Below are 62,005 nucleotides of genomic sequence, written 5' to 3' on the forward strand. Positions count from 1 at the left end.
CAGGGCGGCTCACAAGCTCAACAGCAATCTCAAACATAGAACTATTATAAAAACACTTAAAACATTATAACATAACAGGTGCTACACGGCAACGGTATATCGAGTACTAGGCAAGTTCCTTGATCTTCTCCACTGTCGCAAACTACATTCAGGAGATCAGGATGGTGTCAAAGTACAGGTGCATGCTTCAGGTAGTCAGCTCCAAAACGACCATACATCCATCTTTGATTTCAATTAAAGGCTTGATGAAAGAGCTCGATCTTGCAGACCCTGTGAACTGAGAAAGATCCCGTAGGGTCCTCGTCTCCGGGAGCTCATTCCACCAATGTGGTGCTGCAGTTGAGAAAGCCCGGGCCCTAGTTGTCTTCAGCCTGACTTCCTTCGGTCCAGGGATCAATAGGAGGTTCTGAGTCACAGAATGCAGTACTTTCTGGGGAATATATGAGGAAAGGCAGTCCTGAAAGTACGCAGGTCCCAGGCCATACAGGGCTTTAAAGGTGAGAACCAGCACCTCGAAATGAACCTGGTATGCAACAGGCAACCAGTGCAGCACTTTCAGCACAGGTTGAATGTGCTCCTGTATGGACAGCCCCAATAACAATCTAGCTGCACCATTCTGCACTAGTTGCCCCTGTCCTTCCCAATTTTTTGGAATTCCCCTTTAAAATCTCTTCCCTCCCATAGCTATCTATCGACTCCCCAAAGCCTTTTAAAAGCATCCATTCCGGCCAGACTAAACACCCATTTAGGGTTGCCAGCTCCAGCATGGGATACGGAAGGAGTTACCAGGAGCCAGGGCTGGCTTTGCCATTAAGCAAATAGAGCAACTGCCTGGAGCACCAGCGTTTGGGAGCACTGAATTGGACACCCCCCACGTGATCCAGTGACCCTTCTTTTCCACCTCAGCAAGAGAGAAGCTGCAGCTGCTTGCCTTTTCTTGCCCTCTCCAGGGAAGCACAGAGGTGACAAGCAGCAGCAGCACCTTCCATGCCAACCTGGAGTGCCCCTCCCACCAACAGCGTTGTGATTGTGCCTGACATGGCAACTGCCTCTGCTGCCCCTTGCTTGCCATGTTCAAGGCTTGCCACACCAGCACCCACTCAGCTTGCTCCGGTTGCCCCATGCTGGCAGTAGGCTTCCCAATCCCCAGGTCCCAGAGGGGGGTCCCCCAGTTTTACAGGCTTCCCCCCTCCCCCAGCCAGCTGGCCTCCGGGGGAAGCCCTGCCCCCACAGCCATCATGCACCTCCATGAACGATTCCCATAGGGAATGATGGGGAATTGATCCACAGGTATCGGGGGCTCTGGGGGGGGCTGTTTTTTGTAGAGGCACCAAATTTTCAGTATAGCATCTAGTGCCTCTCCCCAAAATACCTGCCAAGTTTCAAAAAGATTGGACCAGGGGGTTCAATTCTATGAGCCCCAAAAGAAGGTGCCCCTATCCTTCATGATTTCCTATGGAAGGAAGGCATTTAAAAAGATGTGCAGTGCCTTTAAATGTGATGGCCAGAACTCCCTTGGAGTTCAATTATGCTTGTCACACCCTTGCTCCTGGCTCCACCCCCAAAGTCCCCAGATATTTCTTGAATTGGACTTGGCAACCCTAGCTGGCAGGCTGGCTGATCTGCACTCTGGGCTGCATCCCAACTCCCCTGACATCTTGCGGTGGAAGGGCTGGGCTGGGGCTTGCTTTGGAGAGAGAGGGGAGGGGGCGGAGGGTAGGAGGAAGCAGCCATGAAGCTTGGGTGGAAAGCAGTAGCTTGTCCATTGCAGCTTATCAAGTTCTAGGACCTCCCACAGGGGCAGACAGCTTGATCTGCTTGGGCAGCTCCTGATGCGGCAGCAAAGCCTGAGCACTAGGCTGCCACCATCAAGGGTCTGTCTCTTGACCCCCTCCTCAACCAAGGAGTGTTGGAACTGGGCACAGATCATCCACACCTCTGCAGGGAGGCAGCCCCACATGGGCTATGCCATTGGCCCTTTTGCAACAGCAGCAGCAACTGGGAAGCAAGCTAAAGGCTCTGGCTTGCTGCCCGCACCTGCCCAGTGCGGCCGGTCTGCTGCATTGCTGCCAGCTCACCGTGTGCCTTGTTCCAGCCCCCCCCCCCCCCGCCGCCTCAGAACCTCCCTTGCAGGCTCTCCCCTTCACTGTTCATCCTTCCTTCTTCACTCACCACATCCCTACTCTCCCCCTTCACTGTTCATCCTTCCTTCTTCACTCACCACATCCCTACTCTCCCCCTCTCCACCCTGCATCTATATGCAGACTGTGGAATGCCCACTAGATTTCTGCAAGCCACCCCAGACCACCTGAAAGGCTGCTGCAAAGCTGAGCTAACTGCTCCCTCCAAACAAAAATTTCTGCAGTGAGTTCTACCCAACTTGAAATCCTGGTTATGGCCCTGAGTAGCCAACACTGCTGGGAGGAGGGAGAGAAGGATGTAAGGGGGAAGCTGGGAGGATGGAGGTCTTGGTGCAGGGGGGGGAAGTCTTTTAGTAGCAGTTTAAGGAAATAAGATAGGCCACTTGCCCAACCAGGTCCAATAGTTTGTAACATACACAGTGGCCCAAACCCAGGTGCCATCAGTTCCAATTGGTGCCAGACCTACAGAACCCACCCCCTCTTGTTTCCCCCCTGGGGATGAGCTTTTGTGACTCTTGTCTTATACCCTGGAAATCTTGTCCAGGTGTTAATGAACTTGAATCCTACTGCAGACCAGTAAAAGTCAATCAGGCACCGTGGAACAAAAATAATACTGACCTTCCTCACAGGGCTGCCCTAGGAGTGAAAATGTAAGTGAAGGACTCAAATGAGCTGTATACAAGCAAAGTTTTAATTCACAATATCAGTATTAACAAAAGAACATAGTTTGAGTCTGGTGGCATCTTTAAGACCAACAAATTGACTTTATGAGCTGTATAAAGGCTAAGTTTTGATTTAACCAAAGGAACAAAGTTTGTATCCAGTGGCACCTTTTAGAGCAGCAAAAGTGACTTTACTGATACTTTCAGAGGGTGTGTTGGTCTGCAGTTGAACAGCTAGACTGAAATCCAGGAGAACCTCAGAGACCCACAGAGCTATTGGGGGGTCTAAGAATTCAATCGTTTTTAAAAATAACTTTCTCATCCTCAGCTACCAGATTTTAAGGCAGGCAGTGGATTTGTGGTTTGACTTATGCTTGTAATGGGAGAGGGTGTGTACCCAATGGTTTTTAATGTGCTCTCCCCCTTGCAAGTGGTGCCTAGTGTGGGAGCTGGAGAATATTGCTTGCCAAAATATTTCACTGTGAAGAAAAAAAATCAGATAATAAAAAAGGGTTTGTGCTAGCAGCTCAAGGCTGCTTTTATTCTTGCCTGATGCTCATTCAGAATGTCAAGTTGGTTTCTTTGGTATTTTGTTGTGTGTGTGTGTGTGTACACACCTGGAAGTCATGTCAACCTCTGGTGACTGACCTCTACTGGGAACCTAGATATTCAGCGAGGTGGCTGAATAGAGCTTGTCCTCCCAACTTTGTTATTCCAAGGAGGTCACGCATCCACATACTTGCCAGAGTTGGCCTGCTCAGCTTCCTAGATCTGACAAGATCAGGCTTGCCTAGGCTATTCAAGTCAGGAAGCAATTTCAAGTTTTGTGTTTTTCATTTTCCCCACAACTTATGTTTTTTAAAATTAGTTCTCAGCACGGGGTGGGGGGGGCACCAGAAGTTAGCCTTGCCTAGGGTGCCGGATAGTCTAGGGTTGGCTCTGCCAGGAGTGAGAAGGAGGACCAGGCTATGTAGCTGGTGACTTGGCAATGTCAGCTTCAGTGTCTACCATAAAGACGTCATCACACTGCAGCATTGTAGCAATGCTCAGTATTAGGGCAAAAGCTCTATGGTAAAAGATCTGATGCGGTGATGTCACTTCCAGTATGTGCCAGAAGTGATGTTGCCATATTGCCAGAGACAGCCTAGGCCTCCCTTCTGTTCCAGTGAAATTTCCCCTGCCAATCACCTGATTGGCGGTGGGTGGGCAGGACCTGATGGCCTGGGATCCCCCACTGGGGCTGGCAACTCTACACCCACTCCTTGGCAGTTATGAAGGGAAGATTCATATGTTTACCTTAGTCAGAATCTGACCCTGTTCCTTTGGTAAGTTCATCACAATTGCACAAATTCTTCTGGAGCGTCCTTTGGATGCTAACATCAGGAGGTATCGCATTTCACTGCATTTGCCAGTTCATTCGGATATATTCTTATAACCTAGTTACATATTTATTTACTGATATGGATCCAAAAAGAACTGTAGCAGTTGCAGGTTTTTTTACTCCTTTTATCTATTGAGCAATAAGTGATTAATAACTATTCACTGCTCAAGATCGATATATCATAGCACTTTTACTGGATAAAAGGACATGAAAGGGAATTTAGGATGCAAAGTCTACCTTGTAGCAGTAACCAACGCTCAGCAGTGTGGAATAAAGTCTCTCATGCAATAGAATAGAACAGTGTGGAAGTTCAGCCAACTCAGGCCCAATTCAGTGTGACATTCAATAAAGCAAAACCCATGCGGCACTTGCAGATGCCTGATATTTCTTTTAAAACAAGCCTTCAGCTTTTCTATGTAAATTCTTAACACACCATGAACCTGCACCCCAGCTGGGACCCACACAGCCAAGGTTAACAGTGCATGCATAGCAACTGAGGCCAGGCCCAGCACGTGGGAGTAGGCCAAGTAGGCGACCCCTTGGGTGCCACTTTGCCTAGGGGTGCCAGGAGGCACTCTACATGGGGCTGCCCCTGTACTGAACGCGGAAACTGCAGCTAGTGCAGAACGCAGCAGCCAGGCTACTAACGGGACTACCTCAGTGGGAACACGTGTGGCCTAGGCTGCGGGAACTGCACTGGCTGCCAATTGTATACCGGGTTCGTTACAAGGTGCTGGTTATTACCTATAAAGCCCTATATGGCCGAGGACCTGCCTATCTCAGGGACTGCCTCTCTCCATATTTTCCCCAGAGGGCACTGCGCTCCAGTTCACAAAATCTCCTGGAAATCCCTGGGCCTAAGGAGGCCAAACTTAAAACGACCAGAGAGCTGGCCTTCTCTATAAAAGCCCCCCAATGGTGGAATCAGCTGCCGGAGGAGGTGCGGGCCCAGTGGTGGGATTCAAATAAATTAACAACAGGTTCTATGTCCTAATGACTATTTTAACTATACCAAAAGATATACTGAAAGGTAGTTTAATAATTCACGCATTAAATACTGCAATAAGAACAGTAAAAGAGGTAAAGACAACTAAACTGTTAATTTATTTGAATCCCACCACTGCATAAGACCACCCACTAAATTCATTTATAGGTGAGATATGAACCTGGAGCTTTGTGGTTTGTGGCTGAGCCACTAAACTATACCAGCACTGCAGGTTAGGGAGCGCTCTGAAGGATTGTGTAGAAGAGCTCTTTAAAAGCTGCACCCTGCCACAAAGATTCCAGTTGTATATCGTTACAGTTGGATCAGTGTTTTTCACTCAATGGATTGGAAGCCACATGTGGCTCTTTGGCATGCTTTTCTGAGTACTGTTCCCCAGTGCAGGACCTGGCCCATGTTTCAGGAAAGTAGACCAAAGACTTTGCCTAATGGGGCTTGTGGCTGATAGCTGGTTCTCACTTTGAAATAGCCACCAGTGGAACAGGTAAGCTGCAATCCTCCTTAAAGTGCAGTCCTCCTGCCAGGGATGGAAATAAATATGGCTCTTTTGGTTGATGGCAATCGTAGATGTTGCTCTCCATGAACTACTGAATGAGTAGCCTGGTCTCGCTGCCCTATGGAGCCCGCCGTTTCCTCCAGCCTCACCTTCATCGGGGCGCAGAAAGCAAAGGTGACCCCTTCCTCCTCCTCCTGCTGCTCAGCGGTGAAGGGGGAGGCGGCGGTTAACAGCAGGCGCCCGACCAACAAACGGTTCTATAGAACTGATGGCACATTAGGTAACGGTTCCATAGAACTGGTGCGAACCTGCTGAATCCCACCACTGGGGCCCTGTGGGACCTCAATCAGTTCCGCAGGGCCTGCGAAACTGCCCTCTTCCAAAAAGCCTTTAGGATGTAACCAGAATAAATATGACGCTGCCGGATAAATAGAGATTGTAGCACCACTGTATTGTTTTAACTTTTAAAATTAATTTATATTTGTACTTATATTGTTATTGATTTTATCTGTCATTTGTGATACCATGATTTCGTATCATGTTCTGTAAGCCGCCCTGAGCCTGCCTCGGCGGGGAGGGCGGGGTATAAATAAAAATTTACTTACTTACCCCCTTTCTCAATGCCCGCCACTGTCCCCTCCCTGCAGCCGCCTGCTGCCGTTCGCCTCCTCGCACCCACTGCCGTGCCATCCCCTCCCCGCCCCCCATGCCCACCACCATCCCCTGGCTGCTGCCGCCGTCCTTCCCTGCCCCCCACCATCCCCTTCCCACAGCCGCCTTTCGCTTCCCCGCCCCTCCACCGTCCCCCCTGCTGCTGCCGTCCCCTCCCTGTGGCTGCTGTTCACCTCCCCACCCCCCACACCCGCTGCCTGCTGCCATGCCATCCCCTCCCAGACCCCCTGCCAACTAGGCTCGGCAGTCGGGGGGGGGGTGTCGGCACATGGCAGTGATGTCATTATGACATCATTGGGGGGGGCGCGCAAAGCGCACGTGAAAAGCAACTGAGAGGGGGCAGAGGTAAGCCTTCAGCCTAGGGGTGCAGGAACCTCTAGCCCTGGCCCTGACAGAGGCCCAATTCACTCAAAACACCAGACAGACGCAATGGGTGTGATCACACCGGGAATATGGCATAGCAGTATCCCTGCTTTGAAAAAGCTGGTGCTCTCTGATGCATGCTGCAGCAATCACACAGTCTCTGTCCTGCCACCAGGAGGGGCACAGATCGCACACATGCAAGAGCAGCATTCATAGTGCGCTTGCACGTGCAGGATGGGTGCATTGCATGCCCTGGCCATTCAGACAACTGGGAAATGCACCCTGTATGTGCTTTAGAGATTTTTTACTGGAAAGTTCCCTGTAGCTATCTAATCTGGTCCCAGCCCATCCTAAAACAAGGAAAGTATGGGCAGGACTCAGGGCGGGGGGGGGGGGGGGCAGATGTGCACGTGCGATTGCACACATTAAATTTGGAGGGGAGGTATGGCTAGGTTGGGTGATGTGATCTCACCCAGTATCTCATCATGGGCAAGTTCCTGGTGTCCCCATTTAAATCAGGTCTTTGACCAAAAGGGATAATACACTCTTCATTTAGAAGCCCACCAAAAGAATAGTCTAATTTTTTCCTATCAAATAGCAACCCATTATTCAATTTGTATACCTTATCATATCAGGAGGATGTTGAGAGAGAGATTTTTTGTTCATGAGGTGGGAGTTGAGGCGGGGAATCCACATACACCACTGTTTTGACATCACCCGCCTGTTTTCTCTGGTGCATGATAGAAATTATTGGTTTGCAAATGACCCACAATCAATCAGGATCTTGTCTGTCACTTTTAGCTGTCAGTAGAGCAGTCCTGTCTCAGAAAGCCATTTTGGTGTTCAGTTGCTTGGTTCTGTACACCGTTTCACAACCAATAAGGGAGAAGAATCAGTACAGAACAGACATAAAGCAGCTGAAAGTGCTTCTTTAAATCGGTAGTCTTCATGATTTTATTGTTGTGTTGTTCTTGTGAATTGTAGTCATGGGCCTGGGTCCAGTAGTGTGCAAGCATAAACACAAATGTACTTCATGCAGTTCTGCTTGTGCAAGATTTGCACATCACACAGTGCTTTCCTCCTTGTATATTATAGTGCTGTAGAATTAGTTACACACAGGGCTTTTTTTTTTTTTAGCAGGAACACAAAAGAATGCAGTTCCGGCTGGCTTGATATCAAGGGGTGTGGCCTAATATGCAAATGAGTTCATGTTGGGCTTTTTCTACAAAAAAATCCCCGGTTGCAGATCTTTCATGAGAGGAAACACAAGTGGGGATACAGTAAGCTTGAGGTAGCACAAGCAGTGGCAGTGGCAGGGCCAGCTTCAGGGTGTCTCCTCCCCACCCATCTATCTGCTGCTCTCTCCTTTGCTGTGCCAACCACAGCTGGCTCGGAGTCCCTTAAGGGGGGGATTTTGGGCCCCCACAGTCCTGTTTGGGTCCTGATGCCCGCCTGAGATTCCCAGTTCCCCCTGGCCACAGCAGTAAGGTCACAGGCTGGCTGCTGCTGTCACCTTGCACTCCCAGGCCAAAACAAGGCCAGCCAGCCAGAATTTTTATTTTTTGTGACATCATTTTGGGCCACACCACTTTCCCCAGTGCCCCCCCACCTAAAATTTCCTAGCTACAGGACTGTGGGTATGTCTTTTAGTGTTAGTTCACTGAATGAAAGGGATCTGAAAGGAACACAGGCAAAAGGGGGAATTCCACTCTTGAAACAAGCAGTTGCAAAGCCCCATTTTCCATATTGCCGAGGACTAAAGTATTCTCTGCTCCCAAACATGTCAGTCTTGCCTGGATTTTCCCCTCCTTTCCCTTTATTTTTGTTTAATATCTGAGGGGGAGCTGCTGGTGCCCACTTTCCCCAGCATGTCTTTGCCACTCTGCAGAGCAGGGCTTGTCCTGCAGGCCCCCAAATGATTGCGGAGGGGAGTGGGTGGGGGGGTGGGAGGTAGGAAAGCATGTGGGATGTAAATAATCGGAGAGGAGGTGGGGGGAGAAAGCAGTACACTTTCTGCCCCCAGTTCAGGCAGCCTCACTTGTTCTCACTCCATCCATGAGTCTAAGAATTTTCCCTAATAACCATGGTGGAGATTAGGGGACAAAGCCAAAACCATCATCCAAAAGTGACATCACATCCTCCCCAAACTCCATCCTCTTCAGGCACCATCCCTAGAATCTCTCATTACATGCCATGGCAGTGTTAGAAATCCCACTCTCAAACCATGCAATGCGTACATATCATAATGCAATAAATTTCTTATTCAATCTATGTATTTTTGAAGTGAGCAAAACAAAATGGTCTTACAATATCCACTCAGAGGTACATCTGTATTACCAACAGCTAGTCACCCTGAAAAGTAAGTGGGTTAACTAGCTTTTTAAAAAGTTGGTTAAACAACATTTGCCTTATTCCTTGATCATCCTTTGCCAAGACCAGGTGTGTCAAACATTTGGCCCATGGGCCACATCCAGTCTGTGCAGGGCTCAAACCCACCCCCTGAGCAATCTCCTTCTCCTGCTTGCTTTCACCTCCTGCCTCTCTCTCCCATCCCTCAGGCATATGGAGAGCTCTGTGGCTGCTTCATGAGCAAGAGATACAAAGACAAGGCTGCCTCTCCCTCTCTTTCTGCCTCTCTCTTGCCTCCCATTCTGCTTCTCCTCTTTTGGAGACAAAGGGGAAGGAAAGAGAGAGAGCAAAAGCAATGTTGCACTCCCATGGCATATTTAAGACCAATAACATTTTGTTCCAGGCATAAGCTGTGTGCAAGCACACCTCTTCTTTGAAGGGAGAGTGGGAGGATGGATTCTTCTAACAAGTACAGTGTACATTGAGGAAATTATCTTGGCTTATTCTGAAAAGTTGTTGTTTAAATAAATAGATTTCTCTGTTTATTTGGATTTATTCTCTTTTGAAAAGGCCCCGATTAAGAATTAGAACACTTGGATTGGTCCTTATATCTTGGAAACTGGAGTGATTTCAGATGTCAAATGATAATAGCACACATTGGTAATAAGGCAGGAAAACTAGCTATCAGTTCAAGTCCAGGAAGATGCAGTCTTGAGCGTTATCATTGCAACTCAGCAGTCTCTTTTTAATCTCCCTTTAAAATTCCTTTGTAAGAGCACTACTACTCTTTGGTCAGCGACTGAATGTTGTGGTTCCTAATGTCAGACTTGTGTTCATTTATTCTTTGCATCCTCCTGGACTTGAATCCTCCTGGATGGAATTGAGACCTAGGTTTCCTGTCGCATTATCAATGCTGGTATCTCCACGCCTACTACCCCGCTGCATATCACACCTAACCCAATCAAGCCTGCTATTGTCATTCATCTGCTATGACGTTTGACATCTGAAATTACCTTTCTAAAGTTCATATCTCTGGTACCTCGTGCTACAGTTCATGGGACACATGGCCCAGCCCAAGAAAGTGATATTTATATCAGATCCAGTCCTCATAACAAATCAACACTTCTGATCTAGCCTGTGGTTAGATGCAAGCAAAAGTACTGATAAGCATGATTCAATACATTTGTTATGTCAAACGTTTCCTTATTGCTGAAATTTTCCTCCTCCTCACTATTGTTCAAGATAATGCATTCCTTAAACTAACAGTGAGGTCACTGTTAAACAGGTACCCAATGTGAATAAGTGTGGTTTCTTTCAGTTGTGCGTGTCTGTTTGCATGCACACACATAACCCTAAGCAGTTACAACCTTCTGAACCCACTGACTACGATAGACTTAGAAAAGTGCAACTATGTGTAGGATGGCACTTTAAGATGCAGATAAAACAAGTTACTGTAGTGCATTAACCACTTGTCTGACTTTAGTAAGTTACTTCTGTTATGTTCTTCACATTGGATACTTTCCAAAGAGAACTCCCAAAACTATAGCTAGCAATGGATAAAGAGGGGGGGGGGATACCCTGGGAACCCATGGTTTTCATTTCTTGGCTTCAATAAGCTTAACAAGAGATATTATTCCACTATATACACACATACAACATAAGGAATACAACTTGTATACAACTTACAACAAAAATGTTAACTCTAAAACATTAGCCAAACAATATATAGGGGCAAATTGTACACCGGCCATTTTCTTCCCTTCTGTACAGAATAGATGGCATGGACTGCTGGCCAGTTGCTCTCGTTTAGAAAGTGTACGAGTAATGCATAACCAACTGCAAAGGCACTGAGCGAACAATTTTCCTTCTGCCTTAGCAATCCAAGAACCAGACGAATATTTTGTATGTCGCTATAACAATATTTTAAAGAGGGAACACCATCTTCAGGCCAGGAGTAGGGGTGGGAGAGAGAACCAGGCCATGCATCAATTATGAGCTGCAAGACAGCACTAAAATTGTGCCGCCGTGCTCTTTCGCTGGATCCCATTTTGCAAACTTGCTCCCTTGTCTGCTTCATAGCAAGCAAGACCCAGCAGCAGACTCTCCCAGAAGGGAACGGTAGGGCGAAAGACAAAATTAGACTGCAAGGCATGTGGACAGGGTGTGTGTGGAGACGGGTAATGTTATGTTTGGCATTGTGCTGGCAATAACCTATCACTGCAGCCATCAATACACAGCAGCCAGCCTATGAAAGTTCAACATGGGCAACACGAGAAGGAGAGAAGGTTCAGTCTGTCGTTTTTCTTCCCCTTGCAGAAATTCCTGCAATTCTAAAGGCTATGCCTAGAGCAGAATTTGTTTTCAAAGTCAAAATAAAACCAGCATGTTGTTCTAGATGGTGTTTAAGGTCAGGCAAATGGCCCAAGTAGAAATAAACTAACAACCATATAAATATTCCAAAATCTGCCTGTTAAGTTTATGCTTTCAAAAAAAAGTAAATCAGTTAATATTGCAAACACTGCTTATCAGAAAAAAAAAGCTAAGCTAATAATTCCAGTTGAATAAAAGGAAAATGAATGCAATCAGTATTTCCCCCTTGCTTAACTGTTAGGTATCACATTTCTTCAACACCATTATAAAATTAATATTTTAGCACACACTCAGTGTATCTCTCCATATTGTGGAGCCATCACTGGGCAGCCAGATAGCTGGATAATTTTATATGGAGATCTTCAACTTTGATGAGGACAACCACAAAAGTATACTGAGTAAAACAGAAAGCCCTCACGTATTCCTAGCTCAGCAGGATAGATAAGGAATGTATTCTGTCTCAAATAGCAGCATTAGTTCTGGATGGTGATCTACCTCCAAATACTGCAATGAAATCCAGAAGCAGACCCACCATATAGGTTCTTACTGATTTCAGGCTACCTGCTAGAAAATGTTGCTAGACGTTGCTGTGACGACGTGTACTTCAGCTTTGAGGTCTGTTCACACTTCTGAAGTTACTGAAAACTGAATATGCAGAGCAATGTCACAGCAAGATGAGTTTTAAGTTCTATGAGGTTAACGTTTTCATCAACTAATATAAACGTGGATTCAATTTCTTTAAAAATAGATATTTAATTAAATGTTTAGTGGTTTCATGACCAAGTACCACAAGATATACAAGTTGTAAGCTTGTATAGCACATTTTTTGGTGTTCAGACCCAATGCTGAGTTTCAAAGTTACTCCTACCTTTATCCTGGCTCTCAACAGGAAGGGCAACAGCAAACCTGAATTATAGTCCGCTATGCTGAAAAAGACATTTAATCCGCCCGCGTACTTGCTTCACATATGTATTCAAGTATTCCCTAGCTGAAATTATTGCATTTATAAAAGCAACAATGACTAAGACTCAACCAAATTAATTCAACTTTTTCCATGTCATAACCACATCCCTCCTTTTGTTTGGAGCATTTAATATGACATTGCCAGTCTTTTTTTCTTTTACAGTTCAAGTCACACAGTCAGCTTATGTTAACATTACAGATCTTCATCTGCTACAGAGTGCATTTTGATCATAACATCATGTACATGTAACAAAAAGAGTATGTGTTAAATAGCAGTTTAAGGTCCTCAGTAGGAGGGTGGGTTTGGAAGATAAGCAGAAAAGTCCATAAATAGGTAGAAGGATAAGCGAAGAAGCATCCTTAAGCGGAAACAGAAAATATGAGTGAGCACCAATGCACTAAGCCGCTTCACTAGTGCAATCCCACTGCTTGCTTTATAAACAGTCCTGATAACAGCAGATAAGGCAAGTTCTTGATGTCTTAAGGAGATGCTATCATTCCTCCACCAAAACGACAAAACAGCATAAAACTGGGCTTGTTTAGAACATTTCCAAGCTCAGTCTTCCCAGTCAAGTAGGTTATTTGGTGGTTTGAGTGTAAAAAGAATCAAGTCTTTGTTCTAAAATGGCATTACCCTTAAAAAATACTCCTTTGCACTTCCTGGAACCTGATAACATTTCGTTTTCAAGACCCAAATCCTGAGTAATATGCCGCAGCCACACACAACAGCAGATGCTCTCGTGGGAAGCCAGGAAAAACTTATTTTAGATGCCAGGAATCTGGGAGTTTCAACAGTAAAAAAAATAATTTCCAGTCAAACTAAGTCTCAGAAAGCTAGTTGGTAATAGCCTATTGGCAGAGGGAAAGAAGGGTGATTGTTGATCATGGTACCCAGATGCCTCACTGATCTCACTGTAAGCAAGATTCCCCCCAATTCCTCTCAGGAATCGGAAGTCACTTGCATGGCTTCTTTCTCTGCCTCTACATAATATGTGAACAAAGCCTCAAATCCAACCAAACAAGGCTCCTCTTGCTGTCTTTCAGCACTGAATTAGGAGCCTGCTGGAAATAAAAATCTCCCTCCCTGTTCTTGCAAAAAGAGCACCTGAGGTCTGCTGAACTGACAATGTATTTTACCAGAACAATGGATCCAAGCCACAACATACTGCTCCCTTTCAACCTTAATAGGAGCTTCCGGTCCATATTTAAATTAATGGAAGTTATACAGCAGCAATGTTAAGTAGATTCTTCCCATAATCAAGCATGGCCTCCTTTGAAGGAAAACACATACTGCAATTTATATTCAAATAATTCCCTTCCCTCGGGATATGGACCAACCCAGTGCCACCTACACATGCAACAGCATGAAGACTTGGATCCACCAGGGAATTTTTGTGTAAGTGGGGGGTACCACCTCATGCTATTCCTGGGGATTTCCAGTGCCCCAAAAGCAGCATTTCAGGGAGCATTTTAGGCTGCAACAAGAGGAGAAGCAGGAAAGTCACAAACCATAGAGAGAAACTCCTTCCAATAACAGAAATCTTCTGGGAGACCTAAGCCCAAGTCTATGCACAGGAATAGTCTATGCTAAAGGAATGGGAAATTACATATATAGGTATTTGTGGAGGATATTTTAGGGAATTCAGAGAACTCCACAAATCTACAATTACCACTCTTTAAAAAAAAGAGTGAAGTCTGCAAAATGGAACAATGCAAGTGGCAATATACAAAGCAAAAGAGAGCTCTTAGGATGTGAGGTTACATTTGTCTACTTACAACAAGGCTAATGTGATTTAAATAGTCACTCACAAAATGTCTTCTTCCGACACATTTCATTTTTACACAGGTCACATCCCAACAGCTTCTCTTGCACAACATCTGGAGTAGCATCAGCCACAATGACAAGCTCACAATCACCATACAGCTTAGAATGAACGTATTAAGTTAGGATAACAAAGGACGTAAGGGCAGATGTGTTTTGTGGTGTATCCATGTCACAAATGATAAGCCTTCATAGTGACTTCTCTGTCAATACCACCTTAAACTTCTCAATGATGTCCAGAGATAAGAATCTGTAGATTTTGGCCAAGTATTAAGCTACACGCTGGTCATTATTGCAATTCCACCATCTCTACTGAAGCAATGAATCAATTACAGCTCCCGGCTTTGCAGAACGTTTTCTGTTGGAGAGAGAGGAAAACACAAGTCTAAGTTCATATAACTGATAAGTACAAGAGAGAGGGCAATACTTTTCAAATCAAACATGAACAAAAAATGTGAGCAAAAACTATAAGCTCAAGTGATTCCATGAGAAATCTCTAAAGAAGCCTCTTCAAAAGGTATGTGAAGTCATCACGTGTCATCAAAAAGGACTTGTATATACTGAACTGATAAAATTATTGGTTGTACTGATTGAGTGCTGTAGTCATGATAGGTACATTGCATAAATAAGACCGAACCAGCACTAGGTAAGGATAGAGTGTGTCTGTAGTGGTGGCAAACAGACAAATCTTACATATAAAATGTATAGTCGATTATTATACTTTGGAATGGTCCTTGGTACTATCGACTACACATTTTATATGTTCCATCAACTTGTAAGAATAGACAGGCAGTTGATTTCTTTTTAAAATTCCAAGACTACCCTTCTGCCACGTATAATTAAAACATAAATTAGAGAGCACAGAAGATTTGTGGATGAGAGCACAGAAGATCTGTGGATGTTCTCTCCCCTCATTGGTGGATCTGTATGATATGGGATGTAGAAGGAAGATACAAATGATCTTAAGGGACCCTTCACATCCGGGCCACTTGCTATTTGAGATTTTACTGTCAGGTAGGCGATATAGAGTGTTGAAGGCAAAGACAAATAGATTCAAGGGCAGCTTCTATCCAAGTGCCGTGGTTAAGCTAAATGCAGGGTTATGAATGGTTATGTGTTTTTAGATGCATTTAAATGTTCTATGTATATGTCCTTTTGTGGGTGAGGATGTGTTGGTATGTTTGTGGAAGAGCACCTCATTTCGTTGCTCTCATTTTCTTTTTTGAGAACAATGACTATCTATCTATCTATCTATCTATCTATCTATCTATCTATCTATCTATCTATCTATCTATCTATCTATCTATCTATCTATCTATCTTAACCCTGGTTTTAGCTAACTCAAATTAGCTTTAAAAAGTGTCATTATCTATAGTTGGAATAATCCAGTCTGGTATGGGTCAGCAATGCCCCAAAACACAGTCTTCAAGGATGAAAACATGTAAGATTCGTTCATATGCAGAGGGGAAAAAATTATTTCACTTGTAATGTAATCTCCATCCGCACCTTAATCTATTTCATAATCATCTCTGCTTTTATGGTGGTCGATGCAGGTTTCATCTAGAGCGGAATTACTTGTATTTCTTTACACATCTACATCCACAAGCAGAATACAAGTTAAAAACAGAGTCATATATAATTTCTTGGATGCCAGAATCCACCTAATAGGAACTTTCTCTCGGCAATACTGCAAAAGGGATGTAATGTACTGTAACGGAACTCTTGCTGACAGTGAAGAAAATGGAGATGGGGCTCAGCTTTCCCAGAAATCTGCACAAGCAAGCAACAGGTCCCTCTGGGAGTAAACAGATATGTCACTTCTAACCTCCTGCCAGTTTTGGGCCTCGATCTTCCTTTTGAAGTTCTTGGTCTCTCTAGCTTCATCAGAGACTGTCTCAAGCTTTCTTCAGTGTAAGCTAGATAGACATGGGAAAGGTCCACTTCAAAGGGCTGGAACACAAGAGCAAACACAGACATTGTGAGTGGCACATCAGATGTCAAGCCAAAATATATCCAAAGACATGAAATAAAAAGGCAACTGCAACAGAATTGGACCACATTAGTTGTACATTTGCAAAATGGGAACTTACATCTTTTTCTTTTTTATCTGGCACAGGAGTCTGTTTTCTCATGTTATTTCCTGTGTATGCCACACATTTCTTAAAGAGAAAATAGAAGTCAGTTCAGTATTGCACTACTGCAAAGATAAATTTTTGAAAGACTGATGTCAATGGTTTAAAACTTCTAATTAAAGTTTCCCGCCTTTTGGTGGTTTTATTTTAAGGTGAGGAACTGATTCTGTACTCGTTCTAACACTTCCTTTGCTAATTCAAGATTCCGACAAAAGATTCTTCTAATTTAATCCTTTTCGTTATCACACTTTTGTGGGTTGCAACACTAACTGCAGGAGACACAACAAGCAATCTTCAAAAGACAAACTTGCCTTAATATGGAAAATAAGGCAATCAACAGCGCCATCCTAACCAGATAGTGAGTAACCATGTAAATTTGTAGTAGAACAAAATCCGAAACTAGTAACAACTTAAGAGCACCTTAAACAACATTTTCTAGGGTGAAACCTTTCATGAGACAATGCTCACTTCATCAGATTTTTGAGCTTTGTTCATGAAAGTTTATACCCTGGACAACTGTTGGTCTTTAAGGTGCTACTGGGCTCAGATTTTGCTTATTTGAAGCAGAGCTACATCCATTAAAGTCAATAGGGTTAAGGAGGGCATAACCGAGTAGGACAGCACAGTAAGAGCTCTTGCAAGAAATGTGGGCTATATATGAAGTGAGCAAACGAAAACACAAACTGCTTCCCCAGTAGCTGCTCAATTTCCCAGTCATTTTAGTTACCGGCAATTCATTAAGACATGATATGTTAGGATGTTCAGCTGCAAGCCCAAAATCATTAGAGAGCAGCTAAAGAAATAGCTCTTCCCTCCTCCATTACACAAAGCAGAATGAGTGGGAACCTCTCACCAATTCAAGGCAAGGTAATCTGTGTTCCAAATTTGCCCAGTACAAACTAAGGCTGTGTAGTTGAGAGCAAGCTACATTAACATTTGTAAGACTGGCTTCCAAATAAACTTTGGGTTGAAATAGTAAAAAACGTTTCACCTAACAGAAATGCCACATATTTTATGATGATAATCAAAAAACCAAACACATAATGGATTGGATCTTATGGTTCACAGGAAACCTCTAATAGCTGCACTGATGTAGGAAGGCTGCTTTCAACCAACTGATTTCTCCTCGTCTCTGTTTTACACAGCTTTTCATATGACATAGTTTTTTATCCACACAGAAGTCCTAACACCTGGCATTGCTTTTTTGATGTTCATCACGAGCTGCTGAGGAAAAGGGAAAGCATGAAAGAGCTGCCTCTGCCCAAGCCTTCGCTGGTACTGCACAGCATCCAACCCACTGCCCTTACAGAAGCATTACTTTCACAATCGGCAGCTGCTGCTATTGCATCTTGCAATACCTGTTGGGAAGCACTGGCAAGGTCATACACAGGTATTTTTATTCAGCGTGGAGGCTGAAGCTTCAGGGAGTACTGACACTTTATGTCACCTGGCTTCCTTATCAGAGCTTTGCTTACGTACCAACTGCCATTCTCCGATGTCTTCATTCCAGTGAACATAGTTTTCAATCATTTCCTTAAAAGCAATGAGAAAAAAAATCCTAAATTTACATCCTTTCTATGAAAAAAGTAGCTTTTATAACCACATAAACCCATTTCTAACAGAGAAGCTAAAGCCAACTGTAACAAGCCAGTTGTACCCTACCACCTTTTCTGCTTCCCACTGCTGATAAGGTTGGGTCAGTACTTATGTTACAGGAGATACACGGTGAACCTTTCCCATCCCCATCCCTGTTCCATATCGCTCAAGCACTGTTTGAATTCAGGACATTGCATGAGAAATAACCAGGCTATCCACAGGATCTCTGGGATTTGAACACTGCTGAAACTCTTTAAGGGAATTCATGGACGAGGACATGTCAGTATTACTGAGCCTTCTGAAATGAAAATGGGCTTCCTTGATTTTTGCACCTGATAGTCTTGAGGTATAAAGTTGTCTATGATGAGCATTTGAAGACGAAGCTCCCTGCTGAGCTGTCGAATGTTCTCCAGTAAGCCTTCAATTTCCCTCTGATGTTCCTGTTGCAGATCTGCCATCTACAAATACAGAAATGAGCCCCAAACAATCTACAGCTAGAATCTGCTGATAAGAATTTCAGAATATCGCTGATAAAGATTCTTTTTCCCTGCATGCTAAATCTGTGGTAAAGATACATATCAAAATGATCCCTTCAGTTTTACGTACAGAATGTTAATGCTATGTTCAGAATTTGTCCTGCAGACTTGTGTCTGTCGAACTCTCCATCAGTGGCCAGCGGGGTTATTTTCTACTGCTACTTTCAGAAAGCGATTCAGCAGGCCTGGAAAGAGATAACTGCTGTGCAGCTCTGCACCTGACACTGGCTGCTCTAACTCTGCACAAGCTGCAAAAGGTTAAGAGTAATTTAACACAGAGCTTCCTAAACAAATCAGACACCACATCACTCACACACACACACAAATGAAATGGTATCTACAAAGCACCAACAGTTTCTCAACACCAACCAGTAAGGAAGTCCATGCAATTGTATGTGCACATGCCCCCCCCTCCCCGCTGTCTTTTTCCTGATCCCCACACCAGAATCAGGTTTCAATTGCAACCTCTTCAGGGAAGGGAATCTATCTTTAAAATGCTCATCCAACCTTGCAAAAGCACCATGGATACCAGTAGTTCCATACAAAAAAGTCAATAATTAAGAAGTGTATTGTGGCATTGTCCAGTAAACAGATACAAGATTCATGCCAACTTATGTAACCCTGTACAGCCACGTAGAATAAATCCCTGGTGGTAAACATATACATGTGCAATCATATAGCAATCCCCCTTTCACATTACTAGGAAACAGCGTAATGAGCCGTGCAGCAGTTGGAGGCCTCCATTTTCATCTGCTTGCAGTCCTGACCTAGCCTGATCTCATCAGATCTCAGAAGCTAAGCAGGGCGGGAAGCCACCAAGGAAGGCCAGAACTGCTACACGGGGGGTAGGCAATGGCAAACCACCTCTTCTTAGCCTCTTGCCTTGAAAACCCAATACATCAGCTGCGACTGGATGGCATTTTCCACCACCATCTGCTTACAACATTACCTGGAAAGAGGACTGCTCAGTTCTTGTCATGAAGAATCATGCTTAATTTCTTTTGAGACTGACCTCTGACTTTGCAGCCATTAGCATAGTCCAGACTTTCTTCAGCTTCTTAGTTTTCCCTTGTGCTTCCTCCTGAAGGCTGGTGTACTTCTCCTCTATGTCCAAACGCTCTTGCTATTTGCAAATCATTAAAAAGGGCCACGTTAAAATATTTGTGCTCACTGCGGTACGCAAAGACCAACGCATTTAGGTGATATGCTAGCAAAAGGACATTCTGCAGCATGGACATTTTGGATTGTTTTTATAAGACATGCTGCTTTTACAGTGTATTCTGCTGTACAAGTGTATACCAAGAAGCCTATGCTAGTAGATTTTTTTTTCATCTTTCAGGCATTATCATGGTCTACAAGATTAGACACAGTCTTTCATCTCTCACTATGAGCAAGACTTACCTGCACATGAGACCATAAACCATATCATGCAAATAAAGCAAATGCTTAATTAACAACACTAAGTAATAAAGCAATTAGAAGTACTGCAGATAGTTTAAACCGCACCTCTTTCTCCTCGAGTTCCTTACGGAGCTGCTCAGCTCTTCTCCTTCGTTCCTCAAGCTCCATGTTAGATTCTTCTAGAAGTTTCTCCTGTTCCTCTGCTTTTGCCAACAAATCCACACCTCCTACTATCACTTTCTTCTCCAGGGCTGACAACTTCTCTAAGAGAGACTGATGCTCTTGTCTGGACAGAAAATTAAGAAAGTGGAAAATAAACAGAACTTTCTGTGAACCAGGATTCTAGAAACTCCAACTTAACTAGAGCAATATACCCACTGCTTTCCTAATGTCCCTGGAGTGATATTTTTGTATTGATATTAATTTGGAAGGAAATACAAGGATTTGAGCTCATGCAATAGTTCTCTGCTAACTCTAGCTACACAGACCGGGGCCTATTTTTTGACAATTCATCCTATATGCCGAAGCACCCAAGGCAGTCTTGCCCTCTGCTCTCAAAAAAACCCTCATCGTTTCATTAAGCTTGACAGCAAAGAAACAAAGAGAGCAGTCTAGATGCCCCAAGTTCTGCCCACTCATGGTTTTTTTTTTAATGTCCTCAGTATCTTCTTTAAAAAGAAAAGAAAAACCTGAGCAGAGAGAAAAAAAATCTTAGCTAGCAAAGACCCATTGTTAATTCTTATCTCTCACATTACAAACTAAAGTCTGAAAAATCCAAATATACATTTGTGACATGGGGGATGCTGCACATGCCTAAAAGGTTGTATATAAGCATGGAGTGCATGCCTGGAATGTGTTCTTGAAAATCTATATTGTGTCGGAGATGGCTTTCTTTTCTTTCCACATTTGCTAGGCAGGAATACCAATGTCGTTTGTGTGTGGGCGCAAAGGGGATGTTTCTTTATTGCGAGATTGCGTGCACTTGTGTTTTGGAGGCATTTGAAGTATTTTTGGAGAATCCAGATATGAGAGCCATCAAGACAGGAAGCGTTCAAAACACACACATACACTACTTGACTTACAAGCCACGAAGTTTGCATGCCAAAAGTATTGTGCCCAAAACTTACTGGAAAATTCCAAGGACCTATCACTAAGCAGGCTTCAATGGTTAGAACAAGCCTTGGCTAGTGCTTCTACCAAAAATTAATCACTAGCAACTTCTGCCACCTGGAGGTTTCATGTTCCAGTTTAAGGAACACTCACTGTGCTTTGAGCAGGTCCTTCTCTCGCTTCTCAAGTTCAGCCCGGGCTTTGTTTCGTTCTTCCTCTTCCATGTCAAGCTTTGTTTCAAGGGCTTTCCTCTCCTCCTCAATCTTGGCTTGCATCTCCATCATCTTATCAGGAGAAACCTTCTTCTTTCCTTTCAGGGAAGTTTTGGGCAAGTTTAAATAACTAAAAACAAAGTATATACTAATAACACAATCTAACTAGAGTTGCCAGCTCTGGATATATTTGGGGGTGGAGCCTGAGGAGGGACTTCAGCAGGGTACAATGCTGTAGAGTCCACCCTCCAAAGCAGCCATTTGCTCCCAGGGGTCTATTTCTATTGCTCGGAAATCAAATGTAACAGCAGGAGGTCTGCAGGCTCCACCTGGAGGTTACAATACAAAGAGAGAGGTCACAAAAAGTTAAGGCAACCACTGACCTAGAAAAGGCTACTGTGACCCAAAATTACTATGAATGACGATTTTAACAAAACAAGAAATACAATTTAATATCATTAGATAGAACAGGTAAATAGTTAAAAAAAATACATAGCCTTCAATATCTGATTCACAATTTCGTTCAATATATAATGTATAGTTTCAGCGAAATTCACAGTAAATAGTTCATTCCCATTAATCCCATGAATGGCAATATGCAACAGGACCATCAACTTTCAATTCCTGCTTCAATAATTTCCTCAGGCTCAAATGGAGCCAACTGAGCATTTTGCCTGCTGCAGAGAACTGTGGAGACCTTACGGTTCCAAGGGAATAGGGGAGGGATGGTGGCTCAGTGGTAGAGCATCTGCTTGGAAACCAGAAGGTCCCAGGTTCAATCCCTGGCATCTCCAAAAAAGGGTCCAGGCAAATACCGGTAGGTGTGAAACACCTCAGCTTGAGACCCTGGAGAGCCACTGCCAGTCTGAGTAGACAATACTGACTTTGATGGACCAAGGGTCTGATTCAGTAGAAGGCAGCTTCATATGTTCAATAGTGTAAATTTGTGACTTCACTGATGTTTGGATTTTCTAATAATCCTGTGCCCGAGGAAATTATTGAAACAGGAAGTGAAAGCCGATGGTCCTGTCGTATATTGCCATTCATGGGATTAATGGAGACGAACTACCTACTGTGAATTTCACTTGCGGACAACATTGTTGAAACTATACATTATATAGTGAATGAAATTGTGCCTCAGATATTGAAGGCTATGTATTTTAAATTATGTACCTGTTCTATCTAATGGTATCACTGTTATTTCTTCTTTTGTTAAAATGGTCATTCATAGTAATTTTGGGGCCCAGTAGTCTTTTCTAGGTCAGTGGTTGCTCACCTGGAGATTGGCAACCCAAAATCTAATATAACATTATTCTAAAAATGCATTCTCAAATGAGGTTCTTTCTTTCAGGGGGAGAAGAGGATCAAAGGGGTTAATGTTACTACCAAAACTCAGAAGACATAAGTATTTAAAAGCTTATCATACAATCCTGTGATACATTGCAGTTCTGCCAAATATGTTTCTGGTGGCTTACTAGAAACAATAAATTTGATCAATGCCCATCGTAAGGAACCCACACAATTATTTTTTTATCTGTCAGCCCTTCAGCAAAATTCTAATTTGTTTATAGACATATGTGAGACTGAAGGAATATGGAAACAACATGTGTTAGTACAAAAAAAATGTAACACAAATAAATTAGGGCAATTTGATTGATACCCCAGTTACTGACACATACAAGATTATCTGGAATTGAAGCAACTGGCAAAACATACACAGCACTGTAAAACAATGAGTCAGCACTGTGAACCAAAAACAAAATCAGAAGTTGTATAGCACTAGAAAAATACACTACTCTGTGAAAGCATACATTAAATGCTGAAAGAAAAATAAGGAACAAAATCTATCAAGCAATTTGCAAAGCCAAAAGAAGAGCTGATTAGAGATAGGATAAAAGGGGAAAACAGATATTTTTGTTTGCCACCATTTTGCTCTTTCCTTCCGATTACATTCTGGTGCTTCTAGGCCAAAAACAGAATGATAACCTCTGTAGGCGGGAGAGGGGGGATCAAGCATTACCTTTTTACTGGGAAGTCCCTTAGAATATCCTTGCTCTGTCTCCCATGGCTGTATCTGCTTAAAGTAAACCTTTCTTTTAAGAATTACTCCACGTTAATTGAGTTCCAGATCGTACTAGATTCATCTTGTTAAGGTTGTCAACTTATTTTGTAACACATATAGGTTCTGAGGCAGCTTGATAGGGGGAAAATTAGGGATTCTGAACAAACCCTTAGGCAAAATTCTTTATACTGTATTAGATGGAGTGCAAATCAAACACACCAACCTGCTTGATCTTGCATTTTAAGAGGCAAACAAATCGCAGAGAGGCAGCACACGCACAAAGAGGAAGGGGATGGGGAAGGAAGGAAGGAAGAAAAAAAATATTATTGCTGATTTGTTTTTTTGGAAAAAAAAACAAAGTAAATTTTTTAATCTAAATCTTCATGAACACAGACGAGAGAAAAGAAAACTAGCAAATTAAAACACCAAAATGCAAGATTAGATGTCCGCATTGCTGTTCCATTTCTATCTCGAAACAGTAAGCATCCCACACTAAAGAATACTGTTCAACTTATCTTCAGACCATTGCAAGCTAACATTGCTTTCCTGTACAATGTTATGCCAGTTTTACTCATGCCCTAAGAAACATCCAAGAAACATCTAGAATAAAGCTAAACGGTTCACAGTGGTCAGTTTGTCACAAATTTAATTAAGCTTGCTTGATGTTTGATTTAAATTGATAGGTCAATTGTTGGCATCTCATACTCAACATATTTTTTGTATTTATTTTCCTTCCTTCTTTGTCATCAGGTCACAGCTGACTTATGGAGACCTGGTAGGGTTTTCAAGGCAAGAGACTTTTAGAGGTGGTTTGCCTTTGCCTGCCTCCGCATCACAACCCCGGTATTCCTTGGAGGTCTCTCACTCAAATACTAGCCAGGGCTGACCCTTCTTAGCTTCTGAGATCTGACAAGATCAGGCTAGCCTATATTACCCAGGTTAGGGTTTCTTCATTTATAGGAGAGGATAATCACAAGCTGTTAATTTCAGTTTGCTAGTAGATCCATTTTTAAAAAAAAGAACTTAGATGCTTCCAGAGAAGTACCAAATTTTTAACAGGTGCTGTCAAAGGGTGCAGGGGATGCAATGGAAACATGCAACATGCACAAAAAGAAAGTTGTCACATGGGGAAAAACATTTTTTGTTGCAATTTGAAAGCCCAATCCATGTTGCAGTCATTTCAAGCCGGATTTAATTTAAAGGACAGTCAAGTGCTCTCCAGCTTGGAGCACTCCGTTGCTCAACATGCTATTCCAACTAACCACCCTAATGGAATGACAAAAAGAACATTTGTTTCAAATGATTCATGGAAATGCCTAATCATGCCTCTAAGAATTACAAATCAGTGACATTCATGTGCTTGAGAGAGATAAAATGCTGCAAATCCAGCAGTTCCAATGTGCCCAATGAAACCTGCAGACACAAAGGCTCTCCCCCATGCACTTCTATGGCAGAGAAATGCCTAGAATGCAGGCTAGGAATGTCAGTGCACATCTCCAGAACCCCTGCTTAGACTCTGGGCCCTGAGAAAGGCAACAGAAGTCATTTACTGCTTACCCACAAGAATTCCAGCCAGAATTTTATTATTATTTGCATTAGGCAGATTCCATCTAACTCCTTTCCAAGATCTACAGCTAACAAAAGATTAACTTCCTACTGTAAAATACATTTAATAATAAGCATAATACTAATAGATTTGATCAGAAATAATACACAAAAATGGAAAGCAATTGTTCTTTTCCTTAGTTTTCTATACAAGAAGCCCACTAATGTGCCCTCTGTTGTCCTGAAATCAGCTAGCAGTGAGCCTCTAAAACACATATTTTTGTTTTTAAAGTTTGAAACAGCAAAGGTGAACGCATGCTTCACTCAGTAAAAGGAAGAGAGGGGAATCCACGTGTCACTCTGAACAAAATTAATGTAGAGGAAAGAAGCAAAATGCAGCACCAAAACAACAAGTGCACAGGTTATGGAAAGGCCAAAGCTTCACTGGATGACTTAAGCACTCCCACTCACTAGTGAAGGATTTATCCAGAGGCTTCTCTATGACAGAGCAGGTGGAGTCTGAACTACTGCTGCTGCTACTGCCTGGAAAACAGAGAAGTGGGCCCCATGGAAAACCCAGGAGAGAAGAAAGAAGATGAAGAAACACACAGCCAAGCATCAGTTTCAAAAGACAGGAAGCAAAAAAGAGCCAGCAGACTGGCTGAAATATATCTCATTCTCATACCTTCCTTAAAATGCTTTTCTGTACAATCACTATATTGAGTAAATCGAACAGCATGCACGTTGACTAGTTAATAAGTGGTCCTGCTCACATTAAATACAATGATGGGTTTGTAACTTGTTGAAGGAGATTGCCTTCAAATGCCTTGATATATCTTTTTTTTAACAACATGGGGAATGGAATAAACTGTCTCATAAAAATCTGACCAATTTAACGATGGTCTTCTGAGTTGGCATCTCAGACACTAACTAGTAGTTCTCGTTCACAGTCAAAAACAAGAGGAACCAAAGTAAATCGTTAACTAACGCAAGTCACACTCTTCCTTTCGTTTCATCAAGTCCAACACAGGCCCCCAACAACTGGAACTTTGCTTTGAATCAGGAGCATAACCAGACAGGCAAAAGCTGCTTCTCTGAATTCAGGTCACGGCAACTCTCAGGATTTTTATTTCTACCACCGTACCGAAAAGACTACCACAACAACACACCAACCTAAACAGTAGACGTACGTCCCATTAAAAAGTCCGGTAGAACAAGAAGTGCACAGCTATACTATGATAGCCCTGATTTAAACAGACATGGTATAGGACTTATTTAGACATCATTCCTCTCTACAGTGACATTAAGAGAGGTCCTCACACATGGCCTCCTCATCACACATGCAGGTAAAATATAAATTGTTCTGCTTTGATATTCAAATGAACTATAGTGGTGTTCTCTAGTGGGTCCAATATCCAATATGCTCAAATAACTGCAGACTCTCCATGTTTGAGATTCCCTTCTATTTGCTGAAAAGATGCAGACAAGAACAAGTACATACCGGAGCCCCCAAAGCCCATTCCTGGCATCACCACAAGCAGGGGGCTATCAAAAGAAAACAGTTCCTTCATGCCTACTGCATGTCATTATTTTGAAATTCACGTAATAAAGAACTATACCTTCAAACCAGTTGTTTTCAAAGGATATTTTAAAAAAAATATTCAGATACCATGCCAAATCTGGGTGCACTCTTTTAAATGAGTTTAAGGCTTATATATATTTAGGCTGAAGTAATTTTCCCCATCTGACAAAATAAGTGGAAGTCAATGAATGGACCGGCTGACTTTTTCCTTTAGGGAAGTTATTTTTAGAAGATACATGAAAGGTGACTCGCTACAACGTTATCTTCCAAAAAGAGATGCCCAACAAATATTCACTTGTAAACCATGTACGAATGTCAGTTATTGGAAACAGCTCAGCTACAAAAACAAGATACAGGCACTAACACCCAATAACTAAACTCATTCACTGAATTAAGTCCCACAGACTTCAGTGGAATTTGCTTTCAAGTAACATCCCTAATACTGGGACATGTGCTCAAATGCACAGCCATCTGTTCCAGGTGAGCTGAAATAGGGAGACAAGACTGCAGCCATCTAAATGCAAAAACAGTCAGACATTATAGGACTTGACTCATATCAGTTTCTACTATGTAGTCCAATTAATGGGACATTATTGCATTCATGACTGACACCCTCAATTCCCATGTCATTTCTTTAAAAAGCAACATCTGGATATAGCAATGTAATCATGAACTTTGAGCAGCCTTGCTGCCATTTGAGACTCACTCTATTAAAGAAAAAATATTACTTTATCAATTTAATCACCACCAGCAAGCTACCCAAGTGGAAGCAGATCTGAATTTTTTCCCTTCTTTTTAAGTGCAACAAATCAACCTAAACCAAATCTTTCCAAGAAAGTCTTTTTTATAATTCGGCCAGGATACACTGAAGCAAACACTATAACTCTGAAGACAATTTAGTTTAAAAATGGGGGGGGGGGGAATCACAGCTGCTTTTTAACTGTCTTACCCCTTCGTTTCTTTCTCTTTTCTCCATCCTCTCCAATCTCTCCATCATCATCTTCATCATCATCTTCAGAGCCGCTTGACTCAGAGCCAGAGATCTCTTCCCCTGTGGTATGGTTGGGTTTATTATAGATTCGTTTAAGAAACACAGGCCTTCCAGCAAACATTCATTTGCATAATTTTATTGCATTAGATCCACACACTAAATCTGCCTGAACAATTCCAAGGGTTGCAAAGAACCCAGGCAGACTCTGCTGAGGAAATCAAGGGAGAAAGCCAGACATAGTTCACAAGGATAGATACATGTAACCCTAATCTAGAGAACTATTATCCACCTCAACTTCAATTTAATGTACCTTTTCTTCATCTCAATTGTAACTAGCAAGCAAACGAAGAGTAAGAGGTGACACAATCCAATGTTAGCTTTAGTTCCATCTAGCAGGCAGATAAAAAAAATTGGGTTTAAAAAGTTACATATTTCGGCACAATCTGGTCACCTCATATGCTCTCATATGGTAACTTCAAGTGCTGTTTTAGAAAACACTCTATCTATTTGGGACAGATTAAAACAGAAATTAGCACCAGAGCCTTCTCCAATGGCTTGCGTTCTAGTGTGGCTGCCCTCAGGCTTTGACTTAAGTAAATGCCGGCTATGGTCTGAATTGGGCCTTGACCATATCAAGAACTGGCACGGGCAAGGGAAAATCTTTACCAAACAAGAAACAAATTCAAAGCTACAAGGGCAAGCACTGTGGTTCCAGTACTTCCAAATCAGAGCAATAATGCTTTCCTATGCTACCAAAGATGGCTCCCTTAAACCATTAACCAAGTTTTGAGACCCTTTTATCTTCGAGGATAGTGAAAGGTCCTCTTGTCTAGAATATATCAAATTCTCATTGAGGCCCTGTACCCAAAACTACCAACATATGTTGACATATGGGAGAAAGAACTGCCTGGGGAACTCACAATAGATGACTGGGATGCTATCTGGAGTTCTCCCTTGAATACATCTGCTATTCATTCAATTAGGACACAGTTCTATACATTAATTGCAAATTGATATATCTGTCCCAATAGATTACATAAAATAAAACCAGGCCTTAGCCCTAAGCGCTGGAAGCTCTGTGGGCAAAAAGGCACTCCAATTCACTTATGGTGGAAATGCCCCAATATCCAACTCTTTTGGTTGGCTGTTTCTAAGGCAATTCTCCAAATTACTAAGATTGATCTTCCCTTCTCTCTGTTCATGTTTTATATCTGGAATGATATCCAAATCCCCCCCAAAGGTAAGAAACCTTATTTCCAAATTATTAGCAGCGGGCCATTTGACGATTGCTGCCTTCTGGTCAGACCCAGCTGGACCTTCTTTGGATAAATGGCATGAGAAACTCTGGGAGACCTGTGCTTTGGAAAAAATTGCACACAATTCCTTTTTCTACAGCTTGTGACACAGTGTGCAACAGAGCAGCCATGAAGTCATTTGGAATCCTGCCTGACTACTTAGAAATCAGGGGCATCCTAGCACGGAAAAAAAAGTTACAGACTCTGATTTTCTCTTTGACTTTTTTTGCGAAGCGAGTATACTTTCCAACACTCCAGGGGGACTGAAAGGGATCTGGATATGTGTTCCTCGCTTTAGGTGATTCTTACTGTATCTAATGTTTAAAATTTTGTTTCCTGCTATTGTTATCGCTAAGGTTGTTCCATTGAATAGCCATAGTTCAATTTCTACCCTTTACAACTGTCATGATGTAAAGCCTAGTGTAGCTTAGAGTGCAGGGATAAGACCACTGAGGAGTAGATACAGGTGCCTACATCTCCCAAGGTCCCTTCTGTCCCTCTGATTGGATAAAGAGGTTTTGGAGGAAAAACTTGCCCAAGAGGGGTGGGACCTGGGAGGAAAGCATAAAAGGATGGTTCTCTCTAAAGCTGCAAGCAGAAAGGTTCTTTCTGGAGAAAAGGCAGCTGGAGACACATCTCTCACTCAAGGAGAGTGAGTTTGGTATTAGAGGAAGGGAATGTTTAGCAAGTCACTTTAGGGCTTTTCTTTTTGTTTACACCAAGCTTTACTGTTTATATATTTCACTGCTGCACTAAAAGTTTTATTACCCACCTATTGTTTGAGTACTATAAATCAAGGATCCCCAACCCCTGGGCCGTGGACCGGTACTGGTCCGCGGCCTGTTACCAACCGGGCTGCGCAGTCCCACTGCCCTGCGGTGCCCCCTCCCGCATCTGCTTTCACAAGTGTAAGGTCAGGGAAGGGGCTGTGAAGCACCTCCCCAGCTCTTTAAAGGCCAGCCCCCCCCCCACCGATTAGCTGATTGGCGGGGGAAACTGCAGCAGAAGTGACCCGCTGAAAAAGTGGTGCCGCCCTTGCCTCCTCCTTGGTCACAGTTAAAAGCCTTTACTAAAAGGAAGATACAGGGGTAGTTGGATGCTCTGAGCCCTCCCATGCAGACCCTTACAAGTGTGGTGGCAGCCTGGTCCCCTGCTGTGTGATATCTTTTATATATTCTTGATTGTTGCATGATGCAGGTTGATTTTCATTTTCTCTTTTTTGTCTTTTTTTGTTTACAAAATTTCTATATATATATATTTTAAGTTAAATACTTAAGCCACTGGAATGTCTGTGCATAGAGAGCTCTGAATGCATATCAGAGCACTTAAAACAACTGCCAGTCTTCATTGTTCATCTCTGCAGAAAGAAAGGACCAATGAAAAGCAGGAAAATCAAACAAGGACTCAGAAATTACCTTCCTCCAACTTTTTCTTAAGCTCCTCAATTTCTTTTTGAAACTGGCGAAGCAAGGCATCTTTAGGGTCTTCATTGATTCTAGCCTTGTTTTTGATGTTCTTGGCACGGTTGGCATATCGCAGAGTGCTAATAGTCTCGTCATAATTGTAGTCTGCGGGGCCAATGTTTGCACACTGAGAGATGCAAGAGAAAGTTACATGTTTCAGTTTACAGAAACAAGTACAGGAGGAGGGCAAGGTCAAGATGATGATGAGAAACTGTTAGGGCAAGCAACTTTGTCTTCTAAACGCTAGACCGGATGTGGCTAGCTCACTGCCACTAGAAAAGGAAGTACCCATCAATGCTAATATTTAACACATTAAAAACATGTCATGCAATTCTTTAAAATACTGACTATCATCCCATCACAAACCAGTTATGAGCTGCGCTTCAGACACACTTATTTTCAGCTCTCCCCCAACCCCCATTGCTATTGAGTCCCATTATTACCATCATGGTTTTGGAGTTACCCCCAAGGGAATCTTGTAATAGTCGGGTCAGTTTAGAGTTACGGTAAGGCACATGAGTACTCTTTCCATCCACCAGTGCAGAAATCACATTTCCAAGGGTAGAGAGAGAAAGGTTAATTTTTGTAGCTTCCTTTAGTCGCTGCCCAGTGGCTCCAGTTTTTGCTTGCCTTTCTGATCCCTACAAGAGACAGACACAGATCACAACTCCAGTGTATTTTTGAGACTTATATGTTAGGAGTCACACTCAAGTTTTACCCAAGTTTTTTATTCTCATGACCAGTGGCTGCCACAAACAACTGGAAGTTTCAGCTGCTCTAAGGGACCAATCATATTTTCCCTCAGACTATCACAGAACATTATACCTTCTTCCTCAGTACTGTGTACTGATGAGCAAGTAGTTTAATTACTTCTTGTAAAGCTTAGGAGACTATCATGCAAAGCTATCATGTTCTGGAGACTATTATGTCCTGGATTCATGATTTAAAAATATGTTCAGTAAATAAAGGTAGTTTACTTAGATGCTAAACTCTTATGATTTGTAGATGGGCTTTTGTGGATGTGTCTAGGTTTGTAGGCACCGGTTCTTTATTCTCTGCCAATCGAGCTCCCCCTCAATGCAAGTTATGGCATTTCATCTCCCATGCTAAGACATTGGCCAGGACAGTTGCATTAGAAATATATTCCAGAACTTACCGCAAGATCTACTAGATGCAATTTTCCCATGCGCACATGTATATTGCCATCAATCCCCTTCTCGCTGCACTCAATTGTGATTGTAAAGATAGCATGGGAACGGGAACTGTGTTCATTCATATTAGTGGCACCAACAGACCCTATGCATACAGGAAAGTCAAAGTAACTTTAACCTTTAATAGTGACATGTACTGGCACAATGAAGTAACGAAATCTCACTGGAGCAGATGCTAAACTTTGCACAGCTTATAATTAAATACAATATTTTAAACATATTTATTGTTATCTTTAAACCTTACTTTTAAAGATCAGCTATATGTAATAATTACTGTTTCCTTATTACTAAAAGCTACCATCCTATATGGCCTTTATCACTTTAATGTGGTACCTGGAAGAGTACAAGAAATAACCAGGGAGGGGGTTAACACTGCTTAAGGTGGAGCAGCAAAATTGTTTGCTGGCATTCTTACTGCACAGTTTGTGGGTCAGCCTTGCATATATTAATTTATTTATTTATTTATTTATTCGGGCTTATATCCCGCCCTTCCCACGAGTGGCTCAGGGCATCTTCCAACAGTTTATCAAGCATAAAATCAAACAATTTTAAGTATAAGCAATTAAATAATTAAACAGATAAAACCTTAAAAACCAGTACGTTTCAATTTCATAAAACAGTAAAACCTTAAAACCAATAACATTTCAATTTCGTATCAACAGATGGCTAGCCAGTTACATGAAGTCTTCATCCCAGCTAGGTGTAGGCTAGCCGGAAGAGGGTCGTCTTACAGGCCCTGCGGAACTGAACCAGGTCCCGCAGGGCCCTCACCTCTTTCGGCAGCTGGTTCCACCATGTGGGGGCCATAACGGAGAAAGCCCTTTCTCTGGTGGCTTTCAAGCGGGCTTCTTTTGGCCCAGGGATAGTGAGGAGATTTTGTGTTCCTGACCTCAGTGCTCTCTGGGGAACATGTGGGGAGAGACGGTCCTTCAGGTAGGCAGGTCCCAGGCCATATAGGGCTTTAAAGGTAATAACCAGCACCTTGTACCGGACTCGGTACATCACTGGGAGCCAGTGCAGAGTCCGAAGACCCGGCCGAATGTGTGCCCACTTTGGGAGACCCAGTAACAGCCGGGCCGCGGCATTCTGCACTAGCTGCAATTTCCGAGTCCGGGACAGGGGCAGCCCCATGTAGAGGGCATTGCAGTAGTCCAACCTCGAGGTGACCGTAGCATGGATCACTGTTGCCAGATCGTCGCGCTCCAGGAAGGGGGCCAGCTGCCTTGCCCGCCTAAGATGAAAAAATGCGGACTTGGCAGCGGCTGTTATCTGAGCCTCCATCTTTAAGGAAGGCTCCAACAGCACCCCCAGGCTCCTGACTCTGTCCGCCGCCGTCAACGGCGCACCGTCAAAAGCTGGCAGGGGGATCCCCCCCCCCCGGGCCGCGGCAACCCAAGCAAAGGACCTCTGTCTTCGTAGGATTTAACTTCAGCCCACTCAGTCTGAGCCACTCAGCCACGGCCCGTAATGCCTGGTCAAGATTTTCTGGGGTGCAGACCGGCTGGCCGTCCATCAGTAGATAGAGCTGGGTGTCATCAGCATACTGGTGACACCCCAGCCCATACCTTCGGGCAATCTGGGCAAGAGGCCGCATGTAGATGTTAAATAACATTGGGGAGAGAACCGCCCCTTGGGGCACACCACAATCGAGTGTGCGCCTTCGGGATAGCTCCCCCCCAATTGCGACCCTTTGTCCCCGACCTTCTAGGAAAGAGGAAAGCCACTGTAAGGCCAACCCCTGTACCCCCGCGTCGGCGAGGCGGCACGTCAGTAGCCGATGGTCGACCGTGTCGAACACTGCCGACAGGTCTAACAGCATCAGCACCGCCGAGCCACCCCGATCCAGATGCCGTTGAAGGTCATAGAATGCAAGGCCATAGACTGATTTAGATCTAGCTTCCATCCTACACACTACCGATGTACAGAATTCGAATATCAAGAACCAAATATCAAGAATCCACTTCAACGTCAACTCACTCACAAGCTTCAAATACATGAGAAATTTGTCAGAGTGAACTGGAGTGAAATTCAATCTGCATATAGCCTAGATACTTCACAGTTAGTTAAAAACCTATCTGAAAAAAAGAATAATAAAACCTCCCACTCCAATAAAGGGGCCCAGACTGCTCATTAAAATACCACAGAATAAATCGATCTACAGTAAACGGTTTAAAAGTCCACTGAATTATCCACATGGAAATCTAACAATAAAAGCTAAAAATTGAATGACTGCCAATCAATGGCCCTCTTCAATAAACTCACCATGTATACTTTCCTGAAGATGGAGCTAGTGAACACCTGAATTTGTTTTCTTTCTCATACAGGCCAGTTAAAAGAGCCAATGTCACACACAGGAGATAAGAGTACTAGATGCAAACAGAAAGTCATGCTCAAAGACCTGGTGAGCCAGGATGCACAGTGGGTGGCCCTGAATAAGTTACCTTTTCTCAGCCTAACCTACTGTGCACAGTTGCTACCAAGACAAAATGGAATAACCCCTTGTACATCACTCTGAGGCCTCTGGAAAAATGCTGTTACTAAATGATCAAATTAAATTAAAGCTATTTCTTTTATGTCAAATACATTGTTTGACAAGGATGCAAAACCTTTAGGCCCAAAGCTATGTACATCAGAAGAAACAACCAAGATCAAAATAATAACTAGGCCACTTCAGCTATGTCACAGCTGGCCATACGTAATAGATGCTATGACAATCCAGAAAGGGTCACAGGAACACAAAACTTACGGTTTTTGTGTCCAAGCGTCATAATTCTATCCATATCATCAGCATTATTTACAACATAAGCTGAAAGATCTTTGATATAGACACCCACATCAGGCCGTTCTTTAACCTACAAGACCAGGAGGGGGAAAAGTCAAGCAACTGTGCTGAGGAAGTGCATTTTAGAAATACTGCTTCCTATAACCTTTGAATTTACAAAAGCAGTGGTTTCAATAATTTCTTTAAATGCTTGGATCCTAACCCTTTCTTCTGTTTCTGCAAAGCTGTTCTTCCATTGCAGTGCACATTCCTCTGGCTCTAGGTACTTGCAGCTAACTGCCAGATGCTGGTTTTGTAATGAGCAGGAAGTACCTACTTCCAAACAAGATGCTCTGCAAGGATAAATGTATTCTCTCAGTAATGCAGGAACAGCACGGCGAAAACAGAAGTCCCTAAAGGAGGGGTGTTTATTTCCAAAGAGGTAAATATGTGGCAGAGGGGCCCAATTAGAGAAACTTGCAAGAACTCTGTTAGATACTACTACATCCACTCCCACTTTCACTGAAGGTAAAAGGGGCAGATGGTAAGCTCCGTTGAAATCAACTTGCCCCAGAGGATATCTTATCCATTCATTGTTTTGCAAAATTCTACACAATTAGACAGAGAAGTGTTCCAGTTCTCTTAGGCTTAAGCCTTCCAACAGATATTCCAGCAGAGAGCTTCTGAATGCAGAGCAGCAGAACAGCATGCACAGAATGAGCTAAGCTGATGAGGTCCACCGCCAACTGCCAGCTAATCAGCTTATTCTCATTTCGTTTTTATCCACTCTAAGCAAAAATTTCAAAGACTGCAGGATTCAAGTCAGTGAGATTTTTTTTTTTTTTTTCAGTTTTATAAATTTTATTTAGCTAGTTCTACCATACAATACAAATACACAAAGAAAAACTTTACTGAATCCCTTGCTAATTTGAATATATCAGGCTATCCACAAAATGTTCTTGTCTCTGTCATCGTGTAGAATTCGAAAGGGGTGAGACAGTGGTATAAACCAGAATCAACTATTGTCATCTTATTATGAACAAAAACATGTACTGTGACAAAAGAAATACCAATAAAGTTATTACATCTCAGTTGTCTTTTAACCATAAATAAACCTTTTTCCATCTTTCTGTTGCTTTTTCTTTCGTATTTCCCTTAATTATATTAGCTAATATATCCATTTCGACTATAGTTAGAATTTTTTGGATTATTGCTTCTCTATCTGGTATGAGATTCATTTTCCAATGCTGGGCAAATAAAATTCTGGCGGCAGTGATTATATAATGATGTTAAAATCTCACTGACTATAATCATATAATCAAAGTCAGTGAGATTTTAACATCAGTTGATTTCAAGTGACAAGAATGGCAGGCGACATGAATGACTAAAAAGGAAAACAAATCGGTTAAGGAATATCTGTTACAGATATGAAGCTAGCTATACTAGGCATGGATTTGTAACCTCTATCAACTAAACCATACTTTTACAACCTTAATTAGAAAGGTGAAGAGTTGCATAATTTTGCCCAATTTGGCTAAAGCATAAACATTGCTTTAAAAAAATTACACCCACACACATCTCAAAGTTCAGGAGCTGAAATGGGGGCAGCAATTCTAAACATATTTCACATTGCAAGCAATGACTGAGGAATCCTTCGTTCTTACTTCCAGCCTCTGTGTCTGATCTTTCCCCAGCAGGTCACGCACTTCCTCATTGTAAATTTCCAAGTAAGAGACTCGAACCAAAAACCTGAATTCATAATGCCAATCAACAGGAGCATAATCAGAACTAAATCAATCTTACAAAGAAACAAAAGCAAGCACACACATTTGATTGGTCGTATTATATATATATTTTAAAAATACCACCGCTACCACCAGCCATAAGGGAGTTGGAGCACCATTCCTAAGAGAATGTCCCAAAGTATTTTGGGTTTGTGACATAACCATGAATACCAAATAAGGAGAACAAACAGAGAGAAGAAAAAAATTACAAAGGACTTTTATTTCCATACCATGCTGGTGGTATTTCCATGGGCATCCTTTGTTCTTGTTAAACACAAGCACAAACCAGAAGTAACAAGGTTGGTGGTGGGAAAGGGCAAGGAGATGACTTACCTTGTATCTCCTTCTGCCTTTGCAATGTGTCCAAATATATGAGCGAAGGAATTTGGAATGATCCCTCTGAGTTCTGGTACAGCACGGACACCTTCCATAGTAAATGTTTTTCCTGTTCCAGTCTGTCCATAAGCAAAAATGGTACCTGCAGGACAAGAACAGCACTAATGATTCATGAGAAATGACACAGTAGGATTTTTAAAACCTTCTTTGGCACTACCAGAACCATTATGGCAAAAGACCATAAACAGCAGCTTGCACTCAGACATGCTTGGAAGGGGAAGACAAAGGTATATTCCAGACCACAGCACTTATCTGTGCCTTCTCACTGCTACTGCAGCCCTGAATAAAAAGAAGTGGCAATGGAGCTTATAAATGAGAAGATTTCTCCATATTTTCCATGTTACTATAGCTGACGATCCATTACACACAAAGAAGAAAACTCATGGGCTTTTTTGTGCTCTTGCGCTTGGCAATATATGTGTTACGCTGCCCAAACATGCTCACCACCACTTTTCTGTTCTAAGCATGTGCCACTTATTTATGATTGGTGAATACTTTGCCACGGGAACAACTGATTGGCTGCTTTTCCAGGTGGCTTGAACTGGCTTTAGCAATAAGTCATTTAAAAATAAAAATAATACAGGAGGTATAAATTAAAAAGACCAGCCTGCCTGCCTGATGTGTTGTTACAGCGATTTATCAAATATGCAAACATTTGATTGTTCTTCTAAATTTTGGTTCTAATGGCTCTTAAGTTGTGTTTTTATTATCTGTTTTGAATGTGTTAGCCATCTTTGTGGTCCTGATGAGGGCTGAAAAGCAGGGTATGAATGTTGTACATAAATAAAGAGAACATTCCATTCCAAATTGTAAACATCTCTGTATGTTAAAGGACCCACTGAAATCAATAGAATGGGTTGGATCCTAACTAGCATTTTTGCAGGTGCAGGAACTTCTACTCACAGAGTGTAATTTTCACACCTCCCTCCCACCCATGGGAGCCCACAATGCCCCACTCCAAATGCTGTTCTTCCCCCAGGAACGGAAGACCAAAGGGGCACTTTGGGCTACTGCAAATAAGGAAAATATTAAGGTCCATGAGTTGAAGTCCTTGAGCCTGCAAAATCACTAATTGGGGCCCAAGTCAATATCACCTCAGGAACACTCCTGCCGTATGCAATATGATCAGCTATTTTTTGTTCAAGTACTCACAAATATTTTTAATTCATGAAAAAGCATATGATTTCAAAAGAAATCAGATGCTTATTAACTACTAAAAACAGCTCATGTGGCTAGCCAATCAGCTTTGCAAATATCAGGAATTTCACAACACAAATAAGTCAAGACCCACCAGAACTGCATGGGTAAGAGAACAGGGATTCTCTGATAAAGACAAAAAAACCCAACCCAGCAGTGTATTAATCTGAATATGCAACTGATCTAGGCAAGTGTATAGAGCCTTACCAGAGAATGGTTTTTAATACAATAATTGCATAGTTGCATATTCAATTGCTGCGTGGGCTCCAGACTGCTCTCCTCTATTCAGTACTTCTGTTACAAAGAAATGTGTGCTTTACAGTTCTGAATTAAACTGCATTGTTGTTTACAAAAGGCAATTTTCCTGTCTTGTGCACCGATTGTAACGGCATGTTTTGTGTGGTGGCCCAAGCATCACAGGCAACCATGACATCAGAAAGAATGAAGAGCATGAACCTTCATGTACTTGTCATGCAGCTGACATTTTGTTTTTACATGTTAAACTAATGTTGTATTTTCAAGCCTCTGCTGCAACACACTACTATGTGGAAACACTCACCTAGCCCTAAAAAGCAGATAAAATGCAGGGAACGCTTTCTGACAATGTCTCAGCAGTTTTACTATCTCCATTTACATTTCTCTAAAAGTCTGTCATTAGCGCTGTCAACTCTTAGTTGGGAAATTCCTGGAGATTTGGGGGATGAGCTTGGGGACAGCAGGGACCTTAGCAGGGTATAATGCAGGGGTGGCCAAAGCTGCTTAATGTAAGAGCTGCACAGAATAAATGACAGATGTTTGAGAGCTGCAAGACAGGAAGGAAGGAAGGAAGGAAGGAAGGAAGGAAGGAAGGAAGGAAGGAAGGAAGGAAGGAAGGAAGGAAGGAAGGAAGGAAGGAAGGAAGGAAGGAAGGAAGGAAGGAAGGAAAACAGATGGGGGAGAGAGGTGGAAATAAAGCAATTTTAACTTTAAATGCATTCTCCAAGCTGCTACCTGGCTTGGTTTGAAGAAGCAATTTAAAGAGAGAAATGTCTTCACCAAGCCGGCTAACAGGGCTTCAAGAGCCACACAATATGTGTGAAAGGCTACAATTTGGCGATCCCTAGTATAATGCCAGAGTTCACCCTCCAAAGCTGCCAGTTTCCCAGGGGAGCTGATCTTTCTGGTAATTCTGGGGGATCTCAAGATCAGTTATAACTCTGGGAGGTCTCCAGGCCCCATCTGAAGGTCAAGCCAAATACAAAGAGAATCATGGAAACAAGACCGTATGAACAAACAAATCCATGAAAAATAAAAAATGCAAATGATCACTAATAAATAAATATGTATAATTCCAGTTTCACATATAAAGTCCAGAATATACCACAAAAAGCCTTATAAGACCACAATGATTCTTCTAATATTTCTTTACAATGCACACAAGCACTTAGTAGAATGAAAATAACAAGAACAAAGTGCTGGTCAGACACCTAAGTTAAAGTCCCACCTATTTCAGGTATGAAGTAGACATCTTGCTGAAGCCCATCTGAAGGTTGCCAGACCTAGTAGTTTTTCAATCTGCCTCAAACATCCCTCACAAATGAAAATAAATAATCTTGTCGCTCTTCCTGGCATCACACACAAGCAAAATTTAGGATGACAGAAGGGCAGGCGGTAAAAAATCCCAGTCGTTCTAAACAAGCCTTCAAAGCAAATCAGAGCACCTCCCCCATATTTGTGTTGTTTCATAGGGCTTGGATGGGGTGGTCTGAAGACTTAGGGGAGAATCTCTAAGCACATAGACACGAAAAAGCCACAATCCCTATGCCAAAATAGTCAAAATAATGTTTCCTTTGCTAATTATGAAAACAAGAAGATACCAAAAAGAAGTAAATAGTTGATAGCTGATATTTATTTAGTACAACCTTAGGCACAAGCATCTGCATAAATAACCCTATGCATTTGCAATGCTGAACAAGCTTAACACTGCCCTCCTAAAATAACTTTCCTGAAGGTCCCACTAAATACACCTGAATAAAATTCTGAGTAGACCTGCTTAGGATTGCCATGGAAGGACTGCGCAGAAGGCTTCCTCCTTCAAACAACACTCCCACCCCTGCTATCATTAGTGCCATTTCATACAACCAAGAAGCACTTACCATTATATCCTTCCAGAACAGAGTCTATAATTGGCCTCGCAGTCAAGTTATAAACATCAAGCTGCTTGCTCTCTGGTCCAAAAACAGTATCAAATGTAAATGTCTTGGGAGGTTCATTGGAAGAATCTGTTTTGTGGACAGTAATGGTGCCTCTCATCTCATCCACATTAACGGCCATCTTGTAACACATTGCTTTCTCTCGTTCGTTGAAAGGTCGGCAGCGAACAACAACCTTGACATTGTCAGAGTTGTCAGGTTTATCCGGCTTCTCTGATTTGTTAATCTGCATTTTAAAAAGCAAAATTATAATTCATTAAAAGAAGAAAAAAAGAAACATTTTGACCTTCTTGGAAGCATCTCTTTCTTAGGTTAGCTGGAGATTATTAGCCCACTTTAGAACAGAGACCTGTTATCGGGGTTTGACAGTTCTGCACCAAGTTTATATTGCCACAGAAGACTGCTAAAACTACCAAAACAAACAGGGGAACAGGAGCAATCAGCGGTAGCAAATGCCTGTTGTATGTCATTAGCACATTCACCTTTGACACTAGAAGAACTGTTCCCTCCTACCAACCCCCCCCCCCAAAAAAAACATTTTCACTTGTAGACCACAAACATCATCTTTATCACTTTTTTCGTTTTACTACAGTAACTTGCTCTGAATTTCTGACTTGTTTCTATGTAACACATTTGACAGCAAGCTAGTCAATGCAGTAAAACCCACAAAGTTTAAAACATAATAATTTCTCAAGAAACAGCCTACTTTATGTTTTATGTTTCATACACATGAAACATTCCTAACTGGATCATCCTGGAATATGATATTTTTTCCAGAGTTTTCTTATCATACCATATCCTTGAAGTAACTTCCAGTTTTACTTCAAAACTTCTCCCACAAAAAGACAACTCTGCATTTTAAAGACAAACTTGTGGCAGTGACATCTCTTTAAGATAAATGCTTTGTAAAAAAGCATCCTCAAAATGTTTCACAAACTCTGAAGTTCTGTTGGAATTGAAGCATTTGAGAAGAACTATCGTAAGGTCAGGGTGTAAGTTACAGGGCCATACATATTATCAGTCCAGTTTACAAATTTGAAAAGCCTTCTCTATTTGAACTGACCACATCTAAATCCATTACATTTATTATTTAATTAAAACTTCTGTATCTTGTGATTTCCTCAGATTTCAGCACAGGTTACAATATTTTTCAGAGAGCCCCGTGGCGCAGAGTGTTAAAGCTGCAGTACTGTAGTCCTAAGCTCTGCTCATGACCCGAGTTCGATCCCCAGCAGAAGCTGGGTTTTCAGGTAGCCGGCTCGAGGTTGACTCAGCCTTCTGAGGTCGGTAAAATGAGTACCCAGCTTGCTGGGGGGGAAGTGTAGATGACTGGGGAAGGCAATGGCAAACCACCCCATAAAAAGTCTGCAGTGAAAACGTGAAAGCAACATCACCCCAGAGTCGGAAACGACTGGTGCTTTCACAGGGGACCTTTCCTTTCCCTACAATATTTTTTAAAAATCCAAATAAAACTAGAATAAAATAACGGACTCTAAATCTGTCCTTCCCTCTGCCCTTAAAAGATGCCTGTCATTCACACCCCCTCAGCACCCCCTTCACAAACAGGCAGGATTGCAGTGCCTCCTGAAGTTCTCAAAGGAGGGGGATATCCTCACCTCTTCAGGGAGTCCATTCCACAGAGCTGGAGCCATAGCGGAAAAGACCCAGGTTCTAGTCAATATTGTATGGGCCACCTTAGTGCCTGAAGACTGTAATTGGCACAGAGGAACACAAGGGAAGGATACAGTTCTTCATATAAGTAGTTCCCATGTCATGAAAGGCTTTAAAGATCATAACCATCATAACCATCATCCTGAATTGAATTGTGGAACAGACTGGCAACCCACATAGCTGTTTCTAAATGGGCAACATATATTGCCAGTGGCCTAGCCCCCGACAGTAGCTGGGCTGCCATCTTCTGCAACAGTTGTAGTTACCCACTTGTCTTTAATGGCAGTCCCACACAGAGTGCGTTGCAACAAGCTGACCCTGAGTTTACAGAAGCAGGGACTAGTGTAGCCAAATTGGCTGAGTCTAGGTAATGAGAAAGCTGGTGAGCAAGACGAAGCCAAAAGAAGGAACTCCGGGCCACCATACCAACCTGCTTTTCAAACAGCAAAGCAGGGTCCATGAGCACCCCTAAGCTCTCAGCCCTCCCTGAAAAAGCAAATGTCACTTCATCCAGGACAAGTGGATCCAGTCCCCCCCAAATATTTTATTTATTTATTTATTTATTTTGATGTATATCCCGCCCTACCCCACCGAAGCGGGCTCAGGGTGGCTCACAGCATAAAAGTTCTAACAATAAAATTCAAAATTAAAATACAATGGCATTAAAATACAAAAAAATACAATAGCAATTTACATAATAAAAACATTAATATCAATACATCAATCCAACAGTGTGCTATCTATAGACTTCCTTCAGTATTTTGGTGCCGGTCAGTTATAAGCCAACCGGAAGAGGACTGTCTTACAGGCCCTGCGGAACTGTCCAATATCCCGCAGGGCCCTGACCTCTTCCGGTAACTGGTTCCACCAGCAAGGGGCTGTGATTGAGAAGGCCCTGTCCCTGGTTGACTTCAAGCAGGCCTCCTTTGGCCTGGGGATTACGAGCAGATTTTGAGAGCCAGATCGCTGTACTCTCTGGGGGACATATGGGAAGAGACGGTCCCTAAGGTAGGCAGATCCTAGGCCATATAGGGCTTTAAGGGTAATAACCAGCACCTTGTACCGGACTCGGTATATTATTGGCAGCCAGTGCAGTCCCCAGAGGCCCGGCTGAATGTGCTCCAATCTAGGGAGCCCTAATAACAGCCGAGCCGCGGCATTCTGCACTAGCTGCAACTTCCGGGTTCGGCACAGGGGCGGCCCCATGTAGAGGGCATTACAGTAATCCAACCTTGAGGTGACCGTTGCATAGATCACTGTTGCCAGATCGTCCTGCTCCAGGAAGGGAGCCAACTGCCTCGCCCACCTAAGATGAAAAAATGCGGACTTAGCTGTGGCTGCTACCTGGGCCTCCATAGTTAAGGCAGGCTCAAGTAGTACCCCCAAGCTCTTGACCCTGTGCGCCATTGTCAGTGGCACACCGTCAAGAGCTGGAAGGGGAATTTCCCCTCCCAGACCACGGCGACCCAAGCAAAGGACCTCTGTCTTCGCTGGATGAAAATATCAGCCTTCTCAACCCACATTACCAGTCTTGTCAACTTTTTCTGCCTTAGCCACCTGATCACAGCCTCAAAGTACTAGTTCAGACAGAAAAAAAGTGAAATCACTGAAGGTCTACACCTTTAACATCATCAACTCCATATTCCAGGTGGTGGATAAGAATGGAGTGGTCAATTGCCATCAAAGGCTGCTGAAAGATCTAATAGGTATCAAGAGGGAAGAGTTTTTCCTGTCCAGCTTTAAGCAAAGATTGTCCACCTGCGCAAATAAAACCATCTTGGTAGCAAACGAGGCCTGAAACCCGGCTGAAATGGGTCAAATGCAAATGTGTCATATAGAAAGCACTGAAACCGGTCTGCCACCATATGCTCTATCACATTACCTAGAAAAGGTAGATTGGATAATGGCCTAAAATTGCCACCTCGTCTCTAGCCAATGAAGGTTTTTGAGCAGAGGTCTAATAACAGCTTCCTTCAAAGGTCAACGGAGAGCCCCCTCAATCAGGGAGGCATTAACAATTTTCACTAATACTTTTTTAACAGCAAGATTTTCAAAGTCAGGACAAGCATGGTTCCAGAGTACAGGTGGTGGCACTCACACACCCAGGGTCCCAGTTAAAATCCATAGACATTGTCAATTTGATGTTATTGATAACAAAAGAATAAGCAAATGCTTTTGACACCTAAGATACCACGCCTATTCTCAACCTGGCCTCCAAGTCATAATGGATGCAAGCAGGGCATTTCTTGTAGAAAACACCCAGCAGGAACTCATTTGCATATCAGGCCACACTCCCTGATGTTACCATTGTTTCACACAGGGCTTTTCTTGTAGAAAAAGCCCAGCAGGTACTAAATTGCATATTAGGCCATACCCCCTGGCACCAAGGCAGCCTGAACTGCATTCCTGTGTGTTTCTGCTCAAAAATAAGCCCTGGATGCATGAGATTTTGCCAGCAAAGAACCTTGCAAAAGCATCAGAGCTATGGGCCAAATTTTCACCTCTGGCAGGATCAGACGTAGGTGTTATCAGGTGATCAGTCTCTTTAAATAATTGAGCTGGGCAATATTCTGCTGATTCAACAGTGGCATAGAAGAAAGTGGACTCTGCCACCTCATCGGCTGCAAATGGACTCTATGATGTGCTCTGCCTGATTCATTCTGAGTCTGCTGCCAGCATCACTCTAATCATCTTTCAGTCCACTTCATATCACCCCTGGTAAACCAATAAACTGGGGGCCTCACAGAGCACGGAAGAGGATGCCAAGCAGCATTTCTGTTCATGGCCCCAGCCAGCCCATCAGTTCATGCTACTCTCCATTAAATGTGCTCTCCATTAGACTTACACCACTTAGAGAGCCTTGCTTTGGAGTGGCATATAAATTTAAGCAAATCAAGTTGCATACAGCTTACAAGAAGACATAAAGGATATCTGCTTTCAGCAATAAGCTGCATACGTTGGCATGCATAGAAAAGGAAGAAAGGTTTTTAATTAGTGTCTTAAATATATTGTACTTTCCACATTCCTTAAGTAATTGCAATAGAAAAGTAAATAAATGTTTCTTTTTATATTTATCGATACACTCGCTACTAGTAATCAACTTAAAATGGATTTTCTAGCACATTTTATTGAAGGCAGTCAAAAAGTCTTGAGAACAATTAGCAGCTCAGTATTTGTACAATATTCAGTGTTCGGTGTCATCTTTACAACCTTCCTTCTACACCTCTTTCTAACTCCCTTCCTTTGTAAGGAATGTAAGCTTTCGTGTGCTAGAAGCACACTTCATCAGTATGATGAAGTGTGCTTCTAGCACACGAAAGCTTACATTCTGAATAAAACTTTGTTGGTCTTAAAGGTGCAACTTGACTCTTACTTGGTTCTACTGCTTCAGACCAACGTGGCTGCCCACCTGGATTTATCCCCTTGTATGGAAGAGCCTAGAACTTCAATAGCATGTTCAACTGCCAGGGCTAGAGGAGTCTACAGAAAGACTTCTTTAAACTGACCTCAACCATTAGCCAGAGCCAATATGCAGCTAATAAAATGGAGAGAATAAACAAGTTGTACTAAGGACATGATGAACTGATAAATACAGGTGTTTGACTCAGAAAAAAACCCCCCAAAAGGGAATGATAGTGAATAAGTTATATTGTGGTGATCTGTTCTCAATCCAGATCAGAGGTGCACACAGCCAGTTTGGATTGAATCCAACTATCACTAGCCTGCCATCTAAAAAATAACTACCTTTGAGACACAGTTACTTTTTAAAGAAAAGGACCAAGAAGTCCAGGCTTTCTATATTTTTCCTTTAAAATATTAGAGGCCTGTCTTTCTCCCAGTAAATGCAACCCAACGTGAGTAAAAAGAATAAAACAATCTCTTGCAATTACAAAGTACACTAAAAACAGCAACAAAACTAAAATTAAATTCAACAGATCAGTCATCAAAAATATAAAGACTACCATCTTAAAACTACATCCCAAGTAACGATTCAAACTTCATTGGATCCTCCAATCCTATACAATACTAAGAAACTTGAAAGGCTCTCCAGAAGAGTTCTGTGACTCTTGAAAGCTTATATCTTAAAAATCTTGTTAGCACTGGACTCGAATCTAGAAAAAGGAAAGCACATACTCAGAGGGACTATCCTCATATTTCATGTTTTTTTAGAAAAGATCTATTCCTCAGATAGCCCTAACATAAAAACCTGAACCCTGAATGTAATTATAATTCCAGATACAACACAGTCATTTAATACACATGGTAAATGCTGCTGTTAGAACAGCATATTTGCTTTATGTTAGCACTCAGGGCCCAAAGCATTCTTTGAGCCCATTACAAACCTGTGACGCACCCAATCCCATCGTATATAAACTATGTCATGGGAGGAAAAAAGGGGTCTGTTTTAACTCCTTTCAGAAATGACTAGACCAGATACCAGGCCAATCTGCTTGCAGCCTTGGCTCGTTCCCCCCCTACCTGGCCGCAGTAAAGCATAACCATCTCCCCATCACCACCACACACACCTGCTTTGGTTCTGTTTGCACTCAAATATCCAAAGAGTTGCCCTGATTATGACCATATACATTTCATACATGGAACTTTATTTCAAAAACTGATCAGGAGTGACTGCCAACAGGCCTGGAGAAAGACATCCTGGCTCTTTATAAAGGCTTAACCAGGCAATGCTACTTACCTCCATATCATAAAAAGCACCAACTTCCTGTTTCTACACATTAAGCTTCTATTAAAAAGGACAGGATATTTTTCTCCAGGCCTGTCGACAATCCTAGTTCAGTAAGGTACAAGAGGTTGGTTTGCCAGTTCCAGGTCAGGAAATTCCTGGAGATTTGGGGGTGGTAGCTGGGGAGGTTTGGGGAGGGAAGAGACCTCAGAAGGGTACAACGCCATACAGTCCACCTTCCAGTGAAGCCATTTCTCCACGAGAACTACGCTCTGGGGTCTGGAGATCAGCTGTAATTCCGGGAGATCTCCAGGCCCCACCTAGAGATTGCTAGCCCGCAGCAACAAGCATCTCTTCCACCTTTGCTAAGGCACCTCCTATCCCGGGCTCTCAGCTCCAGAGAGTCCAAACCAGTGCCCTCCCCTTAGCCATCCTCCATCCAGCCCTAGGCCAAGCCCGGTCTCCAGCACAGCACCGCCCCTAACAACGAAGCTCCAGCCCGCGAGGGAACAGGGGAGTTAAAGGAATAAAAAGGCCCCGGCGCCAGGGAATGGGTGTAAAAGCGGGCTAAATCTGGGTCTGTTTTCTCACCGGCATCCTGCCTGCTTGTCTGCGCTGGAGTCAGCTCCGGCCCGAGGGGAAAAGGAGGCAGAAGAAGGTGCCCACGAAAAGATACCCGTCGCTTTGATTCAATTGCAACAATGAAGAAGAGCGTTGCGCCTGCGCAGGCCGGATGACAGCACGGGCAGCCCATTCCCCCGCCCGCTCGCGTCATGCAGAGGCCTCTCAACCAATGGGCAAATGATAACTTCCAGCCCTCCGCCGCTATTGGCCACGAATCGTAGCCAGTAAAGAAGGGAGAAACAGAGAGCCGCGGGATGTGTTCGGTGTAGCGCGTTGGTAGCCGGACTCCGGTAGCGAAGCGAAGACGCGATGCTGAACGCAAGAGACTGGGGAAGCGGAGAAATGGAAAAGCCTGTTTTGTACAATACAATTTTTGTAGGTATACTCAAGGTTTAGTCTATAGTCTACGTTTTAATTTAATTTTTAGATTTATATCCCGCCCTTTCCCGCGAGCGGACGGTGTTGGAAGACTTGCGTGGGTAGACACACAACTAGTGGGCCAAAACGTTGGTGGAATCGCAGCTTTCCAGACAAAGCATCGAGGAACGCTATGATCTGATCGACAGCCTGGTTTTTTTATTTTCATCCCTTCCCGCCTTCGTCATGCCAGCCTCCTGTGCACTGACTGTGTGTCCACTGTTAACTTGTGAACTGGTCCAAAACAAAAGCAGGGAGGGAAAATTAGGAATGTAAATTTCGGTCTCTGTACCAAGTGATTGACAAAGGATTTTTTTTTTTCATGAAAGAAGCCACTCATAACCTTTCCACTCAAATAATGCTGCCCACTTTATTAAAATATTCCACTATGGAATACTTTGAAGAACGCTTTCATCTTCTGGACTTCAAAGCCATTGCGTTTTAAAAGTCCTTCTCATTTGCTGGTCTAGAGTCCTATATTTACACTGGGCACTGCTAACTTAGTATTAAGGAACCTTAGGCATCACAGAAAAGAGGAGACTAAAATTAACATGCCCTGTACAAGTACTACCTAACAGCTGGCCATCTTTGAGGGGCTGTGGGAAGGGTGAACTGTGCAGAGACAGGGACTTCCCATTCAGTGGTAGAAACTGGTACCCACTTCCTCAGATGCATAAAGTGTTGCTGTCATGCAAAACAGCACAAGGATTGAGAGGGGGGGCACACAAAGCAAGTCGTTTTATTTTTACTTATTCATTTATTTTTGAACTGCTTGACCTACTGGCATCATTTTTAATAACTGCCTACCATTATAATTCTTGTTCTGCTAATACTTCATGCGTCTGAGAAAGTGGGATCTTACTTGGAAAAGCTTATGCCCTAAGACCCTTTATTTTTGGCAGTTCTGTTTCTTCTAAAGCATGAAAGAATGTTGAAAGAATGAAAGGGAATGTGGAGAATTTAGATCATGACCTGAAGAAAATTATGTTGGAAAGCTGCTCTGCATTGCTAAAAGCACAGCTTAATGGTATCTGGATTTATTTATTTATTTAAAAATGTTTCATACTTTTTATTACCCTCAAAAAGCTGGGGGCATGTGAATAGAAAATATATTACATGAAAAATTATCAAATTGCAAATAAGTTAATTATATATGTTAATATGAACAATAGTCACATATTATGTTGGCATGGACAAAATATGTCAGTAACACCATAACTGGCTATCAAAATGTGAGTCCAGTAGCATCTTAAAGAGCAACAAGATTCCTAGGGTATAAGCTTCAGAGACAGTAAAAGCTTCCTTTGTCTAATGAAGGGAGGTTTAACTCTTGAAATCATATTCTCTGGAAATCTTGTTGGAATTTAAGATCCTACTGGACTCAAATCTTGCTCTTCTCCTGCAAACCAATATGGCTACCCACTGGAAGTAAGTCTAAATGCTTCTAGATCAGAGGTGTTGAACTCATTTGTTTCGAGGGCCAGATGTGACATAAATGTCACTTTGTTTGGCCAGGCCACACATGCCATAAAATGTAACATGAGATACTGGAGGTATGGCTGTTGCCATTTGACATCTGAAATCACCTTTATAAAGTTTATATCTCTGATACCTCACATTACATTTTATGGCATGCATGCCCAGCCCAACTAACTGACATTTATACCAGATCTGGCCCTCATAACAAATGAATTCAACACCTCTGGTTTAGAGGGTGGTAGGCACCCTGTGGGAGTGGAAAGGGCATCATGCCCATGGCCTCCAACAACCCCTAGCCCCTTCTCTGCTGCCTCCATGCTGTCATCCCAGCACATGGGCAGCTACCAGGAGGAGAGCAGCCTGCTGCAGAGAAGAGAGAATAATGCCACCAGCACATCAGCCATCCAGGAAAAAAACAAGCTGGCCACAGTAAGGAGCTGGTGGTTTTACTCTTTCCATGGCCAACTGACTGTCCTCCATTCTCTCACCTGAGCTGCTATGACTTTGTGCCTCATCCTGAGGAGAGGATGAGAGGGGCACAAGCTTCCTGTGAAGGGAGGCTGCACAGTACTGCCAGCTGGCTCAGCTGCCACAGTGGGAAACCTGAACATCCTTTACATCCATTTCTGTCTTCTAGCTGTCTCCCTGACGTGAGGCAAAATAGCCTTGGCCATATCTTGTTACCTGTGAGCCTTGTGCCAAGGCGAAAGCAAGAGGACAGCAAGAGAAGTAAAGGATATTCACTGCTCCCACTGCTGGAGCCTGCTCTGAAGCAGAATGCTCATAGTGCCTAAACCCAAGCAGACCACTCCAACAGGAAGTCTGAGCACCCTTTACTTCCATCTCTGTTCGTGATCACTCCTCAGTTCTTTACCTTCGTGCTTTCTTAACCATACCTCCTGTACACAAGGTTCAATAGTGGTGGGGAGAGACATGCTCAGAGATACTCTGCTGATTAAGATACAGCTATTAATATTAAATCTATTACCAGTATTAATTTTATTTTGTGTTATACCTTATTTATGTATATCTTTGTTTGGGTAGTGTGCAGAGTATGCAGTATCGTGTCTCTTTTAGTTGATAATAACCACAAATTTTGCTTTCCGTGAGTGGCAAAGAGAATACCACTATTCTATAAAGGTAAAAGGTAGTCCCCTGTGCAAGCACCAGTCATTTCCGACTCGGGTGACATTGCATCACAACGTTTTCATGGCAGACTTTTTACAGGGTGGTTTGCCATTGACTTCCCCTGTCATCTACACTTATTTATTTTATTTATTTATTTGGTCAATTTATATTCTGCCCTTTCCCATACGGGCTCAGGGCGGATCAGTCGTAGTAAAACAAAACACAGTAGTAACTCAATAATATACCAATAAAATACAGCTACAAAAATATACATATGTGGGCAGGCACATATTTCAGGTAAAACAAATATTCCGACTTGTCGTGATTTTATAGCCTATTGTGGGGGAGGGTAACAGATGGTATAAGCAGTAGGATGAAGGGACGTCCGCCTGCCTCAACCGAAGGCCTGGCGAAACAGCTCCATTTTTCAGGCCCTACGAAATGGAAGTAAATCCGGTAGGGCCCAGATCTCCACAGGGAGCTGATTCCACCAGGCCCTGGTCGAGGCAAGCCGGACGTCTCTTGGGCCAGGGATGGCCAGAAGGTATTGGTTGGCCGATCGCAACAGTCTTCGGGGCTCGTATGAGGAGAGGCGGTCCCGCAAGTATGTTGGTCCCAGGCTGCGTAAGGCTTTAAAGGTCAATACCAAAACCTTGAAGCGGATTCGGTACTCAATGGGTAACCAGTGCAATGTGCACAGCATCGGTCGACTGCCTGCCCGAAAAGGCAATCCAGTCACTAGCCGTGCAGCCGCATTTTGCACCAGTTGGAGTTTCCAAATCAGCCTCAGGGGCAAGCCTGCAGTCACTGCTATCTGGGCCTCCATTGGGCGCCATTGACAGTTGCGCCCCGTCAAAGGCTGGTAGGGGGATTTCCCTGCCCAGGCTACTGCGACTCAGGCAAAGGACCTCTGTCTTCGTTGGATTCAGCTTCAGTCGGCTCAGCTTAAGCCAACCAGTCATGGCTTTCAATGCCTGATCCAGGTTTTCTGGGACAGCGCCAGGCCGGCTGTCCATCAGTAGATAGAGCTGGGTGTCATTGGTGTACTGATGGCAACCCAGCCCATACCTCCAGACAATCTAGGCAAGGGGTCGCATGTAAATGTTAAACAACATCGGGGATAGAACCGCCCCCTGAGACTCACCGCAATTAAGCGGGTGTCTCTGGGACAACTCTCCCCCAAATTGACACCCTTTGTCCCCGACCACATAGGAAAGAGGAAAGCCACTGTAAGGCTAGACCCTGAATCCCTGCATCGGCGATGCGGTGGACTAGCAACTGATGGTCGACCGTATCGAATGCAGCCGATAGGTCTAACAACATCAGTACCGCTGAGCCACCTCAATCTGGACGTTGCTGGAGGTCATCCACTAGAGTGACCAGAACTGTTTCTGTCCCATGACCAGGCTGGATGCTGGACTGGTGGGAATCTAGGACGGAAGCGTCCTCCAGAAAACTAACTGTAACACTACTGCCCTCTCAATAATTTTCCCCAAAAAGGGTAATTTCGAGACCGGTCAATAGTGTGCCAATTCGGCCGGGTCTAAGTTGGACTTTCTCAAGAGGGGGTGGACCACTGCCTCTTTAAGAGACGTTGGGAAAAGCCCTTCCAAGAGAGATCTGTTTACGATATCCCGAATAGGATATCGGAGCTCTCCCTGGCATGCTTTAATCAGCCAGGATGGGCTTGGGTCCAGATCACATGTTGTTAAGCATACAGTGGAAAGTACTCTGTCAACTTCCTCCAACTGAGTGTTTTAAAGCGATCCAAACCGATCCGGAAGACAGGCATGGAGCCTCGAGTTCGCATACTGTTTCAACTGTAGCAGGAAAGTCGTGACGGAGCAACAAGATCTTGTCTGTGAAAAAATTCGCAAAAGCTTCACAGCCAATATCTAATTCTCTACAATTTGGCCTGCCTTGTGGCAGTACGGTAAGTGACCAAATTACAATTGTTCCGGGCACGATGTCACAGACGCAATCCTAGCCGCAAAGAAAGCCTTGTGGCTTTGACTGCCATCTCATAGGATCTCATACACTCTCTATAAGATGTTCTGGTTGCTTCATCTCGAGTCCGCTGCCACTGCCTCTCTAGCCGTCTGAGCCCCCATTTCATCAGCCGCAATTCCGGGGTATACCACGGTGCAAGCTTAGAACGGGGGTGCGGAGGGCACCATGGTGCAATCTCTTCGATGGCCCTGGAGAGTCGGTCATGCCATGACTCTACCAAGTCATCTAGAGAGTTGCCAGGGGTCCAGGAACCCCAAAGAGCCATTTGGAACTGCTCTGGGTCCATCAGGCTCTGCAGGTGAGCCAAAATACGCTCGCCTAAACAGGCTTGAGGTGGGACATCCACACGGGCCTTTAGGGCACAGTGGTCTAACCGTGGCATTGCATCAGCAACAACCCGATCCGCTACAACCCCCGTCGCAAAGATCAGATCTAGCATGTGCCCTGCCTGGTGAGTGGGTGTTGTAACAACCTGGGAGAGTCCCAGTGTCGCCATGGATGACACTAGGTCTGCCACCTGAACGGAAGTCGGGTCATCGGCATGGACATTGAAATCACCCAGGATCAAAAGCCTTGGGTGTTCCAATGCCCAGCCTTTCACGGCCTCCATAAGGGATGGTAAGGTGCTGACTGGTGTGTTAGGCGGACAGTACACCAGCCAAACCGCCAATCCCTCCCCAACATCCCACGCCAAGCCGACACATTCAATGCCATCAATCTTTGGTGACGGAAGCGCCCGAAAAGAGTAAGCTTCCCATATGAATAGAGCGACCCCTCCCCCACACCCGCTAGTCCAGGATTGGTGAAAGACTGAGTATCCTGGGGGGGGGGGGCGACCTGGGAGAGAGATATTGTTGCTCAGTCTCTATGGAGAGCAACCCCTCCAGCCCCAGGACAGATGAGGATTGGACCACTGCGGAAGCTACTGGCCTGTTCCACCAGGTCCTCCATTTTCCCTCAATGGCATATACAGGTAGGTTGATGGTTGTCTGGGAAGGGGACAGGGTTGCCAACTTCAGGTTGGGAAATTCCTGGAGATTTGAGGGGTGGAGCTTAGGGTGGGGTTTGATGAGGCAAATACAGTGTCATAGACTCCACCCTCCAAGCCAGCCAGTTCCTCCTGGAGAAACCATTGTTGCCAATCTCCAGGTGAGGGCTGGAGATCATTCCAGATGGCAGAGATCTCTTCCCCTGGAGAAAATGGCCACTTTGCATGGTGTACTCTGTCCTTATACCTTGCTGAGGTCGCTTCTCTCCTGCTTTGGTCCACACTATGGAGAAAGACTGTAGTTTTCCTGGGTAGATGGAATGCTGAAGTCAGATCAATTCCCTTACAGAAAATGGCTGCCTTGAGGTGCATACTTTATGGTATATCATAACACAGCCATGCCAGACAAAAAAACAACAACAGATCATGCCACAAGCACACACTGCTGCAAGGCTGAATACAACAGGAAAAGGTGACAACAACACTGTAGATGAAAGGAATGCTAAAGCTTCAGCATCTGCGTGATGGTAATCATGCTATGACACCACAGCATATTGACACGGAATGTCCGAGGCTGGGGCACTCACCCAGAGCGTCTTTCTAGAGCCCAGTGTATTTATTTTCACAATGGGCCTTATTGCTAGTTCTCAAGTAATTGTGAAGACTGCATCCTTTAGTTACTTCTTTTGTATCCCATCTCTCTTCCATCAGAGCAGTGTACAGAAGATTCACAAAAGGTCTATCATCCATGCAATGAGTCAAATCATCTACCTATAGTATCTATCATCTAAAATGTCCTCAGATGCTTCCTGGAAGTATATCAAGGTTCAGTTCAGGCTGGAGAGGAAATGGTTTAAGCAGAGGTCATTTTCTAGAAAAATAGGTGGTGGAGCTCATTAGCATATGCTGCCCCCCACCATCCAAAAGCAACCTGATGCAAGAAGAGAGCCCTGGGTGAGCGAGGCCTGCTTGGGCTGGCTAGAGATCCAGCCAGCCCAAGCAGGCCTCACTCACCTGGGGCTCTCCTTGCCTCCCTCCCCACAGTCAAAAGGCCAGCAAGCCACTCGCTGTCCAAAATCACATAAGAAGTGGAGAAAGGGTGTTGTGGGCTTCTCCAGGGGTTAATGAGGGCTGCTGGGGGCATGGCAAAGCTCCTGGTGGCTGTCTGTCTGTCTGCCCGCTCTCCTTATCTAGGAATTGTTATGCAGCTGCACCTACTATTCAATAGACAAGGTAGGGGTGGGGAGGAGGGGGAACCCTCAGAAAGGTTCAGAAGCTGTGCTCCTGTGAGCTCCTGCTGAATTCAGGGCCTGGGTTTAAATAGTTTTCTGGAAGTATATCAAGGTTCAGTTCAGGCTGGAGAGGAAATTCCAGTGTTGGTGCTGCCATTAAAAGGGTGCCATGACCCATAATGATAAAATCTGTGTAGTGGAGGCTTCTTCGTAAGATTTCTTCTGATTTTAAATGGAGGGGGAGTCTCTTAAAAAGAAGTAAGAACATAAGAGAAGCCATGTTAGATCAGGCCAATGGCCCATCCAGTCTAACATTCTGTGTCACACAGCGGCCAAATATACACACACACACACACACACACACTGTGGCTAATAGCCACTGATGGACCTCTGCTCCATATTTTTATCTAACCCCTTCTTGAAGGTGGCTATGCTTGTGGCCGCCACCACCTCCTGTGGCAGTGAATTCCACATGTTAATCACCCTTTGGGTGAAGAAGTACTTCCTTTTATCTGTTTTAACCTGACTGTTCAGCAATTTCATAGAATGCCCACGAGTTCTTGTATTGTGAGAAAGGGAGAAAAGTACTTCTTTCTCAACTTTCTCCATCCCATGCATTATCTTGTAAACCTCTATCATGTCACCCCGCAGTCGACGTTTCTCCAAGCTAAAGAGCCCTAAGCGTTTCAACCTTTCTTCATAGGGAAAGTGTTCCAGCCCTTTAATCATTCTAGTTGCCCTTTCTGGACTTTCTCCAATGCTATAATATCCTTTTTGAGGTGCGGCGACCAGAACTGCACACAGTACTCCAAATGAGACCGCACCATCGATTTATACAGGGGCATTATGATACTGGCTGATTTGTTTTCAATTTCCTTCCTAATAATTCCCAGCATGGCGTTGGCCTTTTTTATTGCAAACGCACACTGTCTTGACATTTTCAGTGAATTATCTACCACGACCCCAAGATCTCTCTCATGGTCAGTCTCTGCCAGTTCACACCCCATCAACTTGTATTTGTAGCTGGGATTCTTGGCCCCAATGTGCATTACTTTGCACTTGGCCACATTGAACTGCATCTGCCACGTTGATGCCCACTCACCCAGCCTCAACAGATCCCTTTGGAGTTCCTCACAATCCTCTCTGGTTCTCACCACCCTGAAAAATTTAGTGTCATCCACAAATTTGGCCACTATACTGCTCACTCCCAACTCTAAATCATTTATGATTAAGTTAAAGAGCATGGGACCCAGTACCGAGCCCTGCGGCACCCCACTGCTTACTGTCCTCCACTGCGAAGACTGCCCATTTATACTCACACTCTGCTTCCTATTACTCTGCCAGTTTTTGATCCACAAGAGGACCTGTCCTTTTACTCCATGACTCTCAAGCTTTCTAAGGAACCTTTGATGAGGAACTTTATCAAAAGCTTTCTAGAAGTCAAGGTAAACAACATCTATCGGGTCTCCTTTGTCCACATGTTTGTTCACCCCCAGGTATGATCTGTGGTTAATATACATCCACATATTCATACACTAAAGATGTCCCAGGCAGAGCTCAGGATATACTAATGATCCCCTAGGACACTGGGATTGCACCGAAGCAGAAACTGTAGGTAATAATCCCGTACACGAAACACACGTATGATCCACTTGTTGGGAAAGCGGCGGAGGGAGAAGAGCGAAGAAAGTGTCGACATCCATTCCCCCAATAAACACACCACCTTAGGAGGTTCATGCAAGGTGTCACGTAGCAGCATCTGGGCCCTGATGAGGCTCAGGCATCCCCCAAGATTCAACAGGGGAGGGCGATGCGAGCAACCCCCAAGCACAAAGGCGGAGCCTGGCGCCGTCTGAATCCGCCCTCTAAAAGACCGTCCCTGCTTTTGTTCGCTTCCAGAAGGAGCTTGTAAACAACAGCCAGCGTGCCAATCCGGACCTCGTGGGGTTGCCCCGGGGCTTGGAAGGAAGGAAGAGGGGATTGCGCTCTCCTCCGTGCTTCTTTTTAGCAGGGGCCAAACCATTCACTTCGCCAAATACTATGATCCGCAGAGACTTTCCCTCCGCCTCAGTCGAGCCGTTGACTGCAAAAGTGGCGCCCCGCAGCATGAAAGAAACAACAAAGCCGTGAAAGACAAAGTCCCTACTTAGCAGCCGAGCCTTTCTAATGTCCTGCCCGCCCCCACCAGGGAGGTAAGATACGATCCGGGAAGAGGGAAGGGAATGGAAGGGTTAATTGTGGGAGAGACGTCGGGGCGCACCAGTAACCCTGTGGGGAGAGCGCTTTTGGAGATATGTCCGTGTGCTATAGATTTATTTGTTTAACTTACTTTCTAGGCATTCTGCTCGGGAATTTTCTCGGCAAAGGTGGTGGCTTTTGTTATTCTTTTTTGCAAAGTGTCAGCCGGTCATATGATCAATGTCATATGTCTCCTGTTGTTTTTCTTTCGTGCAAACGGAAGGAGGGCTGTGGTTTGGCTGACTCTGCTTGGGCTGCTTGCTTTCTTGGCTTCTTGCTCCTCTTTGTGCAAAGCGGCTTCAGGGGGTTTTGATGATTCCAGGAGCACTTCACCCGTTATCTCCCCTCCCTCCTAGAAAGGAGTTGAGCTAAGTTTCAGACCAACACATTATCAATGGTATTGAGATAAAAAAAGTTAAGTGGCCCCTTAAAGCTCCTTAAGCCAATCATTCTTTTCATATTTTGGACGGACTCCCCTGGGGTCCAAACTGGGACAGTATTGATGTGACCTTTTTTTTTTTTCCAAATAAAAAGTTTGAGGACAGTTACCTTGGCAGAAGGGAATATCTTGGGTGCCTCTGATTCCGTTACTAGGGTTGTGACTCCTAGACTGAAGGTTGGGAACCTATTTGCACATTCTGGGGTTCTCTGTGGACTTTAGTGTTTCACCAGTGTTTGCTGCACTGCTGTGTAGAGGCAACTCACGCCTTTGGAATCTTTGTCCTACCTGCTGTCACAGCTCCCTGAAGTGCATTCAATACTTTGGTGCAAAATAGGAGTCAAGTTGCACCTTTAAGACCAACTTAGTTTTATTCAGAACGTAAGCTTTCGTGTGTTCTCTAAGCACACATCATCAGACAAGGAATCCGGTACAGTGAGCAGAGCCACACATAGCTGGTAGGCAGTGGCTCAGAATGCAAAATGGTACAAATTTAAGATCCAAATTTAGCATTATAAACTGAAGTATATTCTATGACACATGGGCTCTGTCTAGACAGAGTTGGGCTGAGCTTTTGTGGACCTTTCAGATAATTCAGTGTTGCGCCCTTGGCGCCCCCCGGGGTCCCTTGGTGTGGCCGTCGCCCCTCTCCCTGCGACAGCCCCTTTTGGGTCTCCCGCTGGTGTCCCCTGAGGTCTCAGAAATGGGGGGGGGAAGCCAGGTTACCGCATTGCAGGCTCCCTGTCCCCTCCAGCTGTGCTTGGGCTCCTGTCTCTCTCAGTTGGCAGCCCCTCTGCAACATCAGCCAGCTTCCTCCCCGACCTCTTGGCCCGCGGCCTTTTATCCCTCATCAAGCTCCCTCCCCTCTCCCTGGGTCCCACCCCTGGCTGGCTCCGCCCCTGTTAATAAGCCCGGACGCTGAGGCGTTCTGGGGCTTGGCCTCTCTGGGGCTGCTTGGGTTGTCCATGGCCATAGTAGAGTGTCGGGACACGGCGGTGCAAGCCGTTGTGGCTCGGCCGGCCTGCCCCTCCCCCGTCGAGCTCCTTCCTCACCTCCCTTCTCTGGCCACCGCTGACACTGCGAGGTAGCCGATCTCCCCGCGCCTGAGGATGGGCGCGCTAGCTTTGGGGGCCAGGGGGTGTTGCCAGCGGCGTTGCTCTGCTGCCGGCCGTCGAGGTACGTTGGGGTTTGGTGGTGGGGGCTGCCAGGGTCACCCCGGGTAGCCCCTCGGGTGCTAGTGGGCAGGGAGGGAGACTAGCAAGAGCAGGGGGGGGGCCCCCGCGGAGTCCCGGCCCGGACTGGGCGGGACATTCAGATAATTTCTACAGCACATCCACTTAGTTATCAATGGGTGTACTTTGGAGAAATTGATTTGAGAAGAATAACAAAGGATCTAGTCATGCATACTTTCCACTTAATTATAAAAACATTTTATGCAGCACAGGCAGAACTGCAAGCAGAGTTCTTGGGATCTTCAGTGGTTAAAAAAATAGGAAGGTGGCAGTGAACTGCTATTCTGTGTTACATACATCTTTTAAAACCAGATGTAAAGAAAAAATGCTAATGTTATATGCATTTGTCATGTTTTCCACGTGTTAGCATCCGGATTAGAAGTGTACATTTATAGCTAGAGGGTTCTCTAATACCCTTTACTCTAAACGTAGACAAAATAGTTCACCCAGGCATTGGTTGCTGCTGGCAGAGTAAGGGCATGAGTAATTATATTTAACTGTGGATGGACGATATATGACACATGGCATTGTGTGTAACAACACAGCTGACTGCGTGTTTATTTTCAACAGCTGGAAGAGTTGCAGAGCTGTTGTTCTGAAGGAAATCCTGTCTTGTGTGATGCAACTAAATTGTTCATAGTCAGCTTTGTAAGGAATGTGGTTTCTGAAATTTTGATCATTTCAGAGAGCTCTGAGAGAGAGCAGATAAGAAGTGCTATAAGGGTGAGGTTTGGCTTTCTAAACAGCTGGGGAAGTTGTTGAGAATTTCTGAGTTTGTGTGACTGTGTGATTGCTGAAAATTCTGAGTTTGTGGTTGCTGGGGAACTGCTGTTTGTTAGGTTTGAGTGGGCTGAAGGTGATTGTTGCTGATTGATTAGGAGTGGCTGTGTTCCTGGGGCAGACTGAGGCCCTACCCTCTTTGCATTATTAAGCTGCGCCTTGCCAGAGGCACGAGCCTTTGGCGCGAGCTGAAGTGCGCGAGCTAAAGGGCTCTTGACCTGGGGGCTGTATAAGGACCAGGAACCCAGATCCCTATTTTCCTTGAGTTCCCAATAAGGTAAGCAGACCCTCCAGAAGGAGAGCCACATAAACAAACAGGATTTAAAAGGGGACTGTATATTTTTGAAAAAAGCTATCATGAAGGTAGAATGACAGCAGGGGGGTGGGGGCTTTCCAGTGTTTTGCACTGAGTGTCACATGTATGATTATCTGTCCACAGGACAGAAGTTTTGGGTGTGTGCTCGATGCAAGGAGCTCCTGGTACTCAGGGAACGAGTTCGTACCCTTGAGGCCGAGGTGACTGACCTGGAGAAGCAGAAACAGTCAGTTAGGCACTCAGAGAAGACTCTCGGGAACGTATTAGATGAGCCCCACTCTGAACATGGCAGCCCGTTGCTGCCAGGGAGCATGAGGGTCGAGAGGAAACAGGGTACCGTGCTGAGGATAAGGGGAATGCGCCCTCAGAAGGAACCTCTTCTTCAGTTGGTGAGCGGGTATCCTTTTGCGTCAAGGAACCATCCCTGGGCAGGGAGGGGGGGGGTCTTGGTAGTTGGTGATTCGATCCTTAGGCAAATGGACAGCTGGGTGGCAAAACCGTGTACTGACCGTATGGTGACTTGCCTGCCTGGTGCAAAGGTAGCAGACATTACGTGTGTTGTAGATAGGCTGATAGCCAGTGCTGGGGAGGAGCCAGTGGTCGTGGTGCATGTTGGCACCAATGATGTGGGGAAATGCAGTCGTGAGGTCCCGGAGGAAAAATTTAAGTTGCTAGGCAGGAGACTTAAGGCCAGGACCTCCAAGGTAGCCTTCTCAGAAGTGCTACCTGTTCCACATGCAGGTCTGGAGAGACAGGCACAAATTAGAAGTCTCAATGTGTGGATGAGACGATGGTGTAGGGAGGAAGGGTTTAAGTTTGTTAGGCACTGGGATGCTTTCTGGAATAAGCAGGAGCTGTACAAAAGAGATGGTCTCCATTTGTCTCCAGATGGAGCCAGGCTGCTGGCGCTTAAAATCAAAAAGGTGGCAGAGCAGTTTTTAAACTAAATCTTGGGGAAAAGCTGACAGGAGATGAAACGTCTCTGGTTCGGGAGGACTCATCTCAAAGAGATGAAGGGTTAGCTGTTACTTTTCTACCGGGTAATGGATCAGAGTTGTCCACTGAGATGGTTACAAACAGTATGGACTGTCTGCCAAAGTCTCGAGGCAGCAGGAGGAAGGTTGCGGGCCTAACTTGCCTGGGAAATTATAGATGTTTGTATGCAAATGCTAGAAGTGTTCAAAGTAAAACTGGTGAGTTGGAATGTTTAGTATTGGGGGGGAGAAACATAGACATTGTGGGAATTTCAGAAACTTGGTGGAATGAGGAGAATCATTGGGACACGGTGATTCCTGGATATAAGTTATATCGGAAAGATAGGGAAGGGTTGGAGGTGGGGTGGCTCTGTATGTCAGAGAGGGTATACAGTCCAGTTAGACTGAGGTCAGAGAATTAGATTCCCTTCTAGAAATCCTTTGGGTCGAAAGAGAGGGCCCAAAAGGAAATTTAACTATGGGAGTTTGTTATCGCCCACCAAATCAAAAGATAGAGGACGATTATAATATGATGGAAGGATTAGAGATGGTGGCTAAACATAAAAACTGTGTCGTAATAGGTGATTTTAACTAGCAGACTCAGTGGATCAATATGTGTTCTGGTCGAGAGAAAGAGATTGAGTTTCTAGACGTTCTCAATGACTGTGTTATGGAGCAGATGGTCACAGAACCTACCAGGGGTGGGGGGATCCTGGATTTGGTCCTCAGTAATGCCCAAGACTTGGTGAGAGATGTAAAAGTGATCGCACCGCTTGGGAGCAGTGACCATAACGTTATTGATTTGACCATTTGTATAAATAGAGTTGCCCCAAAAGACCAGCACAACCACGTTTAACTTTAAAAAGGGGTAAATTCTTTAAGATGAGGAGCCATGTGAAGAGGAAACTGAAAGGAAAGGTAAATACAGTCAAAACCCTTGGGGAAGCTTGAAGGCTATTTAAAACTACAATCCTAGAAGCTCAGATAAAATATATACCACAAGTTAGGAAAGGCACAAACAGGTATAAGAGAAGGCCTGCATGGTTAACAAACAAAGTAATGGAATCAGAGATTTCAGGTTTTCACGGCTGGCATCATCATTAGGGTTTGTAGAATCTTTCGGGCTCAAGTGCCATGTTCTACTGGAGAAAATTTTTCTTCCAGACGTTTCGTTCTCAGCTGCGGAGAACATCCTCAGTGGCGTTGCAGCCGGAGCAGGCGCTCTGACCTTCTTGGCTGCTGTGCATAAAAGGTAAGAAGGACTCTTTTAAGCAATGGAAAGCTAGTTCAAGTGAGATTAATAAAAGGGAACACAATCAAATGCAAGACTGTGATCAGGCAGGCAAAAAATATGAGGAGCATATTGCAAAAAACATAAAGAGCAATAATAAAAATTTCTTCAAATTTATTAGAAGCAGGAAACCAGCCAGGGAGGCAGTGGGGCCTGGATGACCAAGGAGTCAAAGGATTACTGAAGGAGGGTAGGGAAATGGCTGAGAAGCTGAATGCATTTTTTGCTTCCGTCTTCACTGTGGAAGATGAGAAGTGTTTGCCCACTCCAGAACCACTAATTTTGGAAGGGGTGTTGAAAGACCTGGGTCAGATTGAGGTGACAAGAGAGGAGGTCCTATAACTGATTGACGAATTAAAAACTAATAAGTCACCAGGTCCGGATGGCATACATCCAAGAGTTTTGAAAGAACTCAAAGTTGAACTTGTGGATCTCCTGACAAAAATATGTAATCTTTCATTGAAATCTGCCTCTGTTCCTGAGGACTGGAAGGTAGCAAATGTCATCCTCATCTTTAAAAAGGGTTCCAGAGAAGATCCGGGAAATTACAGGCCAGTCAGTCTGACTTCAATACCGGGAAAGTTGGTAGAAACCATTATCAAGGACAGAATGAGTAGGCAAATTGATGAACACAAGTTATTGAGGAAGACTCAGCATGGGTTCTGTAAAGGAAGATCTTGCCTCACTAACCTGTTACAGTTCTTTGAGGGGGTGAACAAATATGTGGACAAAGGGGACCCAATAAATGTTGTTTACCTTGACTTCCAGAAAGCTTTTGATAAAGTTCCTCGTCAAAGGCTCCTTAGTAAGCTCG

General features: G+C 43.9%; 2 protein-coding genes across 7 annotated transcripts in view; one reads left to right on the forward strand and one right to left on the reverse strand.

The window, feature by feature from the left end:
- Positions 1–12,165: 12,165 nt before the first annotated feature.
- Positions 12,166–46,788, reverse strand: KIF3A (kinesin family member 3A). 5 transcript variants are annotated; one of them, XM_060240503.1, is made up of 18 exons: positions 46,635–46,788; positions 39,632–39,914; positions 36,237–36,381; positions 35,784–35,868; positions 34,105–34,210; positions 31,304–31,443; positions 30,591–30,788; positions 30,100–30,274; positions 27,348–27,449; positions 25,288–25,359; positions 21,151–21,307; positions 19,993–20,173; positions 19,499–19,609; positions 18,283–18,408; positions 17,834–17,887; positions 16,313–16,381; positions 16,048–16,172; positions 12,166–14,580 (listed from the first exon to the last, which is right to left on the reverse strand). In XM_060240503.1, the coding sequence occupies exons 1-18, from the start codon at positions 46,638–46,640 to the stop codon at positions 14,532–14,534; spliced, it is 2,184 nt and encodes a 727-aa protein (XP_060096486.1). In that variant the 5' UTR covers positions 46,641–46,788; the 3' UTR covers positions 12,166–14,531. The 5 variants fall into 5 exon arrangements, with proteins under 5 accessions (XP_060096486.1, XP_060096489.1, XP_060096488.1 ...); XM_060240506.1 differs by lacking the exon at positions 25,288–25,359; XM_060240505.1 differs by lacking the exons at positions 25,288–25,359; positions 46,635–46,788 and adding an exon at positions 23,495–23,503 and having other exon boundaries at positions 39,632–39,920.
- Positions 46,789–55,956: 9,168 nt separating this feature from the next.
- The window catches only part of CCNI2 (cyclin I family member 2), a 19,421-nt gene continuing 13,372 nt past the window's right edge, over positions 55,957–62,005 (forward strand). The window contains exon 1 of one of the 2 annotated variants that reach the window (XM_060240514.1): positions 55,957–56,113. The gene's annotated coding sequence lies outside the window, so the exon portion shown is untranslated. The remainder of the gene's footprint in view (positions 56,114–62,005) is intronic. The other variant, XM_060240513.1, reaches the window with a different exon arrangement.

This window comes from Heteronotia binoei, chromosome 5 (genome assembly GCF_032191835.1).
Source record: "Heteronotia binoei isolate CCM8104 ecotype False Entrance Well chromosome 5, APGP_CSIRO_Hbin_v1, whole genome shotgun sequence".
NCBI lineage: Eukaryota > Metazoa > Chordata > Lepidosauria > Squamata > Gekkonidae > Heteronotia > Heteronotia binoei.

Coding starts and splice junctions, on each gene's coding strand:
- KIF3A (XM_060240503.1), bottom strand. Junction 36,382..39,631: donor TGTTCTGGAAGGATATAATG/GTAAGTGCTTCT, acceptor CTTGTCCTGCAG/GTACCATTTTTGCTTATGGA. Junction 16,173..16,312: donor CAGATAAAAAAGAAAAAGAT/GTAAGTTCCCAT, acceptor CTTGTGTTCCAG/CCCTTTGAAGTGGACCTTTC.